Below are 72,089 nucleotides of genomic sequence, written 5' to 3'. Positions count from 1 at the left end.
ACAAAAACAAGCACAAGTAGTGGCAATCGTATACAACTCAACTGTGGATATAGATGACCTGAGGCGACATGGTAATACATCAACTGCTACTGGACTAATGAAAGTGTGTTGTGTGTGTGTGTGAGAACATGCAACACCCATGGCACAGGACCTACATGATAACCGTGCTTAGTTATGAGTGTATAAGTATACACGGCCACAATCCACAGCCCCCCCAAGCAATCAGAAGCAGGCAGAGAGGGCCACAAGACCCAGGCCACCAGCAGCCCCCACGGAGCACAGAACCCAGGATGACCACCACAGAGAAAACCACGCATACACCCAGTAGACAGCAGAGGAAGCCCCCGGACAGAGCCCCCATAAGCATAGGGCAGAGGCCCCCCGGGAGCCAGTGGCAATAGCCCACCGACCCCACCAGGCCCCAGCCGCCCAGACATGGGCCGTGCAGAGAGGCCCCAGGAGCCCGAGCGCCCCAAAACCCACCGTTAGAGGCCACACCCAATACCCGGGAGGGCCAAGCGCCCCAGACAGCCACACAGTGGGTCAGCGCCTGCTCCAGCGCCCCTGGCCAAGTGCCCTGGGAGTCAAGACGTGCCCACAGGTGGGTGAGGTCGCGAGCAGTGGGGAGAGGCAACGCCGCCCCCCCATTGGGAGAAGCACAGGAAGGCCAGGCGACAGCAAGTCCCAGACCCAGGCCCAATCATCACCACACACACTTTCACGTCCCATACATCCACACGTCCTCCCTCCCTTGACTCCGCTGGGGTGTAGCGCAGCGGGCACACCAGGGGGCCAGCAGCCCCCAAGCCACCACAGAACCTGAACCAGCAGAATAATGAATTCCTCCTGGCCACTCCTGCCCGAGCAGCAACCAGGAAGCAGGGGTGTGAGAAGACCCCTCCCCTCACCCTTCTGGCTCTTAAATATTTTCTAATAGTGAGCGATTAAAATTGAGGGGCAGCCAACCTTGTAGAACTGGGAGCGCGGCCCTCTGGGCAGCCTACATACCCAAAGAGCCCCGCCCACCAGATGCCATTCACTGCAACCACCCGCCAAGACCTAATGTGTGTGTGTGTGTGTTTGATAAGTAATGATGTCTAAGGTGTAATTAAAACAGGGGCGGGAACTGCAGAGTGCAGCCAAGGGGACCTACGTGGCCCCATCCACTACAACCCACAGAACACACACGCCCACAAAACCCTTCATGTGTGAGTATGTGCTGTGTACAGGAGCCAAAAGGGAGAGGGGTATAGGGATATACACCGGGGCAGCTACTCTCCCCGGAGAAGGCAGCCAGGGACTGGCTGCAATAGGCACCCCTGCTACCTGGGACCCAACACAGGGCAGGAGGGCCTGATGTCCACCAGGCTCGGGGCCTGCAGCGACCATATTCCGGGAGCTACTGTACCCCCAGAAGGTACCCACCCCGCCCCACCCCACTCAACCCAACCCCACCCCACCCCGGAGGACCTCTACAAACAAACAAACAAACAACAACAAACAAACCACCCGGTCACACCAGACGCAGCATCCCGGGCCTGAGACCCACCATCACCCAGCCCCCCCCCCCCCCCCACCACCACCACCGCACCACCACCGCACGCCCCAACACCCAAAAGATAAAGATAACAACCACCTGCGGACACCCTGGAGGTCCCAGAGCAACAAGCCTGGCACCAGGACCTGCACCAACCCACCCATACTGTGGCATGTCCAGGGCAACCCAGCCCCCCCGGGCGCAAGGCATCGCTCAGCCACCAGGGCCCAGGCCCAGCACCACCACTCACGCCAGAGTGTCAGATCATAATTTTCTAAAAGCTGATGAGAAAGGGTGAGAATGCCCGACTATACACCATCAAATGCGGTAGCGGAGTTGTTCGGCTGTGAGTAGGTGTGAATGTCCGACCATAATTGCTGAAAAATGTGTTAGAAAAGGTAAGAATGCCGGTCCATACATCATCAAAAGCGGGAGAGGTGGTGTTCGGCTGCAAGTAGGTGTGAATATCCAGCCATAATTACTCACAAACGGGTAAGAAAAGGTAGTATTTCCAGACCATACATGTTCAAAACAGGGAGCGGAGGTTGTTCAGCTGCAAGAAGGTGTGAATGTCCGACTAAAGTTTGTAAAAAGCGGGTAAGACAAGGTGAAAAAGCCCGACAATGTATGATCAAAAGAGGGAGCGGAGGTGTTCAGCTGCAAGGTCTAAATGTCCATCAATAATTGCTAGAAAACATGAAAGAAAATTTTCGAAAATCAAACCGCACATGATCATAAGTGGGAGAGGAGGTGTTCAGCTGCAAGAAGGTGTGAATGTCCCTCCATAATTCCTGAAAAAAGGGTAGAAAAAGGTGCGAATGCCCAACCATACATTATCAAAAGCAGGTGTGAATGTCAGATCATAATTTGCAAAAAGCTGATGAGAAAGGATGAGAATGCCCGACTATACAACATCAAATGCGGGAGCGGAGGTGTTCGGCTCTGAGTAGGTGTGAATGTCTGATCATAATTGCTGAAAAATGTGTTAGAAAAGGTAAGAATGCCGGACCATACATCAGCAAAAGCGGTAGAGGTGGTGTTCGGCTGCAAAAAGGTGTGAATGTTCGACTAAAGTTTGTAAAAAGCGGGTAAGACAAGGTGCGAATGCTTGACAATGTATGATCAAAAGCAGGAGCGGAGGTGTTCAGCTGCAAGAAGGTCTAAATGTCCATCAATAATTGCTTGAAAACATGAAAGAAAATTTTCGAAAATCAAACCGCACATGATCATAAGTGGGAGAGGAGGTGTTCAGCTGCAAGAAGGTGTGAATGTCCACCCATAATTCCTGAAAAATGGGTAAAAAAAAGGTGCGAATGCCCAACTATACATTATCAAAAGCAGGAGTGGATGTGTTCAGCTAAAAGAAGGTTTGAACGTCCGACCAAAGTTTGTAAAAAGCAGTTAAGAAAAGGTTCGAATAACCAACCTAACATAATCAAAAGCGGGAGTAGAGCTGTTCGACTGCAAGTAGGTGTGAATGTCAGATCATAATTTGCAAAAAGCTGATGAGAAGGGGTGAGAATGCCCGACTATACACCATCAAATGCGGGAGCTGTGAGTAGGGGTGAATGTCCGACCATAATTGCTGAAAAATTTGTTAGAAAAGACTAGAATGCCGGACCATTCATCATCAATAGCGGGAGAAGTGGTGTTCGGCTGCAAGTAGGTGTCAATGTCCAGCCATAATTACTCACAACCGGGTAAGAAAAGGTAGTATTGCCAGACCATACATGATCAAAAGAGGGAACGGAGGTGGTTCAGCTGCAAGGTGTGAATTTCTGACTAAAGTTTGTAAAAAGCGGGTAAGACAAGGTGCGAATGCCCGACAATGTATGATGTATGATCAAAAGAGGGAGCGGAGGAGTTCGGCTTTAAGAAGGTCTGAATGTCCAACCATAATTTGTAAAAACTGGGGAAGAAAAGGCTTGAAAGCCCGACTATACACCATCAAAAGCGGGAGCGGAGGTGTTCGACTGCAAGTAGGTGTGAATGTCAGATCATAATTTGCAAAAAGCTGAAGAGAAAGGGTGAGAATGCCCGACTATACACCATCAAATGCGGTAGCGGAGTTGTTACATGATCAAAACAGGAAGCAGAGGTGGTTCAGCTTCAAGAATGTGTGAATGTCCGACTAAAGTTAAAAATATTTTTAAAAAAGCGGGAGGAGAGGTCTTCGGATGAGAGTGGTTGAGAATTTACAACCATAATCTATAAAATGCGATGAAAAAAAAGGTGTGATAGAACACTAAAAGGTGGATCGGAAGTGTTCGGCTGCAAGAAGGTGTGAATGTCCGACTATATTTGGTGAAAATCAGGTGAAGCAAGGTCTGAATGCCCAACCTTACATCATCAAAAGCGAGATCAGAGGTGTTTGGCTGCAAGAAGGCCATAGTTTGCCAAAAGCGGGTAAGGTGCGAATGACCGACTAAATATCAACAAAAGTGGGGACGGAGGTCTTCGGATGCAAGTGGGTGTGAATATCCCACCATACTTATATGAGAGGAAGCTGTGAATGGCCGACCATAGTTTGCAAAACGCGGGTGAGAAAAGGTGCGAATGTCCAACCCTACATGATCAAAACAAGGAGCGTAGGTGTTTGGCTGCGACAAGGTGTGAATGTCCACCCATAATTAATAAAAAGCGGGCAACAAGAAGGTTCGAATGCCCAACCATACATCATCAAAAGCAGGAGTGGATGTGTTCGGCTACAAGAAGGTTTGAATATCCGACCATAGTTTGTAAAAAGCGGGTAAGAAAAGGTTTGAATGCCCGAACATACACCATCAAAGGAGGGAGCGGAGGTGTTCCGCTGTAAGAAGGTGTGAATGTCCGATCATAGATGTTAAAAAGCGGGTAAGAAAAGGTTAAAATACCCAACTGTATACAATCAATAGCGGGAAAGGATGTGTTCGGTTACAAGAAGGTGTGAAAGTCCGACCATGGTTTGTAAAAAGCGGGTAAGAAAAGATGCCAATGCCCGACAATGTATGATCAAAAGAGGGAGCGAAGGTTTTCGGCTTTCAGGTTTGAATGTCCGACCATAGTTTGTAAAAAGCGGGTAAGAAAAGGTTCGAATGCCCGAAAATACAACATCAAAAGCGGGAGCGGAGGTGTTCCGCTGTAAGACGGTGTGAATGTCCGACCATAGATGGTAAAAAGCGGGTAAGAAAAGGTTAAAATACCCGACTGTACACAATCAATAACGGGAGCGTAGTTGTTCGGCTACAAGAAGGTGTGAACGTCCGACCAAAGTTTGTAAAAAGCAGTTAAGAAAAGGTTAGATCGCCTTCAACAAAGAACACCATTGGACTTTGCAGTAGAAGAAGTTGAAATCGATCTCGATATTGATAAATATGAAGGACAAAGCAGTTTCCACTTGGTTTGAGTGAAGAAATTAATTTTATAGCAAAATCCGTAATCACGCATAACTCCTCCAAAGGAACGTATTGCTCAACCAAAGGGATGCTTCTTTCTTATTCAGGGTAATATGAGGAACTTTATGCTTGATACATTTTTAGACATGGATAACTATGAAGGACAAAGCAATTCATTTTATAGGAAAATCCGAAATCGTGCAGAACTCATGAAAATAAGCTTATTCTCGGATTCCTGATCCTTCAGTGTTTCTCTTTCTTCTACTGCAAAATCCAATGTTGTTCTTTGTTGAAGTCGATCTAGACATTGATAAACATGAAGGACAAAGCAGTTTTAACTTGGTTTGAGCGAAGGAATTCATTTTATACATAAAATCCCAAATCATGCAGAACGTATGAAAAGAAGCTTATTCTCGGATTCCTGATCCTTCAGTGTTAGTCTTTCTTCTACTGCAAAATCCAATGTTGTTCTTTGTTGAAGTCGATCTAGACATTGATAAATATGAAGGACAAAGCAGTTTTAACATAGTTTGAGTGAAGGAAATCATTTTATAGCAAAATCCCAAATCTGGTAGAACGTATGATAAGAAGCTTATTCTCGGATTCCTGAACCTTCAGTGTTGCTCTTTCTTCTACTGCAAAATACAATGTTGTTCTTTGTTGAAGTCGATCTAGACATTGATAAAATGAAGTTAAAAGCAGTTTTAACAGTTTGAGTGAAGGAATTCATTTTATACATAAAATTCCAAATCATAAAGAACGTATGAAAAGAAGCTTATTCTCGGATTCCTGATCCTTCAGTGTTGCTCTTTCTTCTACTGCAAAATACAATGTTGTTCTTTGTTGAAGTCGATCTAGACATTGATAAATATGAAGTTAAAAGTAGTTTTAACATAGTTTGAGTGAAGAAATTCATTAGTAAAATCCGAAATCGTGCGGAACTCATGAAAATAAGCTTATTCTCGGATTCCTACCACTTTTGATTTGCTCTTTCTTTTACTGCAAAGTACAACGTTGTTTTTTTTTTGTTTAAATCTATCTAGACATTGATAAATATGAACGTAAAAGCCGTTTTAACATAGTTTGAGTGAAGGAATTAATTTTATAGATAAAATCCCAAATCATGCCGAACTCCTCAAAAGGGGCTTATGGCTTAATCACAAGTGTGGTTCTTTCTCATCCAGGGTAATATGAGGAAGTTTATGATTGAAATATATGTAGAAATGGGTACATATGAAGGACAAAGCAGTTTTAACATAGTTTGAGTGAAGGAATTCATTTTAAAACAAAATCCCAACAAATGAAGAACTCACGAAAAGCTTATTCTCGGATTCCTGAAACTTTAGATTTGCTCTTCCTTTTACTGCAAAGTACAACGTTGTTTTTTGTTGAAATCTATCTAGACATTGATAAATACCGGCCGAACATCTCTGCTGCCGCTTTTGACATTTTATGGTTTGGCATTCTTACCTTTTCTTACCCGCTTTTTACAAATTTTGATCTGACATTCACACCTACTTGCAGTCGAACACCTTCTCTCCCGCTTATGATCATGAGCGGTTTGACATTCGAAAATTTTCTTTCATGTTTTCTAGCAATTACTGATGGACATTCAGACCTTCTTGCAGCCGAACACCTCCGCTCCCGCTTTTGATGGTGTATATTCGGGCATACAAAACTTTTCTTACCCGCTTTTTACAAACCATGGTTGGACATTCACACTTTGTTGCTGAACTACTCCGCTCCCTCTTTTGATTGTATACAGTCGGGTATTTTCACCTTTTCTTACCAGCTTTTACCAACTACAGTCGGACATTCACACCTTCTTACAACGGAACACCTCCGCTCCCTCTTTTGATGGTGTATGTTCAGGCATTCGAACCTTTTCTTACCCGCCTTTTACAAACTATAGTCGGACATTCACACCTTCTTACAACGGAACACCTCCGCTCCCTCTTTTGATGGTGTATGTTCAGGCATTCGAACCTTTTCTTACCCGCCTTTTACAAACTATAGTCGGACATTCAAACCTTCTTGTATCCAAACACATCCCCTCCTGCTTTTGATGATGTATGGTTGGGAATTCGCACCTTTTCTTAACCATTTTTCAGTAATTATTGGTGGACATTCAGACCTTCTTGCAGCTGAACACCTCCGCTCTTGCTTTTGATGGTGTATAGTCGGGCTTTCGAGCCTTTTCTTCCCTGGTTTTTACAAATTATGGTTGGACATTCAGACCTTGCAGCCGAAAACCTATGCTCCCTCTTTTGATCATACATTGTCAGGCATTCGCACCTTGTCTTACCCGCTTTTAACAAACTTTAGTCAGACATTCACACCTTGCAGCTGAACCACCTCCGCTCCCTGTTTTGATCATGTATGGTCTGGCAATACTACCTTTTCTTACCCGTTTGTGAGTAATTATGGCTTGACATTCACACCTACTTGCAGCCGAACACCACTTCTCCCGCTTTTGATGATGTATGGTCCGGCATTCTAGTCTTTTCTAACACATATTTCAGTAATTATGGGTGGACATTAACACCTGCTTAAAGCTGAATAACTCCTCTCCCGCTTATGATCATATGCAGTTTGACATTCGAAAGTTTTCTTTCATGTTTTCTAGAAATTACTGATGGACATTCAGACCTTCTTGCAGCTGAACACCTCCACTCCCGCTTTTGATCGTGTATAGTCGGGCTTTCGAGTCTTTTCTTCCCCGGTTGTTACATATTATGGTTGGACATTCAGACCTTCTTGCAGCCGAAAACCTCCTCTCCCTCTTTTGATCATACAATGTTGGGCATTCACACCTTTTCTTACCCGCTTTTTACAAACCATGGTCGGACTTTCAAACCTTTTAGTAGCCGAACAACTCCACCCCCGCTATTGATTGTGTAAAGTCGGGTATTTTAACCTTTTCTTACCCGCTTTTTAAAAACTATGGTCGGACATTCACGCCTTCTTACAGCAGAACACCTCCGCTCCCTCTTTTAATGGTGTATGTTCGGGCTTTCGAACCTATTCTTACCCCCTTTTTACAAACTATTCTCGGAGATTCACACCTACTCACAGACGAACAACTCCGCTCCCGCTTTTGATGGTGTATATTTGGGCATACAAACGTTTTCTTACCCGCTTTTTATAAACTTTAGTGGGATATTCACACCTTCTTGCAGCTGAACCAACTCCGTTCCCTGTTTTGATCATGTATGGTCTGGCAATACTGCCTTTTCTTACCCGTTTGTGAGTAATTATGGCTGGACATTCACACCTACTTGCAGCCGAACACCACCTCTCCCGCTTTTGATGATGTATGGACCGGCATTCTTACCTTTTCTAACACATTTTTCAGCAATTATGGTTGGAGATTCACACCTACTCACAGCCGAACAACTCCGCTCCCGCATTTGATGGTGTATAGTCGGGCATTCTCACCCTTTCTCATCAGCTTTTTGCAAATTATGATCTGACATTCACACCTACTTGCAGTCGAACAGCTCTGCTCCCGCTTTTGATTATGTTTGGTCGGATATTCGAACCTTTTCTTATCTGCTTTATAGAAACTTTGGACGGATGTTCACGTCTTCTTGAAGCCGAACACCTCCGCTTCCGCTTTTTATGGTGTATATTCAGGCATACGAACCTTTTCTTACCCGCTTTTTACAAACCATGCTCGGACATTCACACTTTGTTGCTGAACTACTCCGCTCCCTCTTTTTATTGAGTACAGTCGGATATTTTCACCTCTTCTTACCAGCTTTTTACCAACTATGGTCGGACATTCCCACCTTCTTACAGCGGAACACCTCCGCTCCCTCTTTTGATGGTGTATGTTCGGGCATTCGAACCTTTTCTTACCCGCCTTTTACAAACTATGGTCGGACATTCAAACCTTCTTGTAGCTGAACACATCCGCTCCTGCTTTTGATGATGTATGGTTGGGCATTCGCACCTTTTCTTAACCATTTTTCAGTAATTATTGGTGGACATTCAGACCTTCTTGCAGCTGAACATCTCCGCTCTTGCTTTTGATGGTGTATAGTCGGGCTTTCGAGCCTTTTCTTCCCCGGTTTTTACAAATTATGGTTGGACATTCAGACCTTACAGCCGAAAACCTCCGCTCTCTCTTTTGATCATACATTGTCGGGCATTCGCACCTTGTCTTACCCGCTTTTTATAAACTTTAGTCGGACATTCACACCTTCTTGCAGCTGAAGCACCTCCGCTCCCTGTTTTGATCATGTATGGTCTGGCAATACTACCTTTTCTTATCCGTTTGTGAGTAATTATGGTTTGACATTCACACCTACTCACAGCCAAACAACTCCACTCCCGAATTTGATGGTGTATAGTCGGGCATTCTCACCCTTTCTCATTAGCTTTTTGCAAATTATGATCTGACATTCACACCTACTTGCAGTCGAACAGTTCTGCTCCCGCTTTTGATTATGTTTGGTTCGATATTCGAACCTTTTCTTAAATGCTTTTTACAAACTTTGGTTGGACGTTCACGTCTTCTTGAAGCCGAACACCTCCGCTTCCGCTTATGATGGTTTATATTCGGGCATACGGACCTTTTCTTACCCGCTTTTTACAAACCATGGTCGGACTTTCACACCTTCCTGTAGCTGAACATCTCCGCTCCCTCTTTTGATTGTGTACAGTCGGGAATTTTAACCTTTTCTTACCCACTTTTTACCAACTATGGTCGGACAGTCACACCTTATTACAGTGGAACACCTCCGCTCCCTCTTTTGATGGTGTATGTTCGAGCATTCGAAGCTTTTCTTACCCGCCTTTTAGAAACTATAGTCGGACATTCAAACCTTCTTGTAGCCAAACACATCCCCTCCTGCTTTTGATGATGTATGGTTGGGAATTCGCACCTTTTCTTACCCATTTTTCAGTAATTATTGGTGGACATTCAGACCTTGCAGCTGAACACCTCCGCTCCCTCTTTTGATCATACATTGTCGGGCATTCGCACCTTGTCTTACCCGCTTTTTATAAACTTTAGTCGGACATTCACACCTTGCAGCTGAACCACCTCCGCTCCCTGTTTTGATCATGTATGGTCTGGCAATACTACCTTTTCTTACCCGTTTGTGAGTAATTATGGCTGGACATTCACACCTACTTGCAGCCGAACACCACTTCTCCCGCTTTTTATGATGTATGGTCCGGCATTCTAGTCTTTTCTAACACATTTTTTAGTAATTATGGGTGGACATTAACACCTGCTTGCAGCTGAAAAACTCTTCTCCCCCTTATGATCATATTCAGTTTGACATTCGAAAATTTTCTTTCATGTTTTCTAGAAATTACTGATGGACATTCAGACCTTCTTGCAGCTGAACACCTCCGCTCCCGCTTTTGATCGTGTATAGTCGGGCTGTCGAGCCTTTTCTTCCCCGGTTGTTACATATTATGGTTGGACATTCAGACCTTCTTGCAGCCGAACACATCCACTCCTGCTTTTGATGATGTATGGTTGGCTATTCACAACTTTTCTTAACCATTTTTCAGTAATTATTGGTGGACATTCAGACCTTCTTGCAGCTGAACACCTCCGCTCTTGCTTTTGATGGTGTATAGTCGGGCTTTCGAGCCTTTTCTTCCCCGGTTTTTACAAATTATGGTTGGACATTCAGACATTCTTGCAGCCAAAAACCTCTGCTCCCTCTTTTGATCATACATTGTCGGGCATTCGCACCTTTTCTTACCCGCTTTTTACAAGCCATGGTCGGACTTTCACACCTTTTAGTAGCCGAACAACTCCGCTCCCGTTATTGATTGTGTACAGTTGGGTATTTTAACCTTTTCTTACCCGCTTTTTATCAACTATGGTCGGACATTCACACCTTCTTACAGCGGAACACCTCCGCTCCCTCTTTTGATGGTGTATATTCGGGCATTCGAACCTTTTCTTTCCTGCTTTTTATAAACTATGGTCAGACATTCACACCTTCTTGTAGCCGAACACATCCACTGCTGCTTTTGATGATGTATGGTTGGGCATTCGAACCTACTTGTTTCCCGCTTTTTATTAATTATGGGTGGACATTCACACCTTGTCGCAGCCAAACACCTACGCTAACTGTTTTGATCTTGTATGGTTTGACATTCGCACCTTTTCTCACCCGCTTTTTACTATGGTCGGCCATTCACAGCTTCCTCTCATATAAGTATGGTGGGATATTCACACCCACTTGCATCCGAAGACCTCCGTCCCCACTTTTGTTGATATTTAGTCGGTCATTCGCACCTTACCCGCTTTTGGCAAACTATGGCCTTCTTGCAGCCAAACACCTCTGATCTCGCTTTTGATGATGTAAGGTTGGGCATTCAGACCTTGCTTCACCTGCTTTTCACCAAATATAGTCGGACATTCACACCTTCTTGCAGCGGAACACTTCCGCTCCACCTTTTAGTGTTCTATGGGGTATTCACACCTTTTTTTCACCGTATTTTATAGATTATGGTTGGAAATTCTCACCCACTCTCATCCGAACACCTCTCCTCCCGCTTTTGTTAATATATAGTCGGGCATTCGAACCTTTTCTTACCCGCTTTTTACAAATTATGGTCGAACATTCACACCTACTTGCAGCCGAATACTTCCGCTCCACCTTTTAGTGATGTATGGTTGGCATTTGCATCTTTTCTTACCCTCTTTTTATACTGATTGCTGAAGATTAAGTTGTTCTTTCTCAAACTACAAAATTTTTTTAATTGTTGAAACTTGATTTGAAGTGGATAAGTAAGGAGGACAAACAGTTTTAAGTCAGGCTGATAGAAGGAATTAATTTTATAGCAAAATCTGTATTTCATCATATGTCGAGAGATGCTTATTGCTGAAGAAGTTCTTTCTCATTCTACAAAGTGCAACGTTGTTTATCGTTGAAACTTGATTAGACATGAATAAATATGAAGGACAAAGCAGTCTTAACTTGGTTTGAGTTAAGGAATTCGTTTTATATGGAGAATCTGAATTTGTGCATAACTCGTAAAATAGAGCTTATTTTTGGATTCCTGAAGAATGAGTCTGGTTCTTTCTCATAATACAAAGAAGTGAAGAAATAAGGACAAACCGTTTTACGTCAGTTTGATAGAAGGATTTCATTTTATAGCAAAATCTGTATTCCTTCATATCTCCTCGAGAGAAGCTTATTGCTAAAAATTAGGTCTGGTTCTTTTTCATACTACAAAATACAGTGTTGTTTATTGTTGAAACTAGATTAGAAGTAGATAAATATGAAGGACAAAGCAGTTTGAACTTGGTTTGAGAGAAGGAATTAATTTTATTGCAAAATCCAAATTCATGCATAACTCGTCAAATAGATAATGATGTGTCGTTCGTGAGCGATTCGTTCGATATGAACTAATTTTTTATATGACTTGGGAGTAACGAGTTGTCTCAGTGAGTGATTCGTTCATTTTCATGCAGTACCCTTACTCACCACATGGCAGGCGACAGCTTCATAAGCTCAGTCAGCAGGACAGGAAACAGTATTGATTCGTTCACGACTCAACTCCTCGGGTGACGGGTCCTCGCACAGGAAACAGTATTGATTCGTTCATGACTCAACTCCTCGGCTGACGGGTCCTCGCACAGGAAACAGTATTCATTCGTTTACGACTAAACTCCTTGGGTCTTCGTTCATTTCTCACGTTTCAAATTCTACGTTTCATTTGACAGGCTGAAGAGCAGTAGGCACAACAGTTTGTCCACAAACCGGATCATTAATCTCATAGACTATTCTAGCATCAACAACTTGGAAACCACAATCGACTCTCTAGATGCAGAAAAAGCATTTGATCGAGTGAACTGGAAATTTTTATTCGCAGCATTAAACAAATTCGGGTTTGGGTCACACTTCATCAACTGGATAAGGATATTATATAGCTCCCCAAATGCAAGTGTCAGGACAAATGATCAAACTTCTCCAAGCTTCAGTCTGCAGAGAGGTACAAGACAGGGTTGCCCACTTTCTCCCTCACTTTTTGCTATTTTCATCAAACCTTTAGCAGCTTCTATCAGACAAGATAGAAATATTAAAGGCATCCAATCCCAAAATATTAAGCATAAAATAAGTCTTTATGCTGATGATGTATTACTTTTCCTTCAGAACTCACAGACGTCTCTCACTCACACGATCACACTCATAAATAAATTCTCAGCACTTTCTGACTACTCTATCAACTGGTCTAAGACCACAGTTCTGCCCATTAACTGCAGGGTCCAGAATATACCTGCGATCACTTTATAGTCAGGAAATATTAGATATTTAGGCATAAACATTTCCTCCAGGCTCTCAGAGTTAACAAAGCTAAATTATGTGCAATTATTAAAGACTTATTAAAGAAAGTAGAGGACGATCTCTCTCGTTGGAAGTCCTTACCTATATCACTTATGGGGAGAGTTACAACCATTAAAATGATGATACTACCAAAAGTTAACTATTTGTTCTCAATGATCCCCATAAAACCATCTGCTACTTGGTTTAAGTCACTAGATTTATGCATCTCCAAATTTCTGTGGAAAAACAAACCACCACGTATTAGTTTAAAAACCCTACAGAAGACCAAGGACAGTGGTGGATTAGATTTACTTCATTTTCAGCACTATTCCTTAGACAATAGGTTACAATATATATCAAAATGGTTTAAACCTAGCCCAATAGATGAACCATGGATAAATATAGAACAAGCATTGTGTGATAATCTGGAAATCTCTGACCTGCCACTTATTAGTCAAAACGTAAAAAATCACAAATGTTTCAAAAGCATTAACATCATCACCTCTCTGACAGCCTGGTTGGAATTTCTTAAAATAACAAAGTCCTCACTTGTCCCGTGTAAGCTTACACCCATCTGGAACAATCCTCACATAATGCGAAACAAAAAAATGCTAAACTTTCCTCTGTGGAAGATCAAAGGAATCAAACATCTGGAACATATAATCGAAAATGGAAATTTTATTTCATTTGATGAGCTCATATCACAACATGAGATAAGCAGCAATAAATTCCTAGAATATCAACAACTTAAGTCTATAATAACAAAGAAATATATCCTCCACCAACCAGACTTACAACTCCCGACTAGGGTAGCAGAATTTCTAAGCATCTGCACGCCAAAACTACTATCAAAAATATATAAATTACTGTCTAAGATAGATGACACAATGTCTCTTCCATCCTCAAAATGGGAGGCCGATTTATCCATCAGTTCTAGTCATAGCTTCTGGCCACAAATATGTTTGAACACCTTCAGAATGACTCGAAATCCTAATTTACAGCTCATACAATACAAAATCCTTCATAGAACACACTATACAGGACAAAGGATGTTCAGGATGGGTCTAACACACTCAAACATCTGCTCACATTGCACAGATAACACACCTGATGATTATGCACACGCTTTGTGGTTTTGTGCGCCTGTCCAGAAGTTCTGGCTTGAAGTCTGTGAGGACCTATCAACATGGCTAAAGTGTAGCATCCCTGCATGCCCCACACTGTGCATACTGGGTGACTTAGACAACATCAACATGGAAATTAACTCAGCACACATGGTTCTCACAGTGTTATGTATCGCAAAGAAAACTATTCTCATGAACTGGAAAGCGAAAAACAATATGTGTATTAACCAATTTAGAAATTTTCTTTTAGATTATATTAGCATGGAAACAATGTCTGCCTCCTCAAAACATCAATTGGCTGAATTTCATTCTCTCTGGTCCCCTCTGATTAGCTTTATCACATAGTGGTGGTGGTTGGTTGCTGTCCCGTCGCTCTGGGCGGTTGGGTGTGTGCTGGGGGGGGGCTGTGTGGCTTCGGGCGTCTGGTGGTCTCTCGGGTCGTGGGGACCGGGTTGGTCATTGCTGGGGGGGACTGTGTGTCGGGCTTGGAGGGCAGTTTTGGGGACTTGCGGGTGGGGCTGTCTTGCCGTGTGGGGCGGGTTCCCTTAGGGGCCTTGAGGTGGTGGCTGCTGGCTCTATGCCTGGTGGCCGGGCCGCTCTGGCGTGCGTGGTGGTGGGCCTGGGCCCTGGGCTGCTGCGACTGGTGTGACCGGGTGGTTTGTTTGTTTGTTTTTTGTTGTTGTTTGTTTGTTTTTTGTAGAGGTCCTCCAGGGTGGGGTTGGGTTGAGTGGGGTGGGGCGGGATGGGTACCTTCTGGGGGTAGAGTAGCTCCTGGAATATGGTCGCTGCAGGCCCCGAGCCTGGTGGACATCAGGCCCTCCTGCCCTGTGTTGGCTCCCAGGTAGCGGGGATGCCTATTGCAGCCAGTCCCTGGCTGCCCTCTCTGGGGGAGAGTAGCTCCCCCGGTGTATATCCCCATACCCCTCTCCCTTCTGGCTCCTGTACACAGCACACACTCACACATGAAGGGTTTTGGGGGCGTGTGTGTTCGGTGGTGTGTAGTGGATGGGGCCACGTAGGTGGTGCCCTTTTGTTGCACTTTGCAGTTCCCCGCCCCTGTGTTAGACATTACTACTTTTCAAACACACTCACACACACACATTAGGTCTTGGGGGGTGGTTACACTGAGTGGCATCTGGTGGGCGGGGCTCTTTGGGTATGTAGGCTGCCCAGAGGGCTGCGCTCCCAGTTCTATAAGTTTGGCTGCCCCTCAATTTTAATTGCTCACTATTAGAAAATATTGAAGAGCCAGAAGGGTGGGGGGAGGGGTCTTCTTCGCACACCCCTGCTTCCTTGTTGCTGCTCGGGGCGGGACGGGCCAGGAGGATTAATTAATTGTTCTGCTGGTTAGGGGTCTGTGGTGGCTGGGGGGCTGCTGGCCCCCTGGTGTGCCCGCTGCACTACACCCCAGTGGAGTCGAGGGAGGGAGGACGTGTGGATGTGTGGTAATGATTGGGCCTGGATCTGGGACTTGCTGTCGCCTGGTCTGCCTGTGCTTCTCCCAATGGGGGGGCGGCGTTGCCTCTCCCCACTGCTCTCGACTTCACCCACCTGTGGGCACGTCTTGACTCCCAGGGCACTTGGCCAGGGGCGCTTGGGCAGGTGCTGACCCACTGTGTGGCTGTCTGGGGCGCTTGGCCCTCCCGGGTATTGGGTGGGGCCTCTAACGGGGGGTATTGGGGCGCTCGGGCTCCTGGGGCCCGGGTCCGGTGCACGGCCCATGTCTGGGCGGCTGGGGCCTGGTGGGGTCGGTGGGCTGTTGCCCCTTGCTCCCGGGGGGCCTCTGCCCTATGCTTATGGGGGCTCTGTCCGGGGGCTTCCTCTGCTGTCTACTGGGTGTATGCGTGGTTGTCCCTGCGGTGGGCATCCTGGGTTCTGTGCTCCGTGGGGGCTGCTGGTGGCCTGGGTCTTGTGGCCCTCTCTGCCTGCTTCTGATTGCTTGGGGGGGCTGTGGATTGTGGCCGTGTACACTTATACACTCATAACTAAGCACGGTTATCATGTAGGTCCTGTGCCATGGGTGTCGCATGTTCTCACACACACACACACACACACAAACAACACACATTCATTAGTCCAGTAGCAGTTGATGTATTACCATGTTGCCTCAGGTCATCTATATCCACAGTTGTGTTGTATGCGATTGCCACTACTTGTGCTTGTTTTTGTTTGTTTGTGTGTTTGTTTGTTCTCTGCTTGTCTGCTTTCAGGTGTTCCTGGTGGCGCTAAGGCTGGATTCGCAACAGAGACCATGGGTTATTGTCTGTTTTGTTTTTTTACAGGTGTAGCAGCTGGTTGTCTGGTTTTTGTTTCTACTTTTGTTCTGTTTCCTCTTCTTTCCTCTTCTTCTTTCCTTGTCCCCCGTTCCGATTCAGTTCTATCACATGTTATATATTGTAAACAGAAATAAATAAATGGGCATCAAGGGGAGCTTTACATTTGTAAAACTTCCCTTGGCAAAGGAAATCTGTTTGGCATAAAAGGTATTCACAATTCTGCTGCCATAATGCTGAACAGAACAAGGGAAAAAAAAGTGAAGGAATTCATTTTACAGCAAAATCCTGAATCGTGCATAACTCCTCATAAGGAGTGTATTGCTCAAAACATAAGTGTGGTTCTTTCTCATACAAGGTTATAAAACGAAGTTTATACTTGAAACCAGCTTAAACATTGACAAATATGAAGGACAAAGCAGTTTTAACCTGGTTTAAGTGAAGGAATTAATTTTACAGCAAAATCCTTAATCGTGCATAACTCCTCATAAGGAGTGTATTGCTCAAACATAAGTGTGGTTCTTTCTCATACAAGGTTATAAAAAGAAGTTTATGTTTGAAACCAGCTTAAACATTGACAAATATGAAGGACAAAGCAGTTTTAACTTGGTTTGAGTGAAGCAATTCATTTTATGGCAATATCTGAAATCTTCACTATCTCCTTAAAATAAAGGGAATTTCGGATTCCAGAAGAACAAGTGTGGTTATTTCTCATAGAAGGTAATATAAAGAAGTTTATACTTGAAACCAGCGTAGACGTGGATAAATAAGAAGGACAAAGCAGTTTTAACTTGGTTTAAGTGAAGGAATTGATTTTACAGCAAAATCCTAAATCGTGCATAACTCCTCATAAGGAGTGTATTGCTCAAACATAAGTGTGGTTCTTTCTCATACAAGGTTATAAAAATAAGTTTATGTTTGAAACGAGCTTAAGCATGGACAAATATGAAGGACAAAGCAGTTTTAACTTGGTTTGAGTGAAGCAATTCATTTTATGGCAATATCTCCTTAAAAGAAAACAAATTTTGGATTCCAGAAGAACAAGTGTGGTTCTTTCTCATAGAAGGTAATATAAAGAAGTTTATACTTGAAACCAGCTTAGAAGAGTCCCTCCATCTTTCCTCTTCTATGATTCAAGCAAAAGTGTTTTGACTCTGGTACTAGTCTTTCCCATAATATTAACTGGTGAGAAGCACCTTTTATGTTCCTTCCCATAACAAGGAATGGGGAGAGAAGCACCTTTTCCCATAACATTGAATGTTCCTTCCCATAATAATGAATGGTGAGAAAAGGGCCTTTTCTCATAACATTGTGTGATCAGCAAGCATAAACAACATAAATAGCTGGAGCACCATTTTGTCGGGAGACAACTCTGAGCGATCTTCCCGACAGGTTGTGTGGATTTGTGCGGACTTGTCTCTATCTTGCAAGAAATAAATGTTTTGTGTTTATCGTATCCAGCGACTCTGAGCCTAATTTTAAGAGAATTTTTCTAACATAATGGTCCTTCGAGCCGGATTCTAAGTCCTTTCCACCTTCCAGAAACCGTGCACGGGGGAGTCCAGGATTCCTAACTGAAGTCCTCTCAGCACAGTTTCTGATAGAGGCCGGCTGCCACTGGCTGGAGGAAAGGTGACAGGATCTATTTTTGAATCAGTGGACAGACTCGCTGGATTCTTCGTTGTTTAACTTACCAGTGGATTTATGGTAAGGAACCCTTTGTATTACTATTGTTGGTTGGAAATAGTGTGATTATTAGGGAAATTTTTGATTAATTAACTAGCAATTGATGGAAAACTAGAGGCCTTTAAATAGATTGAGTCGTTGCTATTTTCCTAAGAATATACTATTTCGAATGCAACCTAGTAAAGAAGCCTTTTAACTGGTAACTGTGTAAAAGTTATGTTGGATCACTCACAAATGAAGCAGTCAGAAAATGTAAGCCTTTTAACTGGTAACCGTGTGTAGGTTGTGTTGGATTAACCCATAAAAGAAGCAGTCAGAAAAGGTCATCCTTTTAACTGGTAACTGTGTATAGGATTAACCCATAAAAACCTAATTAGCGGTCAGAAAAGGTCATCTTTTTAACTGGTAACTGTGTGTAAATTGTGCTGGATTAACCCATAAAAGAAGCAGTCAGAAAAGGTCAGCTTTTTAACTGGTAACTGTGTATAGGATTAACCCATGAAAACATAATAGCAGTCAGAAAAGGTGAAGCAAAGGAAAAAAGCCTTTTAACTGGTAACTGTATGTTGTATTGGATAACCCACAAATGAAACGGTCAGAAAAGGTTAGCCTTTTAACTGGTAAACATGTGTAGTGGTGGGATTAACCAAGGACAACAAAAATGCAGTCAGAAAAGGTTAGTCCATAGTCTGTGTGAGAAGACTACAGCAATAAATAACTCCGCGCCGCGTGTTAGAAACAGAATCTTTCTTAAGAGAGTTTGCGATGAAAGATCGCAAGTTTTAAATCCATGTTAGTTTTTGTTAGTGTTATACGTCTGATCATTTGTTTGTTAAATGGCCTGATTGTTGAATCGTTTGTTTGTGAAATTAATTTTTTTGTTTGTTAAAGGGGCTGGTTGTTGAATTGTTTGTTTGTTAAATTGTTTTTTTTCCTTCTTTGCTGCAGTGTTGTTTTATTTGCTATGTATGTATAAGAGTGAAACAGCTGCTGGTGTGTGATGTTGCTGCTGGTGACGACAGAAAAATGTGTTACTGACTAATTGAGTTGAAGTGAACATTGGAATCTGGTTGTTGCTCGTGACATAGCGACAGAAGTAGTGTTTCATTCAATAGTACTCACAATAACTCCACCAAAAATTGATTAGCTGCAAGAGGACAGTATGGGAAATATCTGTTTTAAAGCTAACCGGGAGTTTCAGAAAAAACCCGATAATATTGAATACTTAGAGAGATGAGAAAATAAATTTGGGTTTGAGGGAGAATTGAACATGGTAAAATTGCCCAATCCTAGAGAAGGGGAATACAAAAGTAATGTACAAAGTAAATCTAGTTTAAAAAAGCACAACAAAAAAAAGAACAACAAGGATTAGAGCTAGACATTTGTACAAGTTTGTGTATTAAGATTTAGCAGCTCTCTTAAAGAGTTAAAGTTCAGAAGATCTCAGACAAACAAACAGATCATTTCAAATCTTTACTCATTTCACAGGAAAAACTGTCTGAGCAAAAGATGTTTTACAAGCTGAGATTTTTATCATTTCCATATCAAACCTGCCATTCTTAGGCAAAGTCCTAGGAAAAGTTGTATACCAACAGCTTTCTGACTTTTTCCTGTCTAACAATGCTTTTGATACTTTCCTCTCATAGTCTTGATTTTATGTGTTTAACTGAGAGATGAAACAACAAGACAAGACGAGAGTGGGGAGGGTAAAACATTTATTTTTGTCCTTAATTCGAGCATGTGTCATTTAAAAATGGAGATAAAATTATCTTAAATACTTTGTCTTACCGCAGAATGATTTTATTGATGATTTTACTGAATTTCTTTAAATTGTGTGCACTGCTGTTGACTGTTTAGTCATAACAGGGGACTTGAAGGTGCACATGGATGTAGCCCATAATAAGCAAGCTAAAGAACTCACTGCTTTCCTTGAAATGTTTGGTCTAACTCAGCGTGTGACTTTGCATAGATGAAGAGAGAGTTATTTTTCTGAAATCATAAAAAAAAAAAAACTGCAGTAACAACTCTCATGTCTTGCTTGCTACAGTAAACAGATTAACAAACCCTCCAGGTTGCATTTAGAACTCATTTCTACATATAAGGGTAATGAAGTTGGAATATTCTTTAATGACAAAGTTCAAGGTATTAAAAATGAAATACTTTCCACCTGAAGCAGGTCTGAGACCAGACAATCAGACCTTTCAGGTGCAGATGATTTTCAAGCCAAACTGAAACATTTTCTAAATTTGAGATTAGCTCTTCTGAAAAAAAATCATAAGTGTATCAGAAACATAAGCCGGAAATAGAGAATTTAACATATTAATGTTAAGTAATGCTATGGTTAAGTAATGCTTCATTACTTCTGATTGACTAACTTCCCTAAAACTTATGAATTTATGAGCTTAGGAACTGACATCATATTCATCAGAGATTAAAGCATTTATCTCACAGAATGGGAACCAAAAGAGTATTAGTATATATATACATATATATATATATAATATATTTATATATATTTTATATATAAAATATATATTTTTATATTTTTTATATTTTTTTTATTTTATATTTTTATATATATTTTTATTTTTATAGCAGTTTCTAAGCCTGCAGATAAATATTAATTAAATTAAACAGAAAGGTTTTGCATGTGTGTTCAACAGGTGCCAAACTAGATGGGTCAAATGCAGAGAGTAATTTTGTCTGACTTGTAACATGACAATAAACAGTCATCTTAATGTGTTTGCACAGCAATGGAATAAAGAGGGAAAGCAGAGGAGCACTCTAACAACAAAAAGAAAAGGAAGAAAGGACTAAACTTTTTGTTGGAAGGGAGAGAAGCAACTATTTAGGTGATGAGGGAAAGCAAAAACACAGATCACAACAGGAGCAGTGACAGAGAAGGAGAGACAGAGCAGGAGGAGATACATGTCGGCTGTGTGGAAGGAGGGGGCATTGGGCGACTGCAGGAGCAAGAGTAAGATAGAGGAAGATTTTGGGAGTCAGTTATGACTAGATAAGAAAAAAACAGGAGCTGTAACCAGGATAGAAGCAGAAAAGCCAGAAAAAGTGTTAAACTTAGAGGGAATTGAACTTATCTTATAGTATGACATCAAACCTGAGATTAGATTGAATGTTTCCGGGACGGAGGTAACTTTTCTATGCGACACAGGTGCAAAACGAACTGTAATCCATCCTGATGACATTTCGGGAGTTGAGGAATCCAAAGAAATTATTTGTGTCAAATCAGCAAATGGTAAGAGCCATCCTGAGCGTTTATCAAAACTCTTGACAGTAACAGATACACGGAGTGGAGTAAGGGCTGATTGTCAAGTTGTCTTGTCCACTCTGTGTCCCTGTAACTTACTGGGAAGGGATTTACTCCATTTATTGAAGCTAAGAATAGTTCCAGAAGAAAAAGGGTTAACTGTAGTTCGAATGAAGTCCGCTCAAACAATGATTCAGCATGAGACCACCTTCATACTGGTATAGTTTGGATCTTGTGTCTACAGGCCCCAGCGCTATCACGCTTCCTCTCCTTAAGAAGGCAAAAGAACACGTCTCAGGAAAGCTCACCCTCAGGTCACCACATGAAGTACACTGTACTGTGTATTACAAATATACTCAAGGGGAGGACATATTTAATTTTTTAAACAAATGAGAAAGTTAAAACGTGCTGAAGTTAAAACACTTATACTGGAATAAAGAGGGTTGTTGTGCAGTCAGCTGCTTACTCTCCCACAGCATGAGAAAGTTTTTAAGATCATGGAATGCACCCCATATGTCACTCTCCAAACCCACAGATGACCACTGGAGGCGTTTAGGTGTGTTTGTGACTGCATGTGAAGAAGCCTCAGATTGGGAGGAGGTGGATCCAGGAATAGAGTATTCTGAGAAACTGGATGCATATACTAGTCCATTAAATTGGACCATGGATGCAAAACCAAATGTACACTTACAAGGACAGATCTGGAAGAATAAAGGTGCCATTTACTATGAAATGTAGAACTTATACTGCCAAAGAGTTTGTTTAAATATGCTTCAGTATCGAGCCATGGAGCACGGCATGTCTCTACAGGAGGGCTGGTAGCAATAATGAACAAGGTTTTTGCAGTGTATGGTTTTATTTATAATAAAATCATAATATCATAATATGATAATAAAGAATTTTTGTCTAACATGTCAAATATGGTATCCCCATCAAGATAGAAATATTAAAGGCATCCAACCCCAAAATATTGAGCATAAAATAAGTCTTTATGCTGATGATGTATTACTTTTCCTCCAGAACTCACAGACGTCTCTCACTCACACGATCACACTCATAAATAAATTCTCAGCACTTTCTGACTACTCTATCAATTGGTCTAAGACCACAGTTCTGCCCATTAACTGTAGGGTCCAGAATATACCTGGGATCACTTTACAGTCAGGAAATATTAGATATTTAGGCATAAACATTTCCTCCAGGCTCTCAGAGCTAACAAAGCTAAATTATGTGCAATTATTAAAGACAGTAGAGGACGATCTCTCTCGTTGGAAGTCCTTACCTATATCACTTATGGGGAGAGTTACAACCATTAAAATGATGATACTATCAAAAGTTAACTATTTGTTCTCAATGATCCCCATAAAACCATCTGCTACTTGGTTTAAGTCACTAGATTCATGCATCTCCAAATTTCTGTGGAAAAACAAACCACCACGTATTAGTTTAAAAACGCTACAGAAAACCAAGGAAAGTGGTGGATTAGATTTACCTCATTTTCAGCACTATTCCTTAGCCAATAGGTTACAGTATATATAAAACATAGTTTGCACCTAGCCCAATAGATGCACCATTGATATATATAGAACAAGCATTGTGGGATAATCTGGAAATCTCTGACCTGCCACTTATTAGTCAAAACGTAAAAAAATTACAAATGTTTTAAAAGCATTAACATCAGCACCTCTCTGACAGCCTGGTGGGAATTTCTTAAAATAACAAAGTCTTCACATGTCCCGTGTAAGCTTACACCCATCTGGAACAATCCTGACATCCTGCAAAACAAAAAAATGCTAAACTTTACTCTGTGGAAGATCAAAGAAATCAAACATCTGGAACATATAATCCAAAATGGAACATTTATTTCATTTGATGAGCTCATATCACAACATGAGATAGGCAACAATAATTTCCTAGAATATCAACAACTTAAGTCTATAATAACAAAGAAATATATCTTCCACCAACCAGACTTACAACTCCCGATTAGGGTAGCAGAGTTTCTAAGCATCTGCATCCCAAAACTACTATCAAAAATATATAAATTATTATCTAAGATAGATGACACAATGTCTCTACCATCCTCAAAATGGGAGTGAGATTTATATATTAGTTCTAGTCATAGCTTCTGGCCACAAACATGTTTGAACACCTTTAGAATGACTCGAAATCCTAATTTACAGCTCATACAATACAAAATTCTTCATAGAACACACTATACAGGACAAAGGATGTTCAGGATGGGTCTAACACACTCAAACATCTGCTCACATTGCACAGATAACACACCTGATGATTATGCACACGCTTTGTGGTTTTGTGCGCCTGTCCAGAAGTTCTGGTTTGAAGTCTGTACGGACCTTTCAACATGGCTAAAGTGTAGCATTCCTGCATGCCCCACACTGTGCATACTGGGTGACTTAGACAACATCAACATGGAAATGAACTCAGCACACATGGTCCTCACAGTGTTGTTAGCCCGATTTTTTCATTGGAAGCCCAAGAATAAGCTGGAGAAATCGTTTATTAAAAAAGTATTTATTAGTGGTCACAAGTAGAGTATATTGCAGCGCTGGACTCGGAGTGCCAGAGCTCCCGCAGGAAATCCGTCAGGCCGAGCCCCGTTATCCGGAAACATGTCATATTTCTTGTCAGAGTATAATTGGCCAGTTTTGAGTGGCATGATCAGGCCAGCTGCTGTTCTTGTTGTGTTTTTTGGATGTGATAAACAATGTGTGTGTATGTGTGAGTGCTGTTTTAGGTGTCTAATGTACCAGACCTATCTGCCCTAATAGAGATGTTTTGTCTGACCCAGTTGTTTATGTCATTCTAAGGTCTTGGACCATTTAAGGTCATCTGTTGTGCAGTATGAGCAGAGTGGAAAAGTACCAGCCAGGAACATAGGTTATTTAGTAAAATACAGAAAATGAATTTATAATTTCTAAGAACAAAGCCAATTATAACAACTCCCCCTTTTGACATGATTTAATCATGTCAACTAAATGAGGTAGGAATGTTATATTCTGTATTGTGTCACACCTGTTAGCGGCAGCCAACTTAGCAGGTCCCCAAACTGCAAGTGGCCAACTACCTTGAGGTGCAGCACAACCAGACAGGAGATTCTTGTTATCCCCCTTTTGATATAACTTCATTATGTGAGCTGTTATGTGTAAGCTGTTCTTCTTTGCAATTATCAGCAGCAAGCAAGTTTTAATTGCATATGCATGTGTAAAATAATTGTAATGCGTTAGCTAAACCTTTCTGTATCAGGAGTGTTTATCATGATGCTGGGAACAGAACCTCTTTCCCAGAATAGTTCAACCTTCATTACTCAACTGATCATAACTCTGCAATGAGCACATTTCTTAAAAGCTATAAGTATCACGCCTGTACGTGTATGCAAGGAATAAATTAATAAATGTTTCAATATGTCTTAAAATTAGTGTGTGTATGTGGCCCCAAACCCAATCTCTGTGTAGAATCTTAGTTCATTTTGGCCCAAAACTATATGTGGTTTAAGCAGTGGCAAGACCCTGCTCACCCATAAGTACCATTACAACACATAACAATAATTAACTAAGCTACAACAATTCATAAAATATTGAAACTCAAAAAGTGCTTAAGGCAATTAACATTACCATCAGGATCGTCCACTGTTCGCAGCGAATAGGAGCGAAAAACCCGATGGCTGATATCCGGGAAAATTCTCCTATGGCCCCATTCCCCCTTGGCGACCGACCACTTAATTACCTTTCAGTGCCTAAGGTCCCGCTCCGAACAGCCGATTCACACCAATGGCAATGGACATATGTATGAATTCCTATGATTAGTAATTGGTCTACTTAAAATCATTAAACTAAAGAGGAACATCACAAAACACAAAACAATGCAGTACAGACATTTAAACATGACTTGAATATGAAGATATGACCCTGTTGAGAACAGATGAGTAATGATAGATGTAGTGTAAAAACTAACAATTTCTTTTGAGTGAAAATTTTATGATAACATTGTGCAGAGTGGTGTAGTGCAGTTCAGTCTCTTGTGGTCCAATCCTGTCACTGCTTGGTGTTTGGTTGTCCTTCTGGCTGAACCTCAGTTCAGCAGTCTGAGCTAACTAGGAAGGAGAGGTTACCAGCACTTCACTTCCACAAAGGGGTCTTTACCACCCGTTTTCCCTAACTAATCTTTTTCTTTGGGACAATTAAGGAGATAATTCAGATTATTTTGTTGACAGTGGTTGAAGGTTGTATGGTTGTTCAACCATTATCTTGGCATGATGATCGTGCCTCCCAGAATTTCAGACTGACGTCTTGTCAGTCACTTGGCTGTGAGTCCTTTAGAGGTTCTGCTGCAGATGCAGTTAATTTAAGCTGTGGATGAATGTTAGCAGGAGAGAGAACTGAGCAGCACAACATGTCATTTTCACAATGTTTTATATTCAGGAATTGCCTTTTAACAGGTTCAATCCCAGTATTCATTGGTCGACAAATTAAGTTTTCATATGAACCCCAAACAAAAACAAATAAATAAACCGAAAAAAATAAATAAATAAATGAAATGAAAAACAAAACAACTGGCCAGTTGATAGAAAACATGTTTTAGGACAGTACCTTAGACTCACCAACCTGCTGTACAGCATTAATGTGAAATCCAGTACCATCAACCTTTTCTGTGGAAAAAACTTCAAACCATTTAGAGAACACAGCAAGACAAAGACAAAACACAAGACAACATAGAACAAAAGACAAAAGGAAGACAAAGACTCACTGAATTTTGGGAAAATCTTGAGAAGTGTTAGTAAACTATGATTAATTGTTGTATCTCCACCCCCCCGATGAGACTTAGTCTCATCCGTATGTTAGTTCTGCTGAACTCTTCCACTGCAGTTTCTGCTCCTGTGTTGCTGCTGCAGGACAGAAATGTTTGTGGTTAGAGTTCATTTTGGGAGCAGCACAGCATCAAGAAAGCAGCCATTTCTTCTCAATGAGTAACTGATTAACCTTTTTGGGATAAATATTGTCTGTCCTCTTAATTCAGCTCAGAGTGCGTTTGATAAAATTTCAGCACGATCTGCTTAATTCTCACTTGTTACTTTATACTAAATTCTATTTAATTCTTACCAGTGGCTGTGTTTCGTGATGCTGAGCCATCCACAGACAGTTCAGGATCAGCATTAAGTTTTTTCTGCTCCATTTGAATTAGAAACACTTCATGGGGTACCAACACTGTGACATCAGAGTTTCTTATAACATCACATGATACAATAACATATTTCCATACAAATTAGAGTCAAAGACAAAGGTTTATTCTATTTTTCTATTTGTCTCAATTCCTCATTTATTTATTTTTTAGATGAGCCATGTGGCCTTGTGCTGCTAAATTTTTCCTTAGCAGTGCCACAGCATCGTGCTTGTGTTCAGATCTTTGGTTGGTTATTGATCACTGTTATCTTGCATGCATGCTTTGACCTAAGGGCCAGGATTCTTGATATTATTTTGTAATATTTTAAAAAAAATTTTTTTTCCTGGTAGCAGTTTTGGAATGTTAGCTAAATTGTTCAGGATCATTCTTGTTTTTTCTTGACATGAATTAGGCCTTCAATCGTGCAGTTCAAAGCTCTGTGCTTTACCTTACTTCGAGCAGCTCTGCCTCAGTTTATTATGTTTGTTTGTTTGTTTGTTTTATTTTCTTCTATCATTTTCTTGTATGAAAAGTGTTATGAAAATAAAGTTTGATTGATTGATTGATTGATTGCACCAGATTAAACAACTTGGGTCATCTCCCATGTAAATTCTCGAATGAACCAGAACACATGATTAAAACTGTTCTCACAGAACATTTTATTCATCCCATTCATATCTTTTTCGTTCGACCAACATGTCATGACTGAGCACAGATCGGATTGTACCTTGTATCTTGTTTCTCAATAAATTGTAATTGAAGTGGGTTGTTGCCATTTTCCAGAGATCTTTTAGTCACCTGGTGTGGAGTGGTGGGAAGAGAGGGTAGGTCCAGATTACTGTTGTAGCTCTTTGTAACTTGAGCTTTTAATGTCTGACTTTCACACAGGAGAGGTGTGAAAATTAGTTATTGTAACCTTTATTGTTTCTGCTACTGTGGTTCTACAGTCTAGTCTCCACAGTGGTGTTTTCCTTTGGTTTCATCGTCAGTGGTCCGTTCAGTCTCTGATAGAGTTTTAGTCCCCGTGGTCTAGTCTTTGTCAGCAGGTGAGGTTCCTAAGTCAGTCCAGACCTCAGTTAATGTTCTTTCGGTAGGATCTTGAGCCTGAGTACAGTGATCCTTGTGGATCCAGTTACTCAGTCTATTCTCAGTCAACCATACCTTTACACAATGTGTTGTAGCTTCTGCGTCCTGTCCATATAGGAGAGGACCAGTTAAGTTTGTTCACTTTCCTGGTCCTGTTCCTTGCTGAGATATACTCATCACCGTGTTATTCAGTTGTTTCACATTCACACAAGTTTCCATACTGTAGTACAACAAGGGGTGAGCCTGTTGGTGCAGTTGTAAATGGACAGGGTGTTTCCTCCCTGTCATGACCTCATGTGGGACAACATGACAACATTCATGGTGGCATTTGGAGTAAATCTTAGGCTAACACAATACGTAGAGCTTCAGCCCAGGTTAACTGTGTGTCTGCACAGACTTCTTTTCGGCCTTTTTGATGGTTCTATTTGCTCTTTTCACTAGTCCTTGTAAAGCTGGGTGAGAGACTGCACCGAGCTTATGTGTAATTCCAGACAATTTTTCCACTTCTCCTAGTTCTTCATTGGAGAAGTGAGTACCATTATCTGATCTTATCACTTCTGGTACCCCAAATCTTGGAATAATTTCTCTTGTAAGCCATTTAATGACTTCTTTTCCTTTTTCGGTTTTAGTAGGTGTGGCTTCTACCCATCTAGAAAATGGAGCTACACACACTAGAAGAAATAGTTTACCTTCAGTCCTGTTCGCTGCTCCCATGTCAGTAAACTCAATTACTATCTGTTTCCAAGGGGCATCAGGTACTGGGAAACTACCTAGTCCTGCTTTGAGATTGAACAGCTTGCAAATTTCACAAGATTGCACAAAATATTTTATTGTGTCTTTTAGGTGGGGGTGCCACCAGTGTTGTGAAATGAGCGCTGTTACTTTTGAGCTAGCACAGTGAGCTCTACTGTGTGCTTCTTGACATAGCAAATTTAGTAGTCCAGTTTGAGCTACTATTTTGCCTTCATGATTCCAGCAGCGTCCTGTGGAATCTTTTTTTTTTCGTTCCATGCTTGCTTTTCAGATGGTGCCGCTGCTTCGTGAAGTTCTTTAATGTTTTCTAAACATAATTCTCGTTGTGATTTTTCCTCCAATGTTTTCTGAGACATCTGGTTAAATGCAGTATACCCTGCTTTTGTTTTTGCTGCCTTATCTGCCGCATTGTTGCCTCTAGCTACTCTCCCATTTCCCTTTTGATGTCCTCTGCACTCGACTCTAGCAACTTGTTTTGGTTCAAGTATGGCATAATATAGTTCGAGTAACTGATTCAAGTGTTTAACCGGGGTGCCTGCTGAGGTCACAAAGCCTTTCCTTTTCCAGTGACACATGTCTGGTTTAGAGGCATGTCTTTAACTGTAAACACTGTTTTTATTTCACTAATTTATTCAATGTTTATTGTTAGATTAATTAATATTTATCTGCAGGGTTAGAATTTGCTAATAGTATTAATATAGTGTTCAGCTGACTTGACTTGACTTGTTATGACTCAGACTTACTGCAGCTGTCTTTAAATTTCTTTTAGAGGTTTCTTCTTCAAGAAACTCATTGGTGATATCTGACTCTCGTTGTGCCTTTTATTGCCGTGTTTTTGTTAATTTCCTAATAATCTAACTCACTTTAAACCTTTATATAAAGCACGTTGCTGCTCTGTTAAGATAACAGATCCATTGATTCATAGATCTGCTGCAGTTAAATAGTTAAATGGTTTAATGAGATCAATTATAAATACTGATGATAAATATTAACTCAGAATTGGTGAAAATAAGCAGAGGAGAAGTATTTAGATCAGCTAAATTTTAAGTCATGTTACTGTGATCTCTAACACAATAAAGGCTAACCTTTAATGCTTTAAGATGGTAAGAAACTGTCTGACACCTATCTGCCTGACCTTGCTGTTAAATCCCGATATTTTCTAATATGTCATATGTCCGGTCTCAGACCTGCTTCAGGTGGAAATCATAAAGTCTCAATTTGTAGAACATCTTTTGTTCAGGCAGTTTTTCAATTAAAGTATCAAAGATTTAAATGCTATGTCTCTTGTAAGCCATTTAATGACTTCTTTTCCTTTTTCGGTTTTAGTAGGTGTGGCTTCTATCCATCTAGAAAAGGGAGCTACACACACTAGAAGAAATAGTTTACCTTCAGTCCTGTTCGCTGCTCCCATGTCAGTAAACTCAATTACTATCTGTTTCCAAGGGGCATCAGGTACTGGGAAACTACCTAGTCCTGCTTTGAGATTGAACAGCTTGCAAATTTCACAAGATTGCACAAAATATTTTATTGTGTCTTTTAGGTGGGGGTGCCACCAGTGTTGTGAAATGAGCGCTGTTACTTTTGAGCTAGCACAGTGAGCTCTACTGTGTGCTTCTTGACATAGCAAATTTAGTAGTCCAGTTTGAGCTACTATTTTGCCTTTATGATTCCAGCAGCGTCCTGTGGAATCTTTTTTTTTTCGTTCCATGCTTGCTTTTCAGATGGTGCCGCTGCTTTGTGAAGTTCTTTAATGTTTTCTAAAAATAATTCTCGTTGTGATTTTTCCTCCAATGTTTTCTGAGACATCTGGTTAAATGCAGTATACCCTGCTTTTGTTTTTGCTGCCTTATCTGCCGCATTGTTGCCTCTTGCTACTCTCCCATCTCCCTTTTGATGTCCTCTGCACTCGACTCTAGCAACTTGTTTTGGTTCAAGTATGGCATAATATAGTTTGAGTAATTGATTCAAGTGTTTAACCGGGGTGCCTGCTGAGGTCACAAAGCCTTTCCTTTTCCAGTGACACATGTCTGGTTTAGAGGCATGTCTTTAACTGTAAACACTGTTTTTATTTCACTAATTTATTCAATGTTTATTGTTAGATTAATTAATATTTATCTGCAGGGTTAGAATTTGCTAATAGTATTAATATAGTGTTCAGCTGACTTGACTTGACTTGTTATGACTCAGACTTACTGCAGCTGTCTTTAAATTTCTTTTAGAGGTTTCTTCTTCAAGAAACTCATTGGTGATATCTGACTCTCGTTGTGCCTTTTATTGCCGTGTTTTTGTTAATTTCCTAATAATCTAACTCACTTTAAACCTTTATATAAAGCACGTTGCTGCTCTGTTAAGATAACAGATCCATTGATTCATAGATCTGCTGCAGTTGAATAGTTAAATGGTTTAATGAGATCAATTATAAATACTGATGATAAATATTAACTCAGAATTGGTGAAAATAAGCAGAGGAGAAGTATTTAGATCAGCTAAATTTTAAGTCATGTTACTGTGATCTCTAACACAATAAAGGCTAACCTTTAATGCTTTAAGATGGTAAGAAACTGTCTGACACCTATCTGCCTGACTTTGCTGTTAAATCCCGATATTTTCTAATATGTCATATGTCCGGTCTCAGACCTGCTTCAGGTGGAAATCATAAAGTCTCAATTTGTAGAACATCTTTTGTTCAGGCAGTTTTTCAATTAAAGTATCAAAGATTTAAATGCTATGTCTCTTGTAAGCCATTTAATGACTTCTTTTCCTTTTTCGGTTTTAGTAGGTGTGGCTTCTATCCATCTAGAAAAGGGAGCTACACACACTAGAAGAAATAGTTTACCTTCAGTCCTGTTCGCTGCTCCCATGTCAGTAAACTCAATTACTATCTGTTTCCAAGGGGCATCAGGTACTGGGAAACTACCTAGTCCTGCTTTGAGATTGAACAGCTTGCAAATTTCACAAGATTGCACAAAATATTTTATTGTGTCTTTTAGGTGGGGGTGCCACCAGTGTTGTGAAATGAGCGCTGTTACTTTTGAGCTAGCACAGTGAGCTCTACTGTGTGCTTCTTGACATAGCAAATTTAGTAGTCCAGTTTGAGCTACTTATTTGCCTTTATGATTCCAGCAGCGTCCTGTGGAATCTTTTTTTTTTCGTTCCATGCTTGCTTTTCAGATGGTGCCGCTGCTTTGTGAAGTTCTTTAATGTTTTCTAAAAATAATTCTCGTTGTGATTTTTCCTCCAATGTTTTCTGAGACATCTGGTTAAATGCAGTATACCCTGCTTTTGTTTTTGCTGCCTTATCTGCCGCATTGTTGCCTCTTGCTACTCTCCAATCTCCCTTTTGATGTCCTCTGCACTCGACTCTAGCAACTTGTTTTGGTTCAAGTATGGCATAATATAGTTTGAGTAATTGATTCAAGTGTTTAACCGGGGTGCCTGCTGAGGTCACAAAGCCTTTCCTTTTCCAGTGACACATGTCTGGTTTAGAGGCATGTCTTTAACTGTAAACACTGTTTTTATTTCACTAATTTATTCAATGTTTATTGTTAGATTAATTAATATTTATCTGCAGGGTTAGAATTTGCTAATAGTATTAATATAGTGTTCAGCTGTACAGCTCTCTGGTTGCTGTGGCTATTTTTAAATGTGCCATGAAAACAAACCTTGACTTGACTTGTTATGACTCAGACTTACTGCAGCTGTCTTTAAATTTCTTTTAGAGTTTTCTTCTTCAAGAAACTCATTGGTGATATCTGACTCTCGTTGTGCCTTTTATTGCCGTGTTTTTGTTAATTTCCTAATAATCTAACTCACTTTAAACCTTTATATAAAGCATGTTGCTGCTCTGTTAAGATAACAGATCCATTGATTCATAGATCTGCTGCAGTTAAATAGTTAAATGGTTTAATGAGATCAATTATAAATACTGATGATAAATATTAACTCAGAATTGGTGAAAATAAGCAGAGGAGAAGTATTTAGATCAGCTAAATTTTAAGTCATGTTACTGTGATCTCTAACACAATAAAGGCTAACCTTTAATGCTTTAAGATGGTAAGAAACTGTCTGATACCTATCTGCCTGACCTTGCTGTTAAATCCCGATATTTTCTAATATGTCATATGGTCTGACTGTCCGGTTTCAGACCTGCTTCAGGTGGAAATCATAAAGTCTCAATTTGTAGAACATCTTTTGTTCAGGCAGTTTTTCAATTAAAGGATCAAAGATTTAATTGCTATGTCTCTTGTAAGCCATTTAATGACTTCTTTTCCTTTTTCGGTTTTAGTAGGTGTGGCTTCTATCCATCTAGAAAAGGGAGCTACACACACTAGAAGAAATAGTTTACCTTCAGTCCTGTTCGCTGCTCCCATGTCAGTAAACTCAATTACTATCTGTTTCCAAGGGGCATCAGGTACTGGGAAACTACCTAGTCCTGCTTTGAGATTGAACAGCTTGCAAATTTCACAAGATTGCACAAAATATTTTATTGTGTCTTTTAGGTGGGGGTGACACCAGTGTTGTGAAATGAGCGCTGTTACTTTTGAGCTAGCACAGTGAGCTCTACTGTGTGCTTCTTGACATATCAAATTTAGTAGTCCAGTTTGAGCTACTATTTTGCCTTTATGATTCCAGCAGCGTCCTGTGGAATCTTTTTTTTTTCGTTCCATGCTTGCTTTTCAGATGGTGCCGCTGCTTTGTGAAGTTCTTTAATGTTTTCTAAAAATAATTCTCATTGTGATTTTTCCTCCAATGTTTTCTGAGACATATGGTTAAATGCAGTATACCCTGCTTTTGTTTTTGCTGCCTTATCTGCCGCATTGTTGCCTCTCGCTACTCTCCCATCTCCCTTTTGATGTCCTCTGCACTCGACTCTAGCAACTTGTTTTGGTTCAAGTATGGCATAATATAGTTCGAGTAATTGATTCAAGTGTTTAACCGGGGTGCCTGCTGAGGTCACAAAGCCTTTCCTTTTCCAGTGACACATGTCTGGTTTAGAGGCATGTCTTTAACTGTAAAAACTGTTTTTATTTCACTAATTTATTCAATGTTTATTGTTAGATTAATTAATATTTATCTGCAGGGTTAGAATTTGCTAATAGTATTAATATAGTGTTCAGCTGACTTGACTTGACTTGTTATGACTCAGACTTACTCCTAATAATCTAACTCACTTTAAACCTTTATATAAAGCACGTTGCTGCTCTGTTAAGATAACAGATCCATTGATTCATAGATCTGCTGCAGTTAAATAGTTAAATGGTTTAATGAGATCAATTATAAATACTGATGATAAATATTAACTCAGAATTGGTGAAAATAAGCAGAGGAGAAGTATTTAGATCAGCTAAATTTTAAGTCATGTTACTGTGATCTCTAACACAATAAAGGCTAACCTTTAATGCTTTAAGATGGTAAGACACAAAATAGGTCACCCAGTAGATGGTGCAACAGGCTCTCCAGTTGGTGGTTATTCATGCTTACTCTTTTAATAATAGTCCACCAGCACCTGTCTTCTTGAGTTGATCTCCAAAATGGAATCGTAACATGCGTAGACAATGAGGGTTGTGGTGTGAGGTAGCGGAACTCTAAACCTCGCCTCCAGTCTTAAATTCCCATTAGAAACAGGTGACAAGGCGTCGCTATCCTCACCAGGATTGAGATTAAAGATAAACAGCGAGTAACCGTTGTTAAATTCTTCACGTGTGATACTCAGAGTGAGATCTTTTAAATGACGACCTGTCGCTGTGAACAAATTGTAAAATTCCCGGACTGAAATGCCTTGGTTGAACTGAGGCTGGAACGCCTTGGCGGGAACTTGTTTACCATCCTGACAAAGAGCTAGATACTCTATATCCATATGTTTAAAGTTGAAGGGTGACAAGTCCCTTCTTCCCGTGAATGCCTCGTGGTGCACCATACCTAAAACAATATATTTAGGCATCGCTCCCAAAAAGAGATTCTCCTGATTGCATATCCTCGAATTTTCAGGGATGGAGTATGTTTTTACATTCACTCGTGACAGTGGGTAGAGAGCGTTTCCTCTCATTAAGGCCGATGTGTGGCCTAAACGAACAGCGGGGGAGACGGAAACTTTTTTGATAAAAAGAGAGGCTCCTAATATCATTAATCGGTAAGTCGAGTCTCTGGTTCCCATGAGATAGAAGGCCTCACTGGCTCTGGTTAGTTTAACTCTCATATCCACAGAGTTCAGCAGGAGCCTTTCGCAGAAGAAGATATCCCCATGGAGGGGGCCCAATAGGTGTACTTCTCTGGAATTAGCTGTACAGAGAGCCCTCTGGTTTAGCCCTCTGTTTGGCCCATTATTGGTTACTATAGAGTCTATGGCGCCGGCTGTGTCTTTACAATAAAGACCAGCGCTGAACTGACTCTTTAACGTGTCTTCAGAAAAGTTTAGCAGAGTCTCGATCATAGCTCTATATGGGTGGGTGGCACTAGACTGTGAAATTAATCTATCACCCAGAGTAACATCGCATTGACTGAATAGTGTATTGAGAGGATAATTGATGAGACCCACAGGTGCGTCGTTCGCCAAGTTTGTGCCGTCTGCATTGGTGATCTTCACGCGTAGATGTAACAAGGTATTTCCGGTGGCTTGCGCGGAAGAACTCTCAGCTTCCACCAGGCCAGGGGTCCCCTGCACACACTCAGGATGCCGGAGGAGAGGGTGAGGACGAGTTTGATGGATGGGTCCCCTCAGGTTTCATCAAAGTTGTGAAAACTGCAGTGATACACCTCTTGAACGAGACCATCAAAAAATTTATGATTGAATCATGCTACGGGTGTAGTGTCGATCACCCTAGTTTACGCCAACATCAGTGCAAGGATGTCCTCGAGGACGACTTTTTTCATGACCATTACTACACTCTGATGCGGAGACTTTATAATCAACGATTCGTTGCTTCCATTCAACATCTTCTAACTGCGCGTAACATTTGTGAAGATGATGCCAGAGTCAGGGCTGTGGCAGAAGCTTACTTGTACGAACTAACTCTGGTGAAACAAATCAACACTTCTATACACGATATGTACGAGCAGTTGATTGGAGATGATGTAAAGAAATTGCAGCAGCTTCAAACCATGACAAAGTTCTGGGAGGGTTAAAAGAGGGGTGTTACATTCCTTCTTTCCATCAGCCGGATGTGTTTAGACTAATATTGTATCCGTGTGATGTTTTTATAACATTTAACTTTTCTTAAATCCTATATTACTAGCATTCCTGCTTTTTGTGATCATTTGTATGTGTGTGCGTGTGTGTATTATTACACATTAGAGAAAAAAAATAAAAGGTTGAAATATACTTGCGTTTTGTGTTTTCTGTCATTACAAGCCAGAGTTTGTATAAGGTGAGATGGCTGAAACGAGATTAATGAAAAAGGTTTTCTACGATCCTATCCACCCTGGTAGTTTTGGGGGAGTAGAGAGGTTGCGTAAAGCTGTACAGGACGAAACGGGTAAGAAAGTCGCGTGCGAAAAAGTGCAAGACTTCTTATCAGAGCAAGATGCATATACTCTACATAAACCTGCAAGAATACATTTTCCGAGAAATAGAGTTTTTGTCACCAGCCCCTTAAAACAATTCCAAGCAGATCTCTGCGACATGCAGGCCTTGGCTGAGTACAATGACGGGTATAATTATCTATTAACCGTCATTGACGTGTTTTCAAAAAAGGCTTACGTTCGCACTATGAAGAGAAAAACAGCCGCAGAGGTCGTAAAGGCTTTTGAATCTGTTTTTAGAGAAAGCGAGACCCCTAAAAAACTTCAAACTGATGCGGGGAAAGAATTTTTTAACAAAAAATTTAAGGCATTATTAGAGAACCACAGAGTTGTGCATTTTGCTACTCCGAGCGAGGTAAAGGCATCTGTGATTGAGAGGTTTAACCGCACGTTAAAAACCAGGATGTGGAGATATTTTACTGCTAATAACACACGTCGATACGTCGACGTCCTGCAGGATCTCGTGGAAAGTTACAACCACAGTTACCACACGAGCATCAAAATGAAGCCTGTAGAAGTGACTCTAGAAAACACCTTTAAAGTTTTTCAGAACCTGTACGGCTCTGCACGCGATCGATGCTGCAAGGACTCAAGGATAAAGTTTAAAAAAGGAGATCTTGTAAGAATATCTAAACTGCGAGGCGTGTTTGACAAGAAATATGAACAAAGTTTTACAGACGAAGTGTTTACAGTGACCGAGCAGCTTGCACGATCTCCCCCTGTGTACAAACTCAAAGATTTTGATGGAGAAGCTATTGAAGGTTCATTTTACGCGGAGGAGATTCAAAAAGTTAAACTGAATAAAGACAAGATGTATCAAGTGGAGAAGATATTAAAACGACGCAACATCAGGTGTGTAAAACAGGTTTTTGTCCGTTGGAAAAACTGGCCTGAGAAATTCAACAGCTGGGTCAGAGCCAGTGACCTTCACGAGGTATAAAGGGGGCCATCGCTACTCCTAGCCCGCTACATTACACCATGAACCGAACGGTAGAGGATGAGGGGTTTTATATCACCCTGCCCTCCAACGCTAGTCTCAACGTCTTTAAGAATAATACCAGTTCCAGTTTCCGCGTGGATTTAGCCCAGCATATCGATTTGGAAGGTTCGTGGCAGGTTGCCTTGACGGAGATTTCTTATCCGTACACATGGCATAACGCCCCCAAGGACCAGGCTTTTTTTGAATGGAGGAAAGCGGGGCTGGAAAATTTCTACCGCCACAATATAGGATGGGGACATTTCAAGGATTTGAATCAGCTCAAAGCCGAGATTGAGGGTCACCTTAGAAAAATAGGTTCTGATATTTATTTAGTCGTGAACACGGTGGAAAATAGACTCGTGTATCAGGCAGGTGGCCAGTACCACCTGCGTTTTTATCCACCACTGAGCTACATGCTAGGTGTGGAGCCTGGCAAATGGATCGTGTTTGATAAAAGGAGTGCCCCTTACCCGATGGATTTAAAAGCAGGTTTCTACCAGCTTTACTGTTACAGCGATGTGGTTGCTCCTCAGATAGTCGGCGATGCTTATGCCCCGCTCTTGCGAACAGCTAGAGTAGAGGGTAAGTTTGGCGATATAATTACGCATACTTTTAACCCGGTCAACTATCTACCTGTAGCAAAGAGGCATATTGAAAACATCCACATAGAGATTAAAACGGATCAAAACACTCCGGTAAATTTTACTTATGGGAAAACCGTTGTGAGACTACACTTCCGACCCGTGATATCACAACGCGTAATGAAATGATGGTCATTCACTCTAATATCACAGAGAGAGAGTAAGAGGTAATATATATATATATAAAAACGGGTTGATCACAGACTCATTAGTCACTATCAAACAAACGTTCAGTCAGAGGTCACCTCAGTGTCTGTGTCTGTGTCAGGAGGAGGACGACAAAACAAAGCAACATGGTTCAGATAAACATGAGGGATGATCCTCACCGCTTCGTAAACTATTACCAGAACCAGGTCGGAGGTACCCTGCCTGGTTTTTATGGAGCACCTGTAATGTACGGTCGTGGAATAGGTTCTATATTTTCAAAATTATTTCGCTTCGTAGCCCCCCTTGTTAAAAAAGGTTTTGCTATAGCTAAGCCTCATCTGAAAACAGCAGCTACAAACATTGCCTCAGATGTCATAGGCAAAACCATGAGAAGGATCTCTGGTCCTGCAGAGACGGGAGGACAAGAAGGATCGGGTATCATGGTTCTGTCACGAAGACCAAGAAAGCGGCCGCCGGGTGAACGTGTGAGGAGGTCACAAATAGTGAGGCCGCTCAAAAGAAAGAAGTCAGTTGGAAGGATCAAGCCTAAAGGGAGGAAGTCTGCACGGAGCAGGGATATATTCCACTGAATCATAAATAGAGAGAGAAAGAGAGTGAAACATGGCTCTTTTGCATCACAAATCCCCTGAGTGCACCCTGGCAGAACTGGACTTATTTTCAGTCCCTATGACCCAGCTTTCTATCGAGGATAAGATCTACACGGAAATTATGCCTCTATCCGCTATTACTGAGAATGGTCCGATTGAGTTTTTTATACCGGGAGATGGTGAAAAGTATCTGGATCTCAACGATACCTTGTTACATCTACGCGTGAAGATCACCAATGCAGACGGCACAAACTTGGCGAACGACGCACCTGTGGGTCTCATCAATTATCCTCTCAATACACTATTCAGTCAATGCGATGTTACTCTGGGTGATAGATTAATTTCACAGTCTAGTGCCACCCACCCATATAGAGCTATGATCGAGACTCTGCTAAACTTTTCTGAAGACACGTTAAAGAGTCAGTTCAGCGCTGGTCTTTATTGTAAAGACACAGCCGGCGCCATAGACTCTATAGTAACCAATAATGGGCCAAACAGAGGGCTAAACCAGAGGGCTCTCTGTACAGCTAATTCCAGAGAAGTACACCTATTGGGCCCCCTCCATGGGGATATCTTCTTCTGCGAAAGGCTCCTGCTGAACTCTGTGGATATGAGAGTTAAACTAACCAGAGCCAGTGAGGCCTTCTATCTCATGGGAACCAGAGACTCGACTTACCGATTAATGATATTAGGAGCCTCTCTTTTTATCAAAAAAGTTTCCGTCTCCCCCGCTGTTCGTTTAGGCCACACATCGGCCTTAATGAGAGGAAACGCTCTCTACCCACTGTCACGAGTGAATGTAAAAACATACTCCATCCCTGAAAATTCGAGGATATGCAATCAGGAGAATCTCTTTTTGGGAGCGATGCCTAAATATATTGTTTTAGGTATGGTGCACCACGAGGCATTCACGGGAAGAAGGGACTTGTCACCCTTCAACTTTAAACATATGGATATAGAGTATCTAGCTCTTTGTCAGGATGGTAAACAAGTTCCCGCCAAGGCGTTCCAGCCTCAGTTCAACCAAGGCATTTCAGTCCGGGAATTTTACAATTTGTTCACAGCGACAGGTCGTCATTTAAAAGATCTCCCTCTGAGTATCACACGTGAAGAATTAGAGAAGAAACGGTTACTCGCTGTTTATCTTTAATCTCAATCCTGGTGAGGATAGCGACGCCTTGTCACCTGTTTCTAATGGGAATTTAAGACTGGAGGCGAGGTTTAGAGTTCCGCTACCTCACACCACAACCCTCATTGTCTACGCATGTTACGATTCCATTTTGGAGATCAACTCAAGAAGACAGGTGCTGGTGGACTATTATTAAAAGAGTAAGCATGAATAACCACCAACTGGAGAGCCTGTTGCACCATCTACTGGGTGACCTATTTTGTGGCGTGTGGGCTAGTGACCAACACCCCTTGCTCACACAAACGTTTACAAAGCCGGCTTACTTCATTGTGAACACACATCCTTCTCACATGCCTGGGGAGCATTGGCTAGCTCTGACTCTGGAGGAGAACGGTCAAGCCACCTTTTTCGACTCTTACGGGCTACCGCCAGATTTTTCTCACTACCCCTCAGACATTGTGTCATTTCTGAAAGACCGATCCCTGAAGATAACGTACCATAATCGCCAACTTCAGAACACCTTGTCCACCGTGTGCGGTCAGCAGTGCGTTTATTACCTCTGCCACCGGGCGTGCGGAATGTCTCTGCAGCAAGTATTATCCTCCTACAGTGACGATGTTCTTAAAAATGATGTGATGGTATCTAACTTTGTGAAAAAATATCAGAGATGCATCAGAAAGCACAGTGCTACCTCATTTCATCACGGAGCCTGTTCTTTACAGATGTTCAAAGAGTGCTATAAATTGTGAATGCATGAAAGTGATGACTCTGTAGACTCTGAAAATTGGAATCAATAAAAAATTTTTATTGAGAACAAATGACGGTATCATTTTATTCATTTCTTACAGAAATTTATGGTGAAAAGGTAACCCAGCGCGGAGGTTTTATCTTTTTATGCAGACTATGTTCATCTGCAGCCTCGTCTCGCTCACCATGTCCAGATCTTAAAAAATGTGGGGAGAGGGTTATCTTCTTCTTCGGTTTTACAGATGGTATTTTCTCTATTCCGCTCGACTCTGTTTTGAGACGACGATATTGTTCACGGGCTTGCGGATTATTCACAGAGGATAAAGGTATGTTCAGTTCATTCAGAACATTGAGAAAACTTGTCCAGCCTGCTGGTTGCATGGTTTGGGCTTTTCTTTTAAAAGGGAGCAGAAGGTTTTTAAGTAAATCAACCAAATGTGATCCTCTCACAACCTGCCCCTGATAAACAAATTCTCCTCTGGTGGTCCAGCCATTTCTCTCAGATAATTTCCTCAAGATGTATTCACCATTTCTGCGATCGCGCTTTGGAAGGATTTTTAATACCTCACTCGCCGTTGCATCCAATTCTAGCTGATCGGGCTCATGAACACGATCCGTCTCACGGGAATCTGATTCAGGTATTGGATCATTAAGACTGTTTCGCTGAAGAGTCACAGTCATCCGCGGCTCCTCCATCTGACCTTGCTTGATTAGGGTGAGGTATCTTTGCAGCAGGGCGTCGTATTTCTTAATTTTTTCATAAGAGGTCATTCCTGACTCGTCGAGTATCGCTCTCATTTTACTATCCAAATCATCCTCCGCCGTCTGTCTGATAGAAGTCTCTGACTGACTCAAGTGTTTGAACTGATGAGGTGAGATGAGAAACATCTTTTGTGCTGTCCTGAGCGACATCTTATCTTCTAACGATTCCGGCCACTAGATCCCCAATTACGGGTGCAAGAGCCGTTAGGATGGGGAGAATAAACCCTCCTCCTTGACTTTTGAGAGCCAGCTGCTTACGTTTTAAACCGGTTCTCTTATCAGCCAGCAGTCTGATAACTTTCTTTTGATTTTTCAAACTCCGATACTGGGGAGGGGATAGCTTAATGTTACCCTTTAAAATATTCAGAGCAATCTCACACAAAGCTTTAAGAAAGTCGAGTGAACAATGGCCGAGAATGTCCTTACGTTTCTGAGGTGTGGCGTGGTACAGAGCTCGGAGTAACGGAGCATTCCTTTTTATACGGGCTGACATGATAAATTACTATGCTTTCGGAACATAGACAACTGGCCACTGACTAGGAAGTAAACCCGTTCTCAGTCTGTATTGTTCTGGGCATGAGTGGGTCAGGTCGACGATTAAATACCCGTGCAGCTCTCTGGTGGCGTCCTCAAAGCTCTCCAGAAAAATAGCTTTCTCTGAGGGGAAGATTTGACGGGCTAGTATATTCACCTGCAATCTATCTCTGGGATTCTTAAACAGCACCAGGTAGTTACTGTTCAGGCTGATGGTGCGACTGTATTTCCCTTGATGAAATACATTTTGAGTCAACATCATGACACTCATATTTCTGTGATGTCTGTACTGTGTGAAAATTTTTACCACTTCAGGATGGTCTGAAGCCTGAAAAATTACATCGTCCAGAATAACCAAGTGCTTACAATCAGGAGGGAACAGATTTTCATCTTCAAAAGAATGAGGCAATCCTTCCACAAATTTGATGTTTTTATTCAACCGCTGCAGTTCAGCATACAGTGGTTGGAAAGAGGTATAAATCCAAACAATATTATCCGGTACAACATCCATCACATGGTTACACTTTTTTAAAACACTTTTAACAAAAAATGATTTTCCACATCCGCTGGGCCCCACAATCAGACATGAAAAAGGAGTCTTTAGTCTGGGGTCAAAATCAATCTCCTTCATATCAGAAAATTGCGGCATTTTTATTTATTTATTTTTTTTTTTTTCCCTCTCTTAACCACCTTAATACCTTAATAACCGAAAGGCAGAGTTGTACCGTCAGGAAAAAGGCGTCTCTTGTCATACACCACCCGGAACTTTTTCTGGAATGTCACATTTTTTAACAGAAACCCCTTTTTATCTCTTCTGATGGTACGCTGAGGGGTCTCGATCACCGTTTCTCTGGAGTCAGCCAAGTATCCCTCCACTAACTCTTTGACGCTGTCAAAGTTGACCTTCTCGCTGCATTCATGCGTCTGAGTGATGCCTTTAACGCGCATCGATACTTTTTTCTGATTTCTGGTCTGGTAGGAGTAACTCTTGGGTCCTGCTGCAACAAATTCCTGAATTGTGTCACCTCCCAGCTCGTCGGTCAAATCCCCCAGATAGTTTCCCAGTTTCAGTGGAGTCTCACCTTTTTTCACCACATAGATCAGACTGTCTGTGTCTATGTAGAGAATTTTGTCCTGCATTACTTCCAGACAGCTGTACAGTTTTAAACGTGCATATGCGGTGGTAAATGCTGCAATGAATACATTGTTTACCTTTTTGGGTGGAGCGATGCACCGTTTGTTGTAAGTCCACTGCAACATGCACATGTCAGGGTTTAGAAAGTGGAAGTAGGCTATCTTGTATTTACCCGAGAACATGAAATTAAAAAATTAATTCGGGTCTGTGACGATGGTGGTCTGATGGAGGTCGCTCCTCTGCGCAAATTTCCCCCAGAAACTGTTCAGACACAGTTTAGCCACCTGTCTTTCAGCAGGGTTCACCTCTATTTTGCTGGTATCCAACTGAATACCTTGATGGAGTTTGTAATCTCTGACGTACCTCTGCTTACTCTCCTCATCAATTGCGTCTGCGGGATATCCTGAAGCCTCTTGTTTACCCTTAAGAAATGTGTGTATGTAGTCTACAAAGATTGAGCTACTGGTCCTGTCAAAGTGCCACACCTCAGTGATTTTAGCAAGACGATAACCAAGCTTTAACGCCTTGCTAAACTCCACACTCACCCACACACCTGTTAGTGCTCTCTCCTCATCGCTGTGGCTGCACGCACCTGCCTGGTTATTCATTTCAGCACAGGTGCGACAGAGAGTGAATACAAGTTTTCCGTGAGATGACTTGTAAGGTAAAACTGGGAAAAACAGCCCACGCGGAGGATAAACAACAGCTCTTATGAAACCAAAGTAGCTGTCAGGGTCATCAAAATCTCTGCAGATGATTCTGGGATGGCCGAGAGGGTAAGGAAAGCTGCAATTTACATAGGGGTAAAGAGATGTAAAGTCAGCGTAGTGCACAGTTTCATCTACCCCCGCACTGTACCTCAACCTGAGTGCGCAGGTCCGCCCACCGTACAGTGCCTGTCTTGGAGAGAGAGGTTCAGGGGCGTTAAAGCTCTTGAGAAATTCAATCACCTCCGGATGGGACTTTTTCATCTCAGTCCACTCGTGCTCCCACATGATATGCAGACGAAGACCGTACACTGACTGAAGTTCTCTCTCTCTCTCATGGGTCTCTGCATAGAACTTTTCAAACGGCTCCTTCCTCAGCGGACATGTGTCTTGAGGCTGATAGCAGATGGGGCAGCCGTGAAAGAAACAGCCGTAAAACTCAAAAGCTACCCTCACACCGTCAATTTCCGCATACCCATCTACGTGATAAGGACCGATTCCTTTTTCCCCTGTGTTTAACGCATGGCTAATCTCAATCCCTCTGCTAAACGCTAACCACTCCAGCCACTGGATGGATGCGTTTGAGAAGGTCTTACTCTGCTGACTGTAATCAACGGGTGAAGGTATGGCCAGGGTTTTAGGCTGCAGAAAGTTGGCGGTAAAAACCTTCATACAGGCCGACGCGATCGTGATGTATTTCAGGGGGTCCACGCGCGTCTCGTTAAAGAATTGCTCGCGGAATTTGACACACCCCTTGAACAGTATATCTACATCATTTTTGCAGTAAAGCATGCTCTGTTCACGAAAGTTAAAGGTGCCTTTACAAACTCCATCGTACCATCTGTAGAACTCTCCCTGCTCACTGGGGCTCATGAGTTCTACAGAGTAGTAACTCGGTGAAGGAAAAGGCCCCACATATTTCAAATTCTGCTCTGAAGAGAATCTGTGGGGAAAGAAACCTTTGGTATGATCACTGAAACCTAACGCTTTCGGCATCATACTCAGTTTCATAGGCAGGAAGGACAGACTATCGATGAATCTCAAACCATAATCACAGTCTGTAAAACAGAGAATTTTACTCCCCTGTGTGATGAGAGAGGGCTTCATACCTAGTTGCACCATGACGTTAAGGATTAGATAACTATCATAACCTCGTCCGTTGTGAGCAATAAACGTGTATCCACGGTAGCGTGGTCTCCTGAAACGGAGGAGGAATTTCTTGACACAATCCAACCCGTAGGCAGACCACTCGACACCTTTCAGCGTTTTTGCACAGACCAGAAAGGGGACATGCACATCGTTCTGACCGACTAAGGATTCAAAATCATAAAAGATCAGTTTTTCGTCAAGCCGTTCGTCGGTGCTGGTAGGCTGAATGTAACACTGATGTCCACCGAGAGTTGGTGTAGAACCGAGGGTCAGTTTCTCACCACAGATTTTACATTTTAAACCTTCACACACGTGGGGGGTTTTTACCTTAGTCATCGCAACGCGATAAAATCTCTTACACGTCGGACACCTTTTAATCAGATCACAATGACTCACTTGCATTCTGGCTTGGGGTCTCTCACGAGGTTCTTTGTGTCTGTTGAAGCACGACGAGTTACGACAGCTTCTGTTGCAATCGCCACAAAATATAGGACTGAGCTCTTGATTTGTACATGACGAGTCGCAACACACAGGACAGTAACCAGGACAGTAGTGTGAGTGTGGCTCATTGTAACTGGTGTAGCAGTGCTCGCAAATGTACCTGGACCCTATAAATCCTTTGAGGTTTTTTATTCCATAGTAATGGTTTTGGAGTAATAACAGAAAGAGAGGGCTTGATCGATCTCTGAAATCAGTCTCAAATTTACACAGAGCTCGATCACCCTTGGTTCTGTGAAACACCACAATTTTTCTGTTTAGGATTTTTTCGAATTTTCCAACATCACCGAAAGACACAGGCGTCTGATCAGTCAGCCCTGCCTGACGCTGCCACTCTCTCGCCTGGGCCGAAGCCTGACTATCGGTAAATTTAGAACCGGAGACGTGCGCGAGACTGATGGCGAAACAGAGCTGATTGTCACAGTTATCTGTAATGTACAAGTGACGTTTTTTCTTATGGATTAATTCGCATTCTAAGGTTTTTGAAGCCTTCCGTTTGGCGCCCCCTGTAGGGTTTCTTACTACCTGGAGGACTAACTCCATGTTAGTATCAGAGGCAATCTCTGCGTTCGATTGAGTTAACTCGTCTAAAAAGTCCAGAAAGGCTTTCAGGATTACATCAGACTCATTTGTGACAGAAACGGTAATATGTTGAGAAATACTCTCACCTACTAATTCTAGCTGGACGACATCATTACATCTGGCGTGTGATCGCGCTGTTTCTGCCACTTCAATAAGATTGCTCATAACAGCTGAAGTGAACTCAGCGATGTTGGGCATTCTATCAGGGCACGGACGCGGTATTGTGACGGGACGTCTTATTTCAAGACAATTGTAACGTTCACGCTCAATCGGTGGAGGTGTAGATCTCCGACTCGTTTCAGGGACGGGTACGTTCTCCTGATTCACCCCCCTACCATGCTGCAGAGTTTGTTCTGCTGCAGCTGGAGAAGGTAAAGAATTCAGATTTGATGAGGCTGTGTCTGATGCTGAAGATTGAGAAGCACTAATCGCTGAGGCTGTCTCTAGTGATGTGACACAAGGAGCTGGATTTGATGACTCATTTTGCAAACTCGGGCCGGGTGGCGGAGGCCCGTTTAAATTCAGGACTGATGATTCTAATTCAGGGACGGCTACGTTCTCCTGATTCACCCCCCTACCATGCTGCAGAGTTTGCTCTGCTGCAGCTGGAGAAGGTAAAGAATTCAGATTTGATGAGGCTGTGTCTGATGCTGAAGATTGAGAAGCACTAATCGCTGAGGCTGTCTCTAGTGATGTGACACTAGGAGCTGGTTTTGATGACTCATTTTGTAAACTCGGGCCGGGTGGCGGAGTCCCGTTTAAATTCAGGACTGATGATTCTAATTCATGTAACACATCAATTTGACCATTTTCATCTTCTTCAATATTCATAGGAGATGATTGATAATCGACATTAAGGAGCGCATACTCCAGTGGTGTAAAGTAATCCCACACATGAACCGGTATGGGTATGTTTTCCAAATTTCCCACAGCCTCGGATATTACAGCCGGCACAGCTCTGCCTGCTTGATTATCCATCTTTACACAGAATTGAGAATGGCTAAGAGGGGTTAAGATATCTACTTATATATATATACACACATTTACTTTACTTCGAAATCACGGCCAAGTCACGGTTAATTCTCTGTATAAGAATCTCGCTACTTCTCATGAATGCCCGAGCTCTTGATCTTTCACGTCGGATGGTAGCGTTTCTTTTCCTCCACAGACGAGGGTCGGGCCGGCTTGGAGGATTTATCCGTTCTATTGACAGATCGGTCTCTGTGGTTGAAGGAGAAATAACCATAAAAGTATTTTGAATATACCTGGTTCAGTGATTGTGAATTTAAAAAAAAAAAAAAAAAATTAAGAATTAAAAATTTAAATTAAAGTTTAAAAAAAATAAACAATTTAAATTAAAAATTAAAAATTTAAATTAAAATAAATGAAAAAAATTAAAGAAATTATATATAAAATTTTTTTTTTAAAAAATTAATAATAATAATTTAAAATAATAATAAAAATAATAATAATAATAATAGGTTGTACCTTTCATTAGCCCTTCCACAAGCGACAGTCTGTTGCGCACTCTATTGCACCGCCGATTCTTCACCACGGACCTCACGGGAACTATAACATCAGATTCTGTCAAATTGAAACACAGTTTAATAGCGTAAAATAGATAAATAAATAAATTTAAAAAAAAAACCTTGCTTAAGTATACACTATGTGAAATTTGCATAGATGTTACCATGTAATGCTCCCGTTGAATGCAGCACGGATAAGTGGACAGAGCAGTAATAATATATCAACTGGCTTGTTTTACAGGCACCAGACATGAGTTCTACTGGAAAAAAAAAAGGCTGCGCTCTTTTAACCCCTCTCACCCTTCACGCTCTCCCTATGCGTCACATCCGTGTTGATGACGTATGACGCTTACGCGCTCACGTGAGAAAACAAAAACAATGAGTGATGAGTTTTTTTTAAAAACTTACCCCGCTGATCAGGCTGTTTAGCGAGGGGTCCTTCCTCCCCGCGAGCAACGCTTGGCGCCTCTAATAGCTGCGCCGTTATGCAGCCTAGTAAACCGACAGCCCCTTCAGCCGCAGCCGTATCGGTATGGTAGCCGCTCACAGGCGACTCGGGTCGCTGGGTTTCTCGTGGGCTGTAAGGTATACTCGGTGGTGTGTGTAGAACAGATGTTTCCTGCCGTCCGTCCTCTGTACTAACACTCGGACACTCAGTTGAAAACTGGTTGTGTTGTACAGGGAGCAGTCTTCGTCGTAGCCGGGATTTATTCAGGGAAAGTCCGTTTCCCCCTCCCGGCGCGTTTAAAGTCAATTCACCTTCGAACACGGCTGGGTTCTTCTTTTTTCGGCCTTGCTCCACACTGTTTAGTAAATCTGTAAACAATTACATCTGTTGTTATTTCATTGAAACATTTCACTTGTTAAAGGTTATTAAAGTTAAAGTAACATTACCATAATCGGCTTGCGTCAATATGAAGTCATCCAAATCCTCTGCGTCCAACTCTGGAAATTAACACTCTGTCATGGTGTGGTAATATAATTATACACGCATTCATATGTTTATCATCAGATCTTTTTTACTTACCGTTGAATACTCCTAAGAGTGCCAAAGAACCGCCGGTTGGCTGTGTATGGATGTCAGCTCTTGTTTTCCGTCCTAAAAAAGTTGTTTGTTGTTGGTTTTTTTTTTTTTTGGTTTTTTTGTTGTTTTTTTTTTTAAAGTTTTAAGGAGACTTTTTGCGTACCTGTGTCCATGGTTCCTATCCTGTCGGTTGAGCCCCTGACGTAAATGCCTGAACCATTTTATATAGTCTTACCCCCCTCCATACAAATAAGGGAGTGTTTTGCAAATTTCTTGAAGTGCTAATTTCAACCCATTTGCTCTTCACACTTAGTTTATATCCACCCTACGGTTAGTAACAGATTGATTCTGTTTACTTGTGAAGTAAGACGTTGTCTCATTCCCACACAGCATGGTGCATCCTAGTGAACATCATATATGTTCATTTGTTTACTTGCGAACTAAGACAACGACACATACTGTTTACCACACTGTACTTTGCATTCTTAATGAACCCATTTGTCCCTACTGTTCAGTGCCACAGCATGATGCATTCTTGAGACCCCCTGCAGTTGGCTCTCATAGTATCAGTCAGAGCGAGAACTACATGTAAACTTTATGGGCAACCTGTTCTATTAGTGAATTCTCTGTAGATTAGCCCATGATACCATATACAACATGTATGCAAACTAAGAGGGAAACCTTTTTCATGTAATTTAAACCTACCTCTATTTGCTATAAACAACCCATCCTCCGTTCAGTGTCACAGTATGGTGCAGCCAGAGACAACCAGATGTCTGTTAACACCCCCCACCCCACCCCACCCAAATCCATGCAGTGCTAGCAACACCTGGTAAAAGGAGGACTTTCCGGCACCCTGAGCCTTGCTCGTACGAGACTTAAAATGTTATCTCATTCCCACACAGCATGGTGCATCCTAGTGAACATCATATATGTTCATTTGTTTACTTGCGAACTAAGACAACGACACATACTGTTTACCACACTGTACTTTGCATTCTTAATGAACCCATTTGTCCCTACTGTTCAGTGCCACAGCATGATGCATTCTTACGACCCCCTGCAGTTGGCTCTCATAGTATCAGTCAGAGCGAGAACTACATGTAAACTTTATGGGCAACCTGTTCTATTAGTGAATTCTCTGTAGATTAGCCCATGATACCATATACAACATGTATGCAAACTAAGAGGGAAACCTTTTTCATGTAATTTAAACCTACCTCTATTTGCTATAAACAACCCATCCTCCGTTCAGTGTCACAGTATGGTGCAGCCAGAGACAACCAGATGTCTGTTAACAGACCCCACCCCACACATCTAATTATTTTCCCATCTTTACCTTACAGGGACCGGTCTTTGAAGCTGTTAAAATGCTGACCGCTTCTACAACTTAACCTTTTCTATTAACCCTAACCCTTTCTCTTATTTAAACATTCAACTAATATATTTCTCACAACCTCCTGACTTTAGCTGTAATCATTCTTAACCCTAGCCATAAACTCCCCCTTCCTTCCTTAGATCTCTTCAACAGATGGCTAATCTATGTCAAACAGAGGTCACACGTCAAAATAGCTTGATCGATCGATAAGAGGTCAAAAGTCATATCCCCAGATGTCAGCAAACGGATGTCAAACAAAGGTCACCTGTCATATTAATTTGATTGATCGATAAGAGGTCAGAGGTCACCTGTCAAAATGAGTTTGAATAAAGGTGTCCTTTTATTTCTCTCATATGCATGTGTAAAATAATTGTAATGCATTAGCTAAACCTTTCTGTATCAGGAGTGTTTATCATGATGCTGGGAACAGAACCTCTTTCCCAGAATAGTTCAACCTTCATTACTCAACTGATCATAACTCTGCAATGAGCACATTTCTTAAAAGCTATAAGTATCACGCCTGTACGTGTATGCAAGGAATAAATTAATAAATGTTTCAATATGTCTTAAAATTAGTGTGTGTATGTGGCCCCAAACCCAATCTCTGTGTAGAATCTTAGTTCATTTTGGCCCAAAACTATATGTGGTTTAAGCAGTGGCAAGACCCTGCTCACCCATAAGTACCATTACAACACATAACAATAATTAACTAAGCTACAACAATTCATAAAATATTGAAACTCAAAAAGTGCTTAAGGCAATTAACATTACCATCAGGATCGTCCACTGTTCGCAGCGAATAGGAGCGAAAAACCCGATGGCTGATATCCGGGAAAATTCTCCTATGGCCCCATTCCCCCTTGGCGACCGACCACTTAATTACCTTTCAGTGCCTAAGGTCCCGCGCCGAACAGCCAATTCACACCAATGGCAATGGACATATGTATGAATTCCTATGATTAGTAATTGGTCTACTTAAAATCATTAAACTAAAGAGGAACATCACAAAACACAAAACAATACAGTACATACATTTAAACATGATGTGAATATGAAGATATGACCCTGTTGAGAACAGATGAGTAATGATAGATGTAGTGTACAAACTAACAATTTCTTTTGAGTGAAAATTTTATGATAACATTGTGCAGAGTGGTGTAGTGCAGCTCAGTCTCTTGTGGTCCAATCCTGTCACTGCTTGGTGTTTGGTTGTCCTTCTGGCTGAACCTCAGTTCAGCAGTCTGAGCTAACTAGGAAGGAGAGGTTACCAGCACTTCACTTCCACAAAGGGGTCTTTACCACCCGTTTTCCCTAACTAATCTTTTTCTTTGGGACAATTAAGGAGATAATTCAGATTATTTTGTTGACAGTGGTTGAAGGTTGTGTGGTTGTTCAACCATTATCTTGGCATGATGATCGTGCCTCCCAGAATTTCAGACTGACGTCTTGTCAGTCACTTGGCTGTGAGTCCTTTAGAGGTTCTGCTGCAGATGCAGTTAATTTAAGCTGTGGATGAATGTTAGCAGGAGAGAGAACTGAGCAGCACAACATGTCATTTTCACAATGTTTTATATTCAGGAATTGCCTTTTAACAGGTTCAATCCCAGTATTCATTGGTCGACAAATTAAGTTTTCATATGAACCCCAAACAAAAACAAATAAATAAACCGAAAAAAATAAATAAATAAATGAAATGAAAAACAAAACAACTGGCCAGTTGATAGAAACCATGTTTTAGGACAGTACCTTAGACTCACCAACCTGCTGTACAGCATTAATGTGAAATCCAGTACCATCAACCTTTTCTGTGGAAAAAACTTCAAATCATTTAGAGAACACAGCAAGACAAAGACAAAACACAAGACAACATAGAACAAAAGACAAAAGGAAGACAAAGACTCACAGAATTTTGGGAAAATCTTGAGAAGTGTTAGTAAACTATGATTAATTGTTGTATCTCCACCCCCCGATGAGACTTAGTCTCATCCGTATGTTAGTTCTGCTGAACTCTTCCACTGCAGTTTCTGCTCCTGTGTTGCTGCTGCAGGACAGAAATGTTTGTGGTTAGAGTTAATTTTGGGAGCAGCACAGCATCAAGAAAGCAGCCATTTCTTCTCAATGAGTAACTGATTAACCTTTTTGGGATAAATATTGTCTGTCCTCTTAATTCAGCTCAGAGTGCTTTTGATAAAATTTCAGCACGATCTGCTTAATTCTCACTTGTTACTTTATACTAAATTCTATTTAATTCTTACCAGTGGCTGTGTTTCGTGATGCTGAGCCATCCACAGACAGTTCAGGATCAGCATTAAGTTTTTTCTGCTCCATTTGAATTAGAAACACTTCATGGGGTACCAACAGTGTGACATCAGAGTTTCTTATAACATCACATGATACAATAACATATTTCCATACAAATTAGAATCAAAGACAAAGGTTTATTCTATTTTTCTATTTGTCTCAATTCCTCATTTATTTATTTTTTAGATGAGCCATGTGGCCTTGTGCTGCTAACTTTTTCCTTAGCAGTGCCACAGCATCGTGCTTGTGTTCAGATCTTTGGTTGGTTATTGATCACTGTTATCTTGCATGCATGCTTTGACCTAAGGGCCCAGATTCTTGATATTATTTTGTAATATTTTTTTTTATTTATTTTTTCCTCGTAGCAGTTTTGGAATGTTAGCTAAATTGTTCAGGATCATTCTTGTTTTTTCTTGACATGAATTAGGCCTTTAATCGTGCAGTTCAAAGCTCTGTGCTTTACCTTACTTCGAGCAGCTCTGCCTCAGTTTATTATGTTTTACTTAATCTTTACTTCTTCCTTCCAGTATGTGTGGATGTATGTGGGTGTATGTGTACGTATAGACGTGCGTGTGTGTGTGTGTGTGTGTATGTGTGTCTATATGTGGCCTTGGGTTTCACTGCTTTGTTTTATTTTCTTCTATCATTTTCTTGTATGAAAAGTGTTATGAAAATAAAGTTTGATTGATTGATTCATTGATTGATTGCACCAGATTAAACAACTTGGGTCATCTCCCATATAAATTCTCGAATGAACCAGAACACATGATTAAAACTGTTCTCACAGAACATTTTATTCATCCCATTCATATCTTTTTCGTTCGACCAACATGTCATGACTGAGCACAGATCGGATTGTACCTTGTATCTTGTTTCTCAATAAATTGTAATTGAAGTGGGTTGTTGCCATTTTCCAGAGATCTTTTAGTCACCTGGTATGGAGTGGTGGGAAGAGAGGGTGTGTCCAGATTACTGTTGTAGTTCTTTGTAACTTGAGCTTTTAATGTCTGACTTTCACACAGGAGAACCTTTATTGTTTCTGCTACTGTGGTTCTACAGTCTAGTCTCCACAGTGGTGTTTTCCTTTGGTTTCATCGTCAGTGGTCCGTTCAGTCTCTGATAGAGTTTTAGTCCCCGTGGTCTAGTCTTTGTCAGCAGGTGAGGTTCCTAAGTCAGTCCGGACCTCAGTTAATGTTCTTTCGGTAGGATCTTGAGCCTGAGTACAGTGATCCTTGTGGATCCAGTTACTCAGTCTATTCTCAGTCAACCATACCTTTACACAATGTGTTGTAGCTTCTGCGTCCTGTCCATATAGGAGAGGACCAGTTAACTTTGTTCACTTTCCTGGTCCTGTTCCTTGGTGAGTATTTCTGTAACCTGCTGAGATATACTCATCACAGTGTTATTCAGTTGTTTCACATTCACACAAGTTTCCATACTGTAGTACAACAAGGGGTGAGCCTGTTGGTGCAGTTGTAAATTGACAGGGTGATTCCTCCCTGGCATGACCTCATGTGGGACAACATGACAACATTCATGGTGGCATTTGGAGTAAATCTTAGGCTAACACAATACGTAGAGCTTCAGCCCAGGTTAACTGTGTGTCTGCACAGACTTCTTTTCGGCCTTTTTGATGGTTCTATTTGCTCTTTTCACTAGTCCTTGTAAAGCTGGGTGAGAGACTGCACCGAGCTTATGTGTAATTCCAAACAATTTTTCCACTTCTCCTAGTTCTTCATTGGAGAAGTGAGTACCATTATCTGATCTTATCACTTCTGGTACCCAAAATCTTGGAATAATTTCTCTTGTAAGCCATTTAATGACTTCTTTTCCTTTTTTAGTAGGTGTGGCTTCTACCCATCTAGAAAAGGGAGCTACACACACTAGAAGAAATAGTTTACCTTCAGTCCTGTTCGCTGCTCCCATGTCAGTAAACTCAATTACTATCTGTTTCCAAGGGGCATCAGGTACTGGGAAACTACCTAGTCCTGCTTTGAGATTGAACAGCTTGCAAATTTCACAAGATTGCACAAAATATTTTATTGTGTCTTTTAGGTGGGGGTGCCACCAGTGTTGTGAAATGAGCGCTGTTACTTTTGAGCTAGCACAGTGAGCTCTACTGTGTGCTTCTTGACATAGCAAATTTAGTAGTCCAGTTGGAGCTACTATTTTGCCTTCATGATTCCAGCAGCGTCCTGTGGAATCTTTTTTTTTTTCGTTCCATGCTTGCTTTTCAGATGGTGCCGCTGCTTCGTGAAGTTCTTTAATGTTTTCTAAACATAATTCTCGTTGTGATTTTTCCTCCAATGTTTTCTGAGACATCTGGTTAAATGCAGTATACCCTGCTTTTGTTTTTGCTGCCTTATCTGCCGCATTGTTGCCTCTCGCTACTCTCCCATCTCCCTTTTGATGTCCTCTGCACTCGACTCTAGCAACTTGTTTTGGTTCAAGTATGGCATAATATAGTTCGAGTAATTGATTCAAGTGTTTAACCGGGGTGCCGGCTGAGGTCACAAAGCCTTTCCTTTTCCAGTGACACATGTCTGGTTTAGAGGCATGTCTTTAACTGTAAACACTGTTTTTATTTCACTAATTTATTCAATGTTTATTGTTAGATTAATTAATATTTATCTGCAGGGTTAGAATTTGCTAATAGTATTAATATAGTGTTCAGCTGTACAGCTCTCTGGTTGCTGTGGCTGTTTTTAAATGTGCCATGAAAACAAACCTTGACTTGACTTGTTATGACTCAGACTTACTGCAGCTGTCTTTAAATTTCTTTTAGAGTTTTCTTCTTCAAGAAACTCATTGGTGATATCTGACTCTCGTTGTGCCTTTTATTGCCGTGTTTTTGTTAATTTCCTAATAATCTAACTCACTTTAAACCTTTATATAAAGCACGTTGCTGCTCTGTTAAGATAACAGATCCATTGATTCATATATCTGCTGCAGTTAAATAGTTAAATGGTTTAATGAGATCAATTATAAATACTGATGATAAATATTAACTCAGAATTGGTGAAAATAAGCAGAGGAGAAGTATTTAGATCAGCTAAATTTTAAGTCATGTTACTGTGATCTCTAACACAATAAAGGCTAACCTTTAATGCTTTAAGATGGTAAGAAACTGTCTGACACCTATCTGCCTGACCTTGCTGTTAAATCCCGATATTTTCTAATAAGTCATATGGTCTGACTGTCCGGTCTCAGACCTGCTTCAGGTGGAAATCATAAAGTCTCAATTTGTAGAACATCTTTTGTTCAGGCAGTTTTTCAATTAAAGGATCAAAGATTTAAATGCTATGTTTGTTTGTCTGACTTTTTAAGAGAGCTGTTAAATCTTAATTCAACAACAAACTGGTTCTAATGTTTAGTTTTAAACAGTGTGTTCTTCCTGGATTTATTTTGGACATTGTATTGCTTGTTATCTCTTCACTGTAATACTTGCATTGAAAAGCGGTTTTCAGATTGTCCATTCAATGTGGTATTTCTCCCATTAAAATTTATTTAAAAATAAATTAATTATTGAATTGATGATAAATGCTCTAGTAAAAACTTCCATTATCATTATAAATTTTTTGACTAAATAACTATATGTAACTCTAGTACTCTTTAAGTACAGGCCCAGGGTGAGAGCATTTATGACAAAGCTAAGGATATCTAACCTTTTCTTTTCCAATTACACATGTCCACATGTACATTCTAAGCTGTTTATGCTGAATCTGTATAAATGGTCATTTTTTTATTTTGCTAAATGGCATGCTTCTGTTATTGAGTGTGATGTTAGGAAGATGTGTCTTATCTGCTAGTGTAGTAGGATGTGTCCCTGGAAAAGATGACGTTGTGTCTGGCACGTGCTGTGGTAGAGGTGCAGAGGACTGCGTCTGAATAGAGAATTTAACTTCTCCAAAAAAAATACTGACAGTCTGCAAGAAATGTTACTGCTTTTTTTTCCGTCTTTTTCTGCCCTAGCTTTCTGCAATAAACCTGCCTCCTTTAGCTTTGCTGTTGCTTGATTCCTACTGCCTGTTGCTTGTTTTGAAAACATAGAGAAATCACTCAGTTGCGGTGGCGCACTTTCAAACCCTCCAAACATTCCTTTCCCTTGTATTTCTCTCGTCCAATTTACAAATCTATCTGTCTCTCTTTTTTCGTCTTCTCTTGGAACTTTTTTCTGCCATCTCGTCAACGTGTCAAATAATACCGACCCCAATGAGCAGGGTTTACATGTTTTCCACTTATCAACAAAGGTTTGTGACATATTCAGGTATTTCACGTGTTAATCAGAATGGGTGAATGGTGCAATGCCCGAGTGTTGGACCTGACCAAGAAGCCTCTACACAGAATCTTTTACTCTGTGCGCTTGATCGCTGGGGGTTCTCCCAGTCTCTTCACTCATTTTAATTCACCAATCTCTGTAACACCCTAACTAAATTCCCCTTTATTTTCTAGTCCAATGCCCCCTTTTACAGAACTACTTGAGATCTGTGTCAGTGTAGGAATTCTCCAGCAGTCTCTATTGCTAGATACACTTCCACTAACACAGTAAAATATCAACCAAATAGCAAACCACCCCACATTTTCATGAAAAATAACCAACTTAGCCCTGTGTCCTTATGCAGAGATAAACACTTAGTGTATCGCCTGTTCACAACAACTGCAGAACCACCGCCGCTTGTGGAAGAGAAAAAAAAAAAAAAAAAACCAAGACACACCGCCGATTGTGGATTTTACAGTCCAAGCACCAAATGCGTAGTAATAACAGACACACCGCCGATTGCGGATTTTACAGTCCAAGTGCCAATTGCACAGAGATTACTTACGCCGCCTATTGTGAAGTAATACAGACCCACCGCCGATTGCAGATAAAGGTCTAAGCGCCCTTGTGCACAGAAATTACTCATGTCGCCTGTTGTGCAGTAATGCAGACCCACCGCCGATTGCGGATTTTACGGTCCAAGTGCCAATTGCACAGACATTACTCACGCCGCCAATTGCGGACTAACAGACCCCCGCCCATTGGCATCTACTTCCTATTCAGTTTAGAAGACAGGATGAATTTTATGTCTTTTATTTGGCCAAATTGTACTAAACTAGGACACATATGACTCTCCCTATGTGAGACTATGTGTTTATACTTTACATGTGACCACCTAGTAAACCTGTAGACACAAATTTTGTGCTTTTGATTTAGTGATCGGAGGACATCCTAATTCAGACAATTTAGTTTAGAATGACCAATGTGCAGAAATTTCACATATCCTGATACAAGAGGTTTTCTGCTCACCTTGTGTTTTAGGCGCCTTGAATTGTCTGAAGAAGGGTCCCCTCCAACCAGCTCCGGAAGTCCTCGATCGGACACGGTCTCAGAGTCAGCCAATCCTGGTCACGGCACCAATTGTTAGCCCGATTTTTTCATTGGAAGCCCAAGAATAAGCTGGAGAAATGGTTTATTAAAACAGTATTTATTAGTGGTCACAAGTAGAGTATATTGCAGCGCTGGACTCGGAGTGCCAGAGCTCCCGCAGGAAATCCGTCAGGCCGAGCCCCGTTATCCGGGAACATGTCATATTTATATTCAGCTTTATCTCACAGAAGTTGTATTCACACTTGTCAGAGTATAATTGGCCAGTTTTGAGTGGCATGATCAGGCCAGCTTCTGTCCTTGTTGTGTTCTTTGGATATGATAAACAATGTGTGTGTATGTGTGACTGCAGTTTTAGGTGTCTAATGTACCAGACCTATCTGCCCTAATAGAGATGTTTTGTCTGACCCAGTTGTTTATGTCATTCTAAGGTCTTGGACCATTTAAGGTCATCTGTTGTGCAGTATGAGCAGAGTGGAAAAGTACCAGCTAGGAACAAAGGTTATTTAGTAAAATACAGAAAATAAATTTATAATGTCTAAGAACAAAGCCAATTATAACAGTGTTATGTATCGCAAAGAAAACTATTCTCATGAACTGGAAAGCGAAGAACAATCTGTGTATTAACCAGTTTAGAAATGTTCTTTTAGATTATATTAGCATGGAAACAATGTGTGCCTCCCAACATCAATTGGCTGAATTTCATTCTCTCTGGTCCCCACTGATTAGGTTTATCACATAGTGGTGGTGGGTTGCTGTCCCGTCGCTCTGGGCGGTTGAGTGTGTGCTGGGGGGGGGCTGTGTGGCTTCGGGCGTCTGGTGATCTCTCGGGTCGTGAGGACGGGGTTGGTCATTCCTGGAGGGGACTGTGTGTCGGGCTTGGAGGGCAGTTTTGGGGGCTTGCGGGTGGGGCTGTCTTGCGGTGTGGGGCAGGGTACCTTAGGGGCCTTGGGGTGGTGACTGCTGGCTCTGTACCGGGTGGCCGGGCCGCTCTGGCGTGGGTGGTGGTGCTGGGCCTTGGCCCTGGTGGCTGGGCGATGCCTTGCGCCCGGGGGGGCTGGGTTGCCCTGGACATGCCACAGTATGGGTGGGTTGGTGCAGGCTTGTTGCTCTGGGACCTCCAGGGTGTCCGCAGATGGTTGTTATCTTTAGGGTGTTGGGGCGTGGGGTGGGGGGGGGGTGCTTTTCCCCTGTTGGGGGGGGCCTGGGTGATGGTGGGTCTCAGGCCCGGGATGCTGCGTCTGGTGTGACCGGGTGGTTTGTTTGTTGTTGTTTGTTTGTTTGTTTGTAGAGGTCCTCCGGGGTGGGGTGGGGTTGGGTTGAGTGGGGTGGGGTGGGATGGGTACCTTCTGGGGGTACAGTAGCTCCCGGAATATGGTCGCTGCAGGCCCCGAGCCTGGTGGACATCAGGCCCTCCTGCCCTGTGTTGGGTCCCAGGTAGCAGGGGTGCCTATTGCAGCCAGTCCCTGGCTGCCTTCTCCGGGGGCGAGTAGCTGCCCCGGTGTATATCCCCATACCCCTCTCCCTTTTGGCTCCTGTACACAGCACACACTCACACATGAAGGGTTTTGGGGGCGTGTGTGTTCTGTGGGGTGTAGTGGATGGGGCCACGTAGGTGGTCCCCTTGGCTTCACTCTGCAGTTCCCCGCCCCTGTTTTGATTACACCTTAGACATCACTACTTATCAAACACACACACACACATTAGGTCTTGGCGGGTGGTTGCAGTGAACGGCATCTGGTGGGCGGGGCTCTTTGGGTATGTAGGCTGCCCAGAGGGCCGCGCTCCCAGTTCTACAAGGTTGGCTGCCCCTCAATTTTAATCGCTCACTATTAGAAAATATTGAAGAGCCAGAAGGGTGAGGGGAGGGGTCTTATCACACCCCTGCTTCCTGGTTGCTGCTCGGGCAGGAGTGGCCAGGAGGAATTAATTATTCTGCTGGTTCAGGGTCTGTGGTGGCTGGGGGGCTGCTGGCCCCCTGGTGTGCCCGCTGCGCTACACCCCAGCGGAGTCAAGGGAGGGAGGACGTGTGGATGTATGGGATGTGAAAGTGTGTGTGGTGATGATTGGGCCTGGGTCTGGGACTTGCTGTCGCCTGGCCTGCCTGTGCTTCTCCCAATGGGGGGGCGGCGTTGCCTCTCCCCACTGCTCGCGACCTCACCCACCTGTGGGCACGTCTTGACTCCCAGGGCACTTGGCCAGGGGCGGTGGGGCATGCGCTGACCCACTGTGTGGCTGTCTGGGGCGCTTGGCCCACCCGGGTATTGGGTGTGGCCTCTAACGGTGGGTTTTGGGGTGCTCGGGCTCCTGGGGCCCGGGTCCAGTGCACGGCCCATGTCTGGGCGGCTGGGGTCTGGTGGGGTCGGTGGGCTATTGCCCCTGGCTCCCGGGGGTTCTCTGCCCTATGCTTATGGGGGCTCTGTCCGGGGATTTCCTCTGCTGTCTACTGGGTGTATGCGTGGTTTTCCCTGTGGTGGGCATCCTAGGTTCTGTGCTCCGTGGGGGCTGCTGGTGGCCTGGGTCTTGTGGCCCTCTCTGCCTGCTTCTGATTCCTTAACCAACTAAGCACGGTTATCATGTAGGTCCTGTGCCATGGGTGTTGCATGTTCTCACACACACACACAACACACATTCATTAGTCCAGTAGCAGTTGATGTATTACCATGTCGCCTCAGGTCATCTATATACACAGTTGAGTTGTATGCAATTGCCACTACTTGTGCTTGTTTTTGTTTTTTTGTGTGTTTGTTTGTTTTTTTCTCTGCTTGTCTGCTTTCAGGTGCTCCTGGTGGCGCTAAGGCTGGATTCGCAACAGAGACCATGGGTTATTGTCTGTTTTGTTTTTTTACAGGTGTAGCAGCTGGTTGTCTGGTTTTTGTTTCTATTTTTGTTCTGTTTCCTCTTCTTTCCTCTTCTTCTTTCCTTGTCCCCCGTTCCGGTTCAGTTCTATCACATGTTATATATTGTAAACAGAAATAAATAAATGGGCATCAAGGGGAGCTTTACATTTGTAAAACTTCCCTTGGTAAAGCAAATCTGTTTGGCATAAAAGGTATTCACAATTCTGCTGTCATAATGCTGAACAGAACAAGGGAAAAAAAAGTGAAGGAATTAATTTTACAGCAAAATCCTGAATCGTGCATAACTCCTCATAAGGAGTGTATTGCTCAAACATAAGTGTGGTTCTTTCTCATACAAGTTTATAAAAAGAAGTTTATGTTTTAAACCAGCTTAAACATTGACAAATATGAAGGACAAAGCAGTTTTAACTTGGTTTGAGTGAAGCAATTCATATTATGGCAATATCTGAAATCTTGACTATCTCCTTAAAATAAAGCGAATTTCAGATTCCAGAAGAACAAGTGTGGTTCTTTCTCATATAAGGTAATATAAAGAAGTTTATACTTGAAACCAGCGTAGACGTGGATAAATAAGAAGGACAAAGCAATTTTAACTTAGTTTAAGTGAAGGAATTGATTTTACAGCAAAATCCTAAATCGTGAATAACTCCTCATAAGGAGTGTATTGCTCAAACATAAGTGTGGTTCTTTCTCATACAAGGTTATAAAAATAAGTTTATACTTGAAACCAGCTTAGAAGAGTCCCTCCATCTTTCCTCTTCTATGATTCAAGCAAAAGTGTTTTGACTCTGGTACTAGTCTTTCCCATAATATTAACTGGTGAGAAGCACCTTTTATGTTCCTTCCCATAACAAGGAATGGGGAGAGAAGCACCTTTTCCCATAACATTGAATGTTCCTTCCCATAATAATGAATGGTGAAAAAAGGGCCTTTTCTCATAACATTGTGTGATCAGCAAGCATAAACAACGTAAATAGCTGGAGCACCATTTTGTCGGGAGACAACTCTGAGCGATCTTCCCGACAGGTTGTGTGGATTTGTGCGGACTTGTCTCTTTCTTGCAAGAAATAAATGTTTTGTGTTTATCGTATCCAGTGACTCTGAGCCTAATTTTAAGAGAATTTTTCTAACATAATGGTCCTTCGAGCCGGATTCTAAGTCCTTTCCACCTTCCAGAATCGGAGCTGAAACCGTGCACGGGGGAGTCCAGGATTCCTAACTGAAGTCCTCTCAGCACAGTTTCTGATAGAGGCCGGCTGCCACTGGCTGGAGGAAAGGTGACAGGATCTATTTTTGAATCAGTGGACAGACTCGCTGGATTCTTCGTTGTTTAACTTACCAGTGGATTTATGGTAAGGAACCCTTTGTATTACTATTGTTGGTTGGAAATAGTGTGATTATTAGGGAAATTTTTGATTAATTAACTAGCAATTGATGGAAAACTGGAGGCCTTTAAATAGATTGAGTCGTTGCTATTTTCCTAAGAATATACTATTTCGAATGCAACCTAGTAAATAAGCCTTTTAACTGGTAACTGTGTAAAAGTTATGTTGGATCACTCACAAATGAAGCAGTCAGAAAAAGTAAGCCTTTTAACTGGTAACCGTGTGTAGGTTGTGTTGGATTAACCCATAAAAGAAGCAGTCAGAAAAGGTCATCCTTTTAACTGGTAACTGTGTATAGGATTAACCCATAAAAACCTAATTAGCGGTCAGAAAAGGTCATCTTTTTAACTGGTAACTGTGTGTAAATTGTGCTGGATTAACCCATAAAAGAAGCAGTCAGAAAAGGTCAGCTTTTTAACTGGTAACTGTGTATAGGATTAACCCATGAAAACATAATAGCAGTCAGAAAAGGTGAAGCAAAGGAAAAAAGCCTTTTAACTGGTAACTGTATGTTGTATTGGATAACCCACAAATGAAACGGTCAGAAAAGGTTAGCCTTTTAACTGGTAAACATGTGTATTGGTGGGATTAACCAAGGACAACAAAAATGCAGTCAGAAAAGGTTAGTCCATAGTCTGTGTGAGAAGACTACAGGAATAAATAACTCCGCGCCGCGTGTTAGAAACAGAATCTTTCTTAAGAGAGTTTGCGATGAAAGATCGCAAGTTTTAAATCCATGTTAGTTTTTGTTAGTGTTATACGTCTGATCGTTTGTTTGTTAAATGGCCTGATTGTTGAATCGTTTGTTTGTGAAATTAATTTGTTTGTTTGTTAAAGGGGCTGGTTGTTGAATTGTTTGTTTGTTAAATTGTTTTTTTTCCTTCTTTGCTGCAGTGTTGTTTTATTTGCTATGTATGTATAAGAGTGAAACAGCTGCTGGTGTGTGATGTTGCTGCTGGTGACGACAGAAAAATGTGTTACTGACTAATTGAGTTGAAGTGAACATTGGAATCTGGTTGTTGCTCGTGACATAGCGACAGAAGTAGTGTTTCATTCAATAGTACTCACAATAACTCCACCGAAAATTGATTAGCTGCAAGAGGACAGTATGGGAAATATCTGTTTTAAAGCTAACCGGGAGTTAAGTGAGAGTGCTAAAATCATGTTTCAGAAAAAACCCGATAATATTGAATACTTAGAGAGATGAGAAAATAAATTTGGGTTTGAGGGAGAATTGAACATGGTAAAATTGCCCAATCCTAGAGAAGGGGAATACAAAAGTAATGTACAAAGTAAATCTAGTTTAAAAAAGCACAACAAAAAAAAGAACAACAAGGATTAGAGCTAGACATTTGTACAAGTTTGTGTATTAAGATTTAGCAGCTCTCTTAAAGAGTTAAAGTTCAGAAGATCTCAGACAAACAAACAGATCATTTCAAATCTTTACTCATTTCACAGGAAAAACTGTCTAAGCAAAAGATGTTTTACAAGCTGAGATTTTTATCATTTCCATATCAAACCTGCCATTCTTAGGCAAAGTCCTAGGAAAAGTTGTATACCAACAGCTTTCTGACTTTTTCCTGTCTAACAATGCTTTTGATACTTTCCTCTCATAGTCTTGATTTTATGTATTTAACTGAGAGATGAAACAACAAGACAAGACGAGAGTGGGGAGGGTCTTTGTGCCATATTCAGGGCCAATATACGCACTCACTAGATAAAACATTTATTTTTGTCCTTAATTCAAGCATGTGTCATTTAAAAATGGAGATAAAATTATCTTAAATACTTTGTCTCACCGCAGAATGATTTTATTGATGATTTTACTGAATTTCTTTAAATTGTGTGCACTGCTGTTGACTGTTTAGTCATAACAGGGGACTTGAAGGTGCACATGGATGTAGCCCATAATAAGCAAGCTAAAGAACTCACTACTTTCCTTGAAATGTTTGGTCTAACTCAGCGTGTGACTTTGCATAGATGAAGAGAGAGTTATTTTTCTGAAATCATAAAAAAAAAAAAAAACTGCAGTAACAACTCTCATGTCTTGCTTGCTACAGTAAACAGATTAACAAACTCTCCAGGTTGCATTTAGAACTCATTTCTACATATAAGGGTAATGAAATTGGAATATTCTTTAATGACAAAGTTCAAGGCATTAAAAATGAAATACTTTCCACCTGAAGCAGGTCTGAGACCAGACAGTCAGACCTTTCAGGTGCAGATGATTTTCAAGCCAAACTGAAACATTTTCTAAATTTGAGATTAGCTCTTCTGAAAAAAAATCATAAGTGTATCAGAAACATAAGCCGGAAATAGAGAATTTAACATATTAATGTTAAGTAATGCTATGGTTAAGTAATGCTTCATTACTTCTGATTGACTAACTTCCCTAAAACTTATGAATTTATGAGCTTAGGAACTGACATCATATTCATCAGAGATTAAAGCATTTATCTCACAGAATGGGAACCAAAAGAGTATTAGTATATATATACATATATATATATATATAATATATTTATATATGTTTTATATATAAAACATATATTTTTTAAAAACCAACACAGCAATGAAATATGCTATGTGAGTCAGATATCAAACAATAGTTTTCTTAAAGAGAAATTTAAAGACAGCTGCAATAAATCAGCGTAATATATGGAGTAATATATTAATACTATAAGCAGTTTCTAAGCCTGCAGATAAATATTAATTAAATTAAACAGAAAGGTTGTGCATGTGTGTTCAACAGGTGCCAAACTAGATGGGTCAAATGCAGAGAGTAATTTTGTGTGACTTGTAACATGACAATAAACAGTCATCTTAATGTGTTTGCACAGCAATGAAATAAAGAGGGAAAGCAGAGGAGCACTCTAACAACAAAAAGAAAAGGAAGAAAGGACTAAACTTTTTGTTGGAAGGGAGAGAAGCAACTATTTAGGTGATGAGGGAAAGCAAAAACACAGATCACAACAGGAGCAGTGACAGAGAAGGAGAGACAGAGCAGGAGGAGATATATGTCGGCTGTGTGGAAGGAGGGGGCATTGGGCGACTGCAGGAGCAAGAGTAAGATAGAGGAAGATTTTGGGAGTCAGTTATGACTAGATAAGAAAAAAACAGGAGCTGTAACCAGGATAGAAGCAGAAAAGCCAGAAAAAGTGTTAAACTTAGAGGGAATTGAACTTATCTTATAGTATGACATCAAACCTGAGATTAGATTGAATGTTTCCGGGACGGAGGTAACTTTTCTATGCGACACAGGTGCAAAACGAACTGTAATCCATCCTGATGACATACCGGGAGTTGAGGAATCCAAAGAAATTATTTGGGTCAAATCAGCAAATGGTAAGAGCCATCCTGAGCGTTTATCAAAACTCTTTACAGTAACAGATACACGGAGTGGAGTAAGTGCTGATTGTCAAGTTGTCTTGTCCACTCTGTGTCCTTGTAACTTACTGGGAAGGGATTTACTCCATTTATTGAAGCTAAGAATAGTTCCAGAAGAAAAAGGGTTAACTGTAGTTCGAATGAAGTCCGCTCAAACAATGATTCAGCATGAGACCACCTTCATACTGGTATAGTTTGGATCTTGTGTCTACAGGCCCCAGCGCTATCACGCTTCCTCTCCTTAAGAAGGCAAAAGAACACGTCTCAGGAAAGCTCACCCTCAGGTCACCACATGAAGTACACTGTACTGTGTATTACAAATATACTCAACGGGAGGACATATTTAATTTTTTAAACAAATCAGAAAGTTAAAACATGCTAAAGTTAAAACACTTATACTGGAATAAAGAGGGTTGTTGTGCAGTCAGCTGCTTACTCTCTCACAGCATGAGAAAGTTTTTAAGATCATGGAATGCACCCCATATGTCACTCTCCAAACCCAGAGATGACCACTGGAGGCGTTTAGGTGTGTTTGTGACTGCATGTGAAGAAGCCTCAGATTGGGAGGAGGTGGATCCAGGAATAGAGTATTCTCAGAAACTGGATGCATATACTAGTCCATTAAATTGGACCATGGATGCAAAACCAAATGTACACTTACAAGGACAGATCTGGAAGAATAAAGGTGCCATTTACTATGAAATGTAAAACTTATACTGCCAAAGAGCTTGTTTAAATATGCTTCAGTATCGAGCCATGGAGCACGGCATGTCTCTACAGGAGGGCTGGTAGCAATAATGAACAAGGTTTTTGCAGTGTATGGTTTTATTTATAATAAAATCATAATATCATAATATGATGATAAAGAATTTTTGTCTAATATGTCAAATATGTGCAAATATGATCCATACATATGGCCTAGGACCGGGACGAGGACAGTTCCCGAGGCCGGAGGACCCTTTTCAACACGTTTGTATGGATTTCATTGAATTATATAAAGGGGTCTCCCTGGTGATTAGTGATGTTTTACCAAATGAAGTGAAGTATTTCCAAATGCACAGGCAGATGTACCCTCAACACTGGTGAATTAAATATTACCTAGATTTGGAATTCCTGAAAAAATCTACAGTGATAACAGGGACGCACTTTGTAAACAATATTATCTTCCTGATGGCGAAGAACTTAAAAACAAAAAAGGATCTCAGAAACGACTGTGCATATCATCCACAATCAGCAGGTTTGCTGGAAAGACACAATTGAATAATTAGGTCAAGACTGAAGAGACTGGGAAGAATTGGGTTTACTGTTTACCACTAGTAGTCCTAAACATGCATATTACTCTAACTAGCACAGGATTAACTCCATTTGAGATAATGTATAATGTATGACCATTTTTACAACCACAGTTAAAACTATTAACCGGACATGATGAAGAAAGAGAAGAAACCTTAGCAGGATACATGGTTAAAATGTTAACAAGTACAGAGATCTCTTCTGTCTAGTGTCTGTTCCAGGTGACCCTGTGGAGGAATCTCTAAAACCTGGAGACTGGATCCTCATCAAAGTGATAAAGAAAGATAACTGCTCCAGCCCAAGGTGGGAAGGTCCATATCAGGTACTGCTTACAGAAACCACAGCAGCTAAACTAATATATCCTGGATGCACTTATCACACTGTAAACTAGTAAGGCCACGACCTGCAGAAGTAGGGAAAGATTGGTTACCCACCACCGTTCTCTGAGGCATAAGTCTGACTACAAAGGGGAATTCTCTCAACAGGAGGGGGTTCGTCTCAACCTCAGTGAAGAAAACCACGGCTAAAACGAGAACATAGGGTGTGGCTAAAATAAGACAGGGATAGACAGACAGCAGCCGTTGCATCCATTTAAATTACCAGGATTTGTAGGTTAAAAGGAACCAGTTGTGTATTGTTAATCATTATTCTTATTATCGTATTCCTAATTCTATGGGATTAAGCACAGATTAATAAAAAACTAAAAGATAATGCACTACAATGAATCACACGGACACAGACTGACGACAGAGATAGGAGGTCCCTCAGGTCCAACAGACAACTTGTCAACCTATTTTTTTTGTTGCAGGAATAGATGGGGTGGCTGACATTGACTTATGCTCAATTATTTTATGTAAAGACAACCAAAAAGCCCATGTGTATTCTGAAAAGTACATATGTGAAATGTATGTTAATACAAGATTTCTGAAGAATCGCCGGTGTATCAGTTGGAATTTTGTTAGAATGTATACAGCATGACAAAATATCCAATCTAATTGTATTGAATGTGCTAAAGCCAGAATATAGATTTAGAAATTAAGCATTACAATTGCATTACAATTGCATAATGAATCTTTTGTACCTAACACAGAGCAATGTAAAACTCTCTCTTTGTTGTTCCCAGCAGTTAAGAAAAGAGACAACTGCCCTCAGCGTTGGCTTATACGGGTAATTTATATATGTTTCATCCACAGGGGTACAGGTAAGAATGTGGGTACTCTCATGTCACATAATTGTCAAGAATCCATCTATTGTCACTCAGGACGCAGGTAACTACTCAGCATCTTGGTTTCGGAACCAAACTTCCATGAGAGCAGACCTCTGGTGGCTGTGTGGGGATATGAAACTGAGGTCCGTCCTTCTGCCTAACTGGCAGCTGCACAATAGCCCAACTACTGATGCCTTTCCGTCTGTTCCCTGAGGGGGACTTTAAGGCCTTGGGTGAGAAGCTGCAATGTCTCAAGCATTTAACTGTGTCTGGAGGTTCATTTGACAACAGAGTGTACCTGGATAGCATTGGAATTCTGAGTCCCAGATGAATTTAAAGCTAGAAATCAAGTAACTACAGACTTTGAATCTTTTCTTTTCTGGTGGGCAACAATAAAAAAAAATGTTTATTGGATAAATTACATCTACAAGGCATTGCTGAACAATTAAAATGTTTGGAACTTTATCCTGTTCCTTTATTCCTAACAATACTTCCGCAGATGGCAGAATCACAAAGAGGGACTCGCATCACTCTCTGCAGAGCTGATAGAAAATCAAAGATCCCTTCACTGACATGATGGAGAAGTGGTTTGGTCTCTGTCTGTTGTCACAGCCATAGTAGCCACCTGTGCTTGATGTTGTATCACATGCTTGAGAGGACTGTCCCAAAGACTGATTGAAACCATCCGTACCCGCATAATGTATCAACAGGTAGAGGGAGATGATGACAACGAGCAACACATGGATGATGGAGACGATGATACAGATAACATTAAAAGTACTTTGAATGACCCCGAGTGAATTCTCAATGATTTCTTTAATGATTATTTTTGCGTTCATATGAAAGACCAATGAACATGGGAATTGGACCTATTAAAAGACAATTCCTGAATGTAGAGCATTGTAAAGATGATATGTTGCTTCTTCCTGCTAACATTTGTCCACAGTTTGATAAACTGCATCAGCAGCAGAACCACTACAGGACTCAAAGTCAGGTAACTGACCAGGTTTCTGGAATTCTGGAATTCCCATCATGCCAAGATGATGGCGGAACAATCACAAATTTTTATCCACATGTGTACAAAAGGGTGGACGGCGAAGCTAAGCGCTCCACCCCAACGGAATGAAAAGCTGATTTGAAGAGTTCATTCCACCAAGACTGAAAAGGAAATGTCACCCATGAAATCAACAATGCTTTTAGGGACTTCTATAAAACCTTATATTCATCACAAAATGATCCATCAGACAGTAACATAGATCAGTTTCATAGATCATAGACTATTCTACCATCAACAACCTGGAAACCACAATAGTCTCTCTAGATGCAGAAAAAGTATTTGATCGAGTGAACTGGACATTTTTATTTGCAGCATTAAACAAATTCGGGTTTGGGTCACACTTCATCAACTGGATAAGGATATTATATAGCTCCCCAAATGCAAGTGTCAGGACTAATGATCAAACTTCTCCAAGCTTCAGTCTGCAGAGAGGTACAAGACAGGGTTGCCCACTTTCTCCCTCACTTTTTGCTATTTTCATCGAACCTGTAGCAGCTGCTATCAGACAAGATAGAAATATTAAAGGCATCCAACCCCAAAATATTGAGCATAAAATAAGTCTTTATGCTGATGATGTATTACTTTTCCTCCAGAACTCACAGACGTCTCTCACTCACATGATCACACTCATAAATAAATTCTCAGCACTTTCTGACTACTCTATCAATTGGTCTGAGACCACAGTTCTGCCCATTAACTGCAGGGTCCAGAATATACCTGCGATCACTTTACAGTCAGGAAATATTAGATATTTAGGCATAAACATTTCCTCCAGGCTCTCAGAGTTAACAAAGCTAAATTATGTACAATTATTAATTACAGTAGAGGACGATCTCTCTCGTTGGAAGTCCTTACCTATATCACTTATGGGGAGAGTTACAACCATTAAAATGATGATACTACCAAAAGTTAACTATTTGTTCTCAATGATCCCCATAAAACCATCTGCTACTTGGTTTAAGTCACTAGATTCATGCATCTCCAAATTTCTGTGGAAAAACAAACCACCACGTATTAGTTTAAAAACCCTACAGAAAACCAAGGAAAGTGGTGGATTAGATTTACCTCATTTTCAGCACTATTCCTTAGCCAATAGGTTACAGTATATATCAAAATGGTTTAAACCTAGCCCAACAGATGAACCATGGATAAATATAGAACAAGCATTGTGTGATAATCTGGAAATCTCTGACCTGCCACTTATTAGTCAAAACGTAAAAAATCACAAATGTTTCAAAAGCATTAACATCATCACCTCTCTGACAGCCTGGTTGGAATTTCTTAAAATAACAGAGTCCTCACTTGTCCCGTGTAAGCTTACACCCATCTGGAACAATCCTCACATACTGCAAAACAAAAAAATGCTAAACTTTCCTCTGTGGAAGATCAAAGGAATCAAACATCAGGAACATATAATCCAAAATGGAAATTTTATTTCATTTGATGAGCTCATATCACAACATGAGATAAGCAGCAATAAATTCCTAGAATATCAACAACTTAAGTCTATAATAACAAAGAAATATATCCTCCACCAACCAGACTTACAACTCCCGACTAGGGTAGAAGAATTTCTAAGCATCTGCACCCCAAAACTACTATCAAAAATATATAAATTATTGTCTAAGATAGATGACACAATGTCTCTTCCATCCTCAAAATGGGAGGCAGATTTATCCATCAGTTCTAGTCATAGCTTCTGGCCACAAATATGTTTGAACACCTTCAGAATGACTCGAAATCCTAATTTACAGCTCATACAATACAAAATCCTTCATAGAACACACTATACAGGACAAAGGATGTTCAGGATGGGTCTAACACACTCAAACATCTGCTCACATTGCACAGATAACACACCTGATGATTATGCACACGCTTTGTGGTTTTGTGCGCCTGTCCAGAAGTTCTGGCTTGAAGTCTGTGAGGACCTATCAACATGGCTAAAGTGTAGCATCCCTGCATGCCCCACACTGTGCATACTGGGTGACTTAGACAACATCAACATGGAAATGAACTCAGCACACATGGTTCTCACAGTGTTATGTATCGCAAAGAAAACTATTCTCATGAACTGGAAAGCGAAAAACAATATGTGTATTAACCAGTTTAGAAATTTTCTTTTAGATTATATTAGCATGGAAACAATGTCTGCCTCCTCAAAACATCAATTGGCTGAATTTCATTCTCTCTGGTCCCCTCTGATTAGCTTTATCACATAGTGGTGCTGGTGGGTTGCTGTCCCGTCGCTCTGGGCGGTTGGGTGTGTGCTGGGGGGGGCTGTGTGGCTTCGGGCGTCTGGTGGTCTCTCGGGTCGTGGGGACCGGGTTGGTCATTGCTGGGGGGGACTGTGTGTCGGGCTTGGAGGGCAGTTTTGGGGGCTTGCGGGTGGGGCTGTCTTGCGGTGTGGGGCGGGCGGTGTTGAGGTGGTGGCTGCTGGCTCTATGCCGGGTGGCCGGGCCGCTCTGGCGTGCGTGGTGGTGGTGGGCCTGGGCCCTGGGGGCTGGGCGCTCCAAGGTGTCCGCAGATGGTTGTTTTTTTTTCAGGGTGTTGGGGCGTGCGGTGGTGGTGGGGGGGGGGGGGGGGGGGGGGGGGGGGGGGGGGGGGGCGGTGCTTTTCGCTTGGGTGATGGTGGGTCTCAGGCCTGGGCTGCTGCGACTGGTGTGACCAGGGTGGTTTGTTTGTTTGTTTTTTGTTGTTGTTTGTTTGTTTTTTGTAGAGGTCCTCCAGGGTGGGGTTGGGTTGAGTGGGGTGGGGCGGGATGGGTACCTTCTGGGGGTAGAGTAGCTCCCGGAATATGGTCGCTGCAGGCCCCGAGCCTGGTGGACATCAGGCCCTCCTGCCCTGTGTTGGCTCCCAGGTAGCGGGGATGCCTATTGCAGCCAGTCCCTGGCTGCCCTCTCTGGGGGAGAGTAGCTCCCCCGGTGTATATCCCCATACCCCTCTCCCTTCTGGCTCCTGTACACAGCACACACTCACACATGAAGGGTTTTGGGGGCGTGTGTGTTCGGTGGTGTGTAGTGGATCGGGCCACGTAGGTGGTGCCCTTTTGTTGCACTTTGCAGTTCCCCGCCCCTGTGTTAGACATTACTACTTATCAAACACACTCACACACACACATTAGGTCTTGGGGGGTGGTTACACTGAGTGGCATCAGGTGGGCGGGGCTCTTTGGGTATGTAGGCTGCCCAGAGGGCTGCGCTCCCAGTTCTATAAGTTTGGCTGCCCCTCAATTTTAATTGCTCACTATTAGAAAATATTGAAGAGCCAGAAGGGTGGGGGGAGGGGTCTTCTTCGCACACCCCTGCTTCCTTGTTGCTGCTCGGGGCGGGAGGGGCCAGGAGGATTAATTAATTGTTCTGCTGGTTCGGGGTCTGTGGTGGCTGGGGGGCTGCTGGCCCCCTGGTGTGCCCGCTGCACTACACCCCAGTGGAGTCGAGGGAGGGAGGACGTGTGGATGTGTGGTAATGATTGGGCCTGGATCTGGGACTTGCTGTTGCCTGGCCTGCCTGTGCTTCTCCCGATGGGGGGGCAGCGTTGCCTCTCCCCGCTGCTCGCGACTTCACCCACCTGTGGGCACG

The sequence above is a fragment of the Leuresthes tenuis genome, unplaced genomic scaffold (genome assembly GCF_036924035.1).
Source record: "Leuresthes tenuis unplaced genomic scaffold, fLeuTen1.0.hap1 SCAF_11, whole genome shotgun sequence".
NCBI lineage: Eukaryota > Metazoa > Chordata > Actinopteri > Atheriniformes > Atherinopsidae > Leuresthes > Leuresthes tenuis.
This window is presented reverse-complemented; position numbering follows the sequence as displayed.